A 58,161-nucleotide genomic window follows, 5' to 3' on the forward strand; every position below is an offset into this window, starting at 1 on the left:
CCCGCTTTCTCTCAAAATGAGAGACTGACTGGCCATGTAAGACAGTGAGGGTCTTTCTGCTTTTTAGCAGTATTGTTCAGGACCATTTAGGCAAGTATTGTGTTATACATGCAAAGCGCCAACTACTGGCGAGATGAACCACAAGGATGTACTTCATCATTTAAATGCTTACTAGCACATCTTGTTCTGCAATGACCATCGTTTAGCACTCTTTGTTTAGAGCTCTTTACCTCAGGATATGGGCATCATGGATGGCTCCAGGACACTTCACAATCCATTTTCTGATCATGAGGTCCATATCATCTTCAAGTTAGTACATTAACAGAAAGGGGAAGCACAGTCGAAACATCTAACTCACTGAAGGGGTGCTTGTATATACACATAAGTGCTATTGATAACCCCAATAGTGTTGGGCATAATCCTCAGCAGTAAGAACTTGGGCTGGGAAATCTGGTCATCCCTTGTAAATAAAATGACCTGATTCTCCAGGCTGGCCAAAATGATTGACACAGCTTTTACCACCTCACTCACAGTTGATTTGTCCACTTCTAGATTGTCACTACCTACTTTTTAGGAAGACCCAGATGTATAGTAACGCAGGGGAAAGAGGATCTGTTCTTCAATACAGAACCGGGGGAATGCAGTCTGTTTGTTGAAGTTTGGGCCTAAGAAGAGCTGCAATGAACTTAAAATCTGCTTTCTGAAACCAAGCATAACATTCCTCAATGGTGTATTGCTCTAGTGGTTTTGTAAGCTCCACCCCCACCCTTTGACCACATTCTCTCCTGCCACAATGGTAGTGGCCCTTAGTAAGCCCTCTGAGATGGGTTAATAAGATGGCTTTGTGGTTGCATTTTAAGGAGCATGGAAACAATTAGTTGATGTGCTTTAGACTGTTATCTGCTAAAGCAATTATGACAATAGCCTAAAAACTCTCTTCACCACACCAATGAGGTGGAATCATGGAATCGAAAGAACCCCATGTCCTTCTGGAGGGTGTTGAGTGTCATTATGCCTCAATCATAGGATATTTTAATGCTACTAACGGAGGACAGCTGATGATGAAGTAGGAAAAAGACTTTAACCTAAAAGTCACTCAATGTGAACGCCACAGGCTCTGGCCAGAAGAGGACCATTGAAAGAGTAAAATTTAGATGGAAGATTCTGAAGGCCAAATGACCCAAGGACCATGCAGAAGCAAAGAAAAATGCCCAAATAGGCAATAAGCACTTTAGGAGATGTGAATATGCTGATTTGGTTATTGGAGGGGAAAATGCACAAAATGGACGTGAGCTTCTGGGTTCTACAGGGGACAGTGAGCTCATAAATGAAAGGGAAAGCGAGCCAGTTCCTCCTAATGCAGTATGTCACTGGTAGAGACAGTAGCTACTGCCAAATAAGCTAAAAAAAAGAAAAAATACACTTGAAGCATTCTTTGCCAAATGAGATGATGATATCTATAGGGTCATTCTTAAATCATCTTCTTCTTTCGGCTGCTCCCATTAGGGGTCGCCACAGTGGATCATCTTCTTCCATATCTTTCCGTCCTCAATATCTTGCTCTGTTACACCCATCACCTGCATGTCCTCTCTCACCACATCCATAAACCCTTCTGTTAGACTTCCTCTTTTTCTCTTGCCTGGCAGCTCTATCCTTAACATCCTTCTCCCAATATACTCAGCATCCATTCTCTGCACATGTCCAAACCAGCGCAATCTCGCCTCTCTGACTTTGTCTATCAACTGTCCAACTTGAGCTGACCCTCTAATGTCCTCATTTCTAATTTCTATCCATCCTCATCACACCCAGTGCAAATCTTAGCATCTTAAACTCTGCCACCTCCAGCTCTGTCTCCTGCTTTCTGGTCAGTGCCACCATCTCCAACCCATATACTGTAACATAGCTGGTCTCACTGCCGTCCTGTAGACCTTCCCTTTCACTCTTGCTGATATCTGGCTGACATAAATTACTCCCGACACTCTTCTCCACCCATTCCACCCTCCCTGCACTCTTTTTCACCTCTCTTCCATAATCTCCATTAGTCTGTACTGTTGATCCCAAGTATTTAAACTCCTCCACCTTCACCAACCCTACTCCTTGCATCCTCATCATTCCATTGACCTCCCTCTCATTTACATGTATTCTGTCTTGTTACTACTGACCTTCATTCCTCTCCTCTCTAGAGCATATCTCTACCTCTCCAGGGTGTCCTCAACCTGCTCCCTACCATCGCTAAAGATCACAATGTCTTCAGCAAACATCATAGTCCAAGGGGACTCCTCTCTAATCTCATCTGTCAACCTGTCCATCACCATTGCAAATAAGGGCTCAGAGCTGATCCTTGATGTAATCCCACCTCCATATTGAATGCATCATTCACTCCTACCGCATACCTCACCATGGTCACACTTCCCTCGTGCATATCCTGTACAACTCTTAAATACTTCTCTGCCACTCCTGACTTCCTCATACAATACCACAACTCCTCTTGAGGCACCCTGTCATATGCTTTCTCCAGGTCCACAAAGACACAATGCAACTCCTTCTGGCCTTCTCTATACTTCTCCATCAACACCCTCAGAGCAAACATCGTATCTGTGGTGCTCGCTCTTGATGCTGTGGCTCATCAATTTTATCCTCCTGTATTTAGTACAGTCCTGCACATCCTCCTTATTCTTAAATATCGGCACCAGTACACTTTTTCTGCACTCCTCAGGCATCCTCTCACTTTCCAAGATTCCATTAAACAATCTGGTTAAAAACTCCACTGCCATCTCTCCTAAACACCATGCTTCCACAGATATGTCATCTGCACCAATGGCTTTTCCATTCTTCATCCTCTTCATAGCTGTCCTTACTAATCCTCCTTGATAATCCATTGCACTTCCTGATTCACTATCTCCATCATCCAACCTCTTCTCTCTCCCTCGCTCTCTTCAATCATCAGCCTCTCAAAGTACTCTTTCCATCTGCTCAACACACTCTCCTTGCTTGTGAGTACGTTTCCATCTTTTATCCTTTTATTACTCTAACCTGCTGCACATCTTTCCCAGCTCCGTCCCTCTGTCTAGCCAATCGATACAGGTCCTTTTCTCCCTCCTTAGTGTCCAGTCTTTCATACAACTCCTCATCATACGCCTTTTCTTTAGCCTTCGCCACTTCTCTCTTCACCTTGTGCCTTATCTCCTTGTACTCTTGTCTACTTTCTGCATCTCTTTTGACTATCCCACTTCTTCTTTGCCATCCTCTTCCTCTGTATACTCTCCTGTAATTCCCCATTCCACAACCAGGTTTCCTTTTTCCTCTTCATTTCTCTGTCCAGATGTCACATCAAGCAGCTTTCTTGCTGTCACCCTTAATACATGTGCTGTAGTTTCCCAACTGTCTGGTAATTCTTCACTACCACCCAGTGCCTGTCTCACCTTCTCCCTAAACTCAACCTTGCAGTCTTCCTTTTTCAACTTCCACCATTTGATGCTTGGCACTGCCCTCACTCTCTTCCTCTTCTTGATATCCAACATCATCCTACAGACCACCATCATATGCTGCTTAACTACACTTTCCCCTTCGTAACCCTATGTTCCTCCCTCTTCTTAAAATATGTATTCACTACAGCCATGTCCATCCTTCTGGCAAAATCCACTATCCTCTGACCTTCTTCATTCCTCTCCTTGACACCATACCTACCCATCACCTCCTCGTCTCCTCTTTTCCCTTAACCAACATCCATCCATCCATTGAAATCCGCTTCAATCACCAGTTTCCGTCCGTTGGATACACTGTTCATCACTTCATCCAACTCACTCCAAAAATCTTCTTTCTCCTCCATCGTACACCCAACTTGCCAGGCATATGCACTAACAACATTCATCATCACACTTCCAATTTCCAGCTTCATAATTATTACTGTCTGACACACTCTTTTCACCTCCAAAACACTCTTGACATACTGTTCCTTCAGAATAACCCCTACTCCATTTCTCCTCCTATCCACACCATGATAGGACAATTTGAATCCACCTCCGATCCACCTGGCCTTATTCCCCTTCCATTTAGTCTCTTGCACGCACAATATATCAACCTTCCTTCTTTCCATCATATCTGAATGTTGGCAGTATGACTGGTAAGGGAAGAGAGTTAGTAATGTTCCTACCCTCCATTCCACTCTTTACCTTCCTTCTGCCTCCGGACACATCTTTCCCCTCTTCTTCTTCAGCCAACAGTAGCCCAATTTCCGCCAGCACCCTGTTGGCTAACAGTACTGGTGGTGGTCGTTGTTAACCCGGGGCTCGACCAATCCGGTATGGAAATTTTGTATTTTTGTCCGCATATTGATTTGGCAAAATTTTACACTGGATGCTGTTCCTGGTGTAACCCTCCCCATTTATCCGGGCTTGGGACTGGCACAAAGAAACACACTGGTTTGTGCATCACCTGTGGCTGGGTTGGGTCATTCTTAAATGAGAACCAGAAATGGCAGATGCACAGACTTGTTTTCACTACAACAAACCAAAGCCAAACTTCAGATCTTCCTCCTAAAAGCACAGTTTCAAACTTCTGGTCATTCCACAAAACTTTTTTTTTTTTTTTTTTGGGCTCCCCAAATACATTTACGTTTATTTGCTTGGTAGACACTTTATCCGAAGCATAATTGAGTACATTAGGCTAGGGTGTGTTTGTTCAAGTGTAGTAGGGCAGGTAACAAGGTTGATTGCCTCAAGTAAAAATGACCTAATAAGTAAATCATGGATTGCAATCAATTGAGCAATTAAACTTAGTCTAACAACAAATTAACTACCAATATGAAATCTCACAAAGCAAAGTTTCTATTTTTTTCCAATCAATTACACATGTTCAAAGAACAAATACAATCTCAGTGATACACTTGGAGTGACCCCCTGCTGGCTATTCTACCTGCTTTATGCATACCTAGTAGCCTTCATTGTGATATGCAGTCCAATTTAAAGCACTGGTAATCTGGATTTGGTTATCGTGAAAAAGCTTTATCTGGATCAGAGTGTTTTAACCCAATTTTGCTCTGAAAAACTGGGACAAAAATAAGATTAATGGATTGTGATTCTGGATGACAAAAGGATTCCAAAAATGTTTGATCCAGATCAAACATTTTGAACAACTAGGCTTTCAGCGTTCTTTGAAGGAAGACCAAATTCTTCATCATCATAATAATAATCCTAATCATTATTATTATTATTAAGTATCATATTTATCTAATGTTCACCGCTTTTGCGTGTTTGACCCTAATAAGCTCCATTTGTCAATATGCTTCGCCATAACGGATGTGAATTCCTCGTGTCTGCTTGCAGCTTTCCTGATTTCCACTTTTATTTCCCTTTACTGCTACTTGGTAAATGTCTAATAGTATTTTCAAAGATTTCCCTAGGATCTGTTAATAGAGACAAGCTCTAAAAAGGTTCCACGATATTTTGAAATTGGCAAAATTCAGCCACAGCCCCCTTATTGTTATACATTTTTTTAGAAATGGTTTTATAGAAAGGTTCTTGCAGTACTGCACCTGTGCTGGTGACTGGACTGGCTCTGGTCTAAGGGGAATCTGCTAATATCAAATAGTTACTTTTGACATTTGTTAGTACTTCTGTACCTTTTATTGCGCTCTGTAACAATGATAAACTCATAATTGGTATGCCAGCTTCAAAAGAGATGTGTTGAGGGCAGTATGGAATTCTCTTCTCTCTCATATCTGTCAGCTGGACTCAATAACACAATTTAAGAGTTGAGGGGCACTGAGAGAGCATGATCGAGCTCACAATGAACAGTGTTTGATGTGTGGTACCGAAAGTAAAGCTGCAGATGACGATCTGAGTGAGTATAAGTCTGCAGGAGATCAGTAAGGTAGAGAGGAGGAAGATTGTGGAGAGCTTTAAATGTTAAGAGCAGTATTGTATTCGATAGTAAACAGGGAGCCAGTAAATTTGGAAGAGAATGTGTAATATGTTGAGTGGATTTAGAACAGGTTGTTATCCTAGCAGCAGAATTTTGTATAAGTTGTAAGTGGTGAAAATGTATTTTGGGGATGCCAAATAAAATATTATTCTGTACATGAGGTGAGTAAGGCATTAACCAATACTTCGTCCTGTTCTGACACAACACACTAATGAAGTCTAGAAATGTTTTTGTTGATGGAAGAAGGCAGTGCGAGAAACCATTTATGTGCAAAGAAAATGGGAGAGTACTATCTAGAATGACGCCCAAGCTCGTAGCCTCCTTGGACATTAGACCCGAGCATTACTCGGGCAACTGTACAGATGTGTCTTGTGTACTTGTGTAAGTGTTAGAACCAAGAATCACTCAACTGTAAAAGTGCTGTTAGTGAAAACCTGCACTGGTAATTTCTCCAATTATGAAATATCTTCACTTTACCAACAATGAAAACTTTCAGAATACCAATCCAGCACCCAAACTGAAGAAAATTTTGGAGATATACCAGGCCAATGTTTCATCATTGCGGACATCATGGTCCAGAATGTAAATGCTCCGAAGTTTTGCAAGTCTCATGGTTTATAAGGGCAGCCTCTTATAGATACGACGGTACATTATGCCAAATCTTGCTGTTTTTGACATAGTTTTACAAGCTTTGTGAATCTAAAATAGGATACATTTGGAATTTGGTTATGTACACAGGTAAAGGAACAATGTTTGATCTGAACATATGGAACAGTGCGTTCCAACTGTTGTGGCGTGCCCGAAGACTTTGGCAGAGCAAAATTACAGGGAGGTGCACTAATAGCTTGGCAAAAGGGTAAAGTGCTTACGGTGAAATGGAAAGAAGATGTTTGTCGTCTTAGCACTGTATATCACGCAGGTACAGTCCCTGTACAGGCAAAAGGCAACCAGCAGGTCATGAAGCCTTGTGCTGTGCCCGACCTACAATAGCACGATGGGCGGCATAGATCGTGCGGATCAGGAATTGACTTTCCATCCCATTATGCAGAGGCCACAAAAGACATACTACAAAAAGAGTAGTATTCGTCATCTGATGGAACAGTACATTTGGGATGCATTCATTTTATACAACCAAAAAGCTGGTGAAACTTTACATGCCTGCTTATAGAACAAATCATTGCCACACATCCGCCGTCCACATTACCGCTAAAGATGCATAGTTAAACCAGCACATCACGGATCAATCCGGAGCATCTTATTGGTAAATATTTTGATTATATACCTTCAACAGGAAAAAACCAAAACCAACTCGTACCTGTGCAGTGTGCTGTTCAAAAACTGATAACTCTGGAAAGAAAATCCAAAAAGAAACTTGCTATTGTCCTGAACGTGACGTTGGATTTAGTCTTTCATTGTGCTTTAAGATTTAACACACAAAGGACTCATTTTGAGAATCTATACTTTTTTGGCAGCATTTGTAGTAGCATTACTACTTTTATTTTTTGTTCATTTCATAATTTTTATTCATCATTACTATTTGTATCATTATTATACTTTTGAGATTTAATTTTTCATACAAAAATATAAAAAATGCAACACTAAGAAGGCTAAACTGGGAAGAGCTGTTTGCGATAGTGTTGCTAAGGTTAACCATTCTTCCATTTTAATTAATGGGTGTACATTTAGAACCGATGAGGAGCATCTCAGTTTTTGTCTTGGAGACATGCCACAGGATTATTTGGAGAGAATATTTAGTGGATAGATAATGCTGTGTGTCCTCCGTATAACAATAAAACTTAATTCCATGGTGTTGAAAGATCTGTACATCTTCCTAACTGGTAATGAGAAAAGGAAGCGGCCCAAAAAACGGAGCCCTGTTGAACTCCCTGAGTAACGATTGAATTCTCTGGCTTAAAGTCCTGATCTGCTTAGGCCACTCGTACAGCAGGTTAAAATTTAATGTTGACAGACTAAAATGATTAGAATTTTTAGCAGATTTTCATTCTTTTCAAGGATTTTGCATTGTCCAAAATGATTAAACTGCCTAATCCATTCATATATGTATATGAAATTGTTCGTTTTTTTTTTTTTTTTTCCCTCCCAGCATGATCATTATTCTCTGACAGTGGTGTATAGATCAATTGGTGGGGAGAACGTCTGGCTGCAGATGAAATGCCCAGTTCAAGCACATCCAGGGTGGCCAAAACCACCTACTATTGTGCCAACAAAACCCATTCCATATGTGGCTTGCAAAAATGCCAGTATGACTGTGATGTTACCAGATTCTAATCTTAATGGGATTACAGTCAAAAGTAAGTGTTTGGATTTTTTCTTTTTCTTTTGTAAATATTAAGCCATGGTTCTAATTTATTTTTTTTCTTTAAAACATAAGATGCTTTTGGCCAAGATGTAGAAGTGAACAGCGTACCAAGTTATTGTGGCTACCTTTTGGTTAAAGGTCATGGAGTAATCAACTTCACAATTCTTTATGGTGCTTGTGACGTTTCTATTGAGGTATGTTGACCTCCTGTTAAATCGGCTTCTCCACTGTATTTGGTTTTACCACATTCTGTGGACATCATATACCAAGTATGGGAGAAAGGGATGCACATGAACTGCTGTCTCTCATTGTGCCTGCACTGTGAAGTACTGGGTGGGTTTCTAGTGGTGGTTTAGGGTGGTTTGCTTACTAAGGCCAGAACCACTGAACTTGAGCACTTTTCTGGACTTACTGCATTGGCCAGCTTTAATCTTCAGGTCTGTGGTGCACATGTGTGCTTAGATTTTATTGTAACTTTAGGAGGTTGCTATGTTTCCACACTGAAATGATTTAAGAAGTTTGCATTTCGATTGTGCATGTTCTTCTATTTGCTGGTAAATCTATAAAATGTCAGCTTTGGTCCTTTTTTGCATCTCGGACTTTCCTTTTGATTATTTGTTCATATGCCATAATTGATGCATCTGGTCCAAAATGTATTGTTGGATTTCTAAGTTATGCAATTTTTTTTTTAAACTTGGTACTGTGCAGAGATCTACACTTGTGCTGAGAAAGGTAAAGGAGTAAAGTTGACATGCATTTTACAGGGGATACAGGCCACCTCTTCTAAGAGTAGGGAACAGATTGAGGAGACCCTGGAGAGGTGGAGATATGCTCTTGAGAGGAGAGGAATGAAGGTCATTAGGAACAAGACAGAATACATATGTGTAAATGAGAGGGAGGTCAGTGGAGTGGTGAGGATGCAGGGAATAGAGTTGGTGAAGGTAGAGGAGTTTAAATACTTGGTATCAACAGTACAGAGTAATGGGGATTGTGGATGAGAGGTGAAAGAGTGCAGGCAGGGTGGAATGGGTGGAGAAGAGTGTCGGGAGTAATTTGTGACAGACGGGTATCGGCAAGAGTGAAAGGGAAGGTCTACAAGACCAGTAGCAGTGGCGAGACCAGCGATGTTATATGGGTTGGAGACGGTGGCACTGACCAAAAAACAGGAGACAGAGCTGGAGGTGGCAGAGTTAAAAATGGTAAGCTTTACATTGGGTGTGATGAGGATGGGACATGATTAGAAATGAATACATTAGAGGGTCAGCTCACGATGGATGGTTGGGAGACAAAGTCAGAGAGGCGAGATTGCGTTGGTTTAGACATGTGCAGAGGAGAGATGCTGGGTATATTGGGAGAAGGATGTTAAGGATAGAGCTGCCAGGGAAGAGGAAAAGCGGAAGGCCTAAGAGGAGGTTTATGGATGCAGTGAGAGGAAATGCAGGTGATGGGTTTAACCGAGCAAGATGCAGAGCACAGGAAGATATGGAAGAAGATGATCCACTGTGGCAACACCTAACAGGAGCAGCCAAAAGAAAAAAAACAGGCCAGCTCCTTCAGTATGATGGTAGCTTTTCTTACGCTTGAATAACTAATGTTTCTCTTTAGCTATGCCAGCGAAACTGGCAATGTAGGTTCATAATATGTAAGACCTTGGTTTTGATGTTGTGGTGAGTTTGCCTCTGCTCATTTTTTTCCAGCATGGCAACTATACTCTGACAGTGGGATATAAAGTACTTCATGGGCCAAAGAGGTACATAACCTTAAGATGTCCGGTCCTGGGCAGGCCAACAACTTCCCCCATACGTAGTTCTACAGTCATCTGCAGGAAAGATGGCATGCTTGCTGTGCTACCTGATGGTCCAATAAATCTGATCAAAATAATAGGTAAGCGTTGGATTTAATGATGGAGAAGCAGTGGCCTTTGCAACATTCTCACACACCAACCCAATCCTTAGTCACATTGCTCTGTGAGCATCACTTAATATTCTGCAATTTTACTCATAAGTAATTTTGAGTCATTCATGAAATTATGCATTTCAGGACACTCACAATGGCAATGTATTAATGGTTTTGAAAAGTATTTGGGCTTTAAGTTAACCATTGTACAGGCAACTTGACCATGCACACGTGATACAGCAGTTGTAGGTGTTTGAATGTTCTTATTGGCATTAATCAAAAAACCAGCTGCCTCCCCATGTTCTGGACAGGTGAAAATTATCAACCTGCTTTTTTACGTTTTCACCACTGGTTCCATCCATTCATTTGTAATGGAGTCCACATAATCTCGCAACACCTACCAGACAGCATCAAGGACCAAGCTAAAATAAAATCCACTTACAAAAATGGGGTGGGGGGGACCTGCACTACCATGGAAACATTTAGCTACAGAGAGCACGGATAAATGTTTTAAGCTTGTCTCATTTGCAAAACAGTCTTCTGCTTCCTAAACCTGTGAATTCTGACCTTGCGCAAAGCATCTAAGCAGTAAAAATGGCAGACATTCATAGCAACCACTATAATCGAACATTTGCTTGCTGCAGTGTTCCATTGTCCTTTAATGGCTTTTTGTCAAAGGGCTTTTAAAAAGGCTTTTTCAATGTATAATTTATAGTACTAGGGTGTTGTACTGTGTTAGCCAAAAAAATTGTCATTTTGCTTGATTTCTCACTACATTCATAATGGCTAACTAAAAAGATTACTATATGCATGCTTTCAACTACATCTTGCCTGAAGAAGAGGCCGGAGTTGCCTCAAAAGCTTGCATATTGTAATCTTTTAGTTAGCCAATAAAGAGTGTAATTTTTCTTGACTTTTCAATTTAAAGCCTCATTAAATTATACATCATTAGGTGATGTACTTGACACACAACAACTAAAACCAACTGTTCTCATCCCCTTTATCGCTTTTACTAATGCCATAAAAAAGCAGGGCAAGGGCAGAGAAACGGAGCTTAGTTCTGTATGTTCATTGAGTGTCAACGGCACTTGACTAGTACCTTGCAGTACAAATCACTCCACTTGTGCATGGGTGGTGTGGGCTTCCTTAATTTTATAAGTGTGAAACTCTCCTGTGCATTAGAGAGGCATTTGAGCTGTACTCCGAGACCCTCTCCTTTGTTGCTTTGTATGCAGAGAGTCGCAATTTGGTTGGATTGTTTCTGTCATTCATATTAAGGCTGTAGTTTTAACCTGCTTTTATTCAGCCCTACAGGAGTCATAAGCACTTGATGATTTTATAGTTTTTCCATGAGCAGGAAAGTCAAGAATACTTGAGGCCAGATGCAAATATGTTAAGGTCTTTTTAAAAAGAATATTCAGCCTTAATTTTGGAAGTCCTACCTGTGTAAATAACCTTTAACAAGGAGTGTGCTTTATTATAATTTGACTGCATTTTTATTTGGAGGCTGACAAGGAGAAGGCAAGTGGCTGAGAGTTGTTTCTGTACCGTGTGAGAGTTAATTTAAAACCATCTGTTTTGCTCCTAAAAATGTGTTTTTAGAAATTCCCACATGGCCTCTTAACAATATCCAAAGGTTGTTTTTTTCCCTTTAGAAGGTGGTGGTGTTGGGGTGTTTCACCACCCCACACACTGCCCGCACAGGATCTGGGTGTTTGGGGTGCATTAGGGAAAGTTAATTGTTACTTGGTGTTAGCTACTGCTGCTTAGTGCCCTTCAAGTGCCCTCCATTATCTCTAAGTAAATTATCCTAGCAACTAATAGTTAATAAGTAACAGATATAGCGATTCCTTAGTGGGGGTGAGGGAGAGAGGCAGCAGTAGAAGTTGAAGCATTAAGATGCAGATCAGGCATAAGAAGCTGTAGGAGCCGACAAGACGGTAAGAAATTAACTAGCAGTAGGTATTTACTATGCAAGGTTTAGAAAAGCCAAGCAAAATGACACCTTTTATTGGCTAACTAAAAAGATTACAATATGCAAGCTTTCGAGGCAACTCCGGTCCCTTCTTCAGGCTAGATGTAATACAGAAACTGGAGTTCCCTGTGTTTTATAATTGTATTTGCTCAGACCCGACAGACCGGGACAAACAACTGCAGGAGCTCAGACAAGATTTCATCTGACAAGGTTATACCCCCAAAACAACAGACACTCAAATAAGAGCTAAAGTCATACCCAGAGGCAACCTTCTGGAATATAAAAACAAAGACATCAAGAACCGCATCCCCCTTGTTGTCACCTACAACCCACATCTTGAAACACTTCGAAAAATTATAAAAACTTCAGCCAATACTAAACAATGATCAAACACTGAAAAATGTATTTCCTGAACCTCCCCTCCTGGCATACAGACGACCACCAAACCTTCAGCAAATAATTGTCCGAAGCTCCCTAAGTGAACCAACAGAAAATGGCACATCTCCACGCCTACAGAAAAGATGCAAAACATGTGCCCACATTTATGATAGACCGTATAGTTATACCACACTGCCAACTTGAACATCACATAAAGGGATCATTTTCCTGCAGATCATCTAATATAGTCTACCTAATTCTCTGCATGAAATGTCCTGACACTGCACTCTATGTGGGAGAAACTGGACAAACACTCCGCCAGAGAATGAATTTACGCAGGTTCCACATTAAACATGGCAACACAGATGTTCCTGTAGCGGCCCACTTCAACAGCCATGGACACTGTGAGAGGGACTTTAAAGTCACAGTGCTTATGGGCAACTTCAAAACACAGAAAGAGAGAAATGAATGAGAAGTTAAACTCATGCTAAAATTTGATACATTACAACATGACTTGAAGTACTAGGGTGTTGTACCGTGTTAGTCATTATGAATGTATGAACATGACTTGTTCATACATTCTCTTGTTCATAATTATGAACATGACTTGAATAAAGACAAGAGTTTTATGGCCAGATATGAGGATTGTTTACATCTCTCAGAATGACAGACAACCTGTCTACAGATCCACATTGTTTTGAAAAACTCATTACAAACTTCAAAAGACTTTGTTGGACAGTTATCTTATCCAGAGATCTTGACCATACATTGTTCTTCTCTCTCTAATAGATTCATTCAGGCTAGGGTTAATTTAACAAGATAATTTTTTACATTTTAAGATTTCTCATTTAAAGATTTACCAATGTTGTTTCTTGTCCTAGAGTGTGTATATAAACACAGGGAACTCCCAGTTTCTGTATTACGTCTTGCCTGAAGAAGGGGCCTGAGTTGCCTCGAAAGCCTGCATATTGTAGCTTTTTAGTTAACCATTATGAATGTAGAGAAAAACCAAGCAAAATGACCCCTTTTATTGGCTAACACGGTACAACACCCTAGTACTATGCAAGGTTTTAAAGGCTGAACAGTTTTTGATGGTCAGGAAAGTAGATCTGTTAAGATGACGACGGTGTAAGGGTTTACTAATAAGGAGGAGAACAAAGTAAAAAATAAGAGGAGCCAAAGTTAAGTTAACTTTGTTTTTTCTTTCTATTCGAACAGATTGAGAAAAGTAAATTGCAGTTGAGGGGGGGAATATTACAGGGGCTTAAGGGACCAGAAGTTGTAAAATAACTAGCAGTTCTTTAATTTCTTTGGTTCAGTGTGTGTGTGTGTGTGTGTGTTTTGTTTGCTTTTTTTTTTGTTTTTGTTTTTTTTAACCATTTAAGTTTAATTATATAATTTTAATAAAAAACAATGTTTGGTTGCTGAAACTGGAGCAGATGGCTGGCCTGCATTGTAGTATATAATTGGCAGACCTGGCCAAGGTGTCCTTTAGAGAGAATGTGCACCCCTAAGGTGGTGCGGGAGGAGATTCCAGACCAGACAGGAAGAGAGAGGTGGGTCACTGTCACAAGGTAAAGGTTGCACACTGACTGACACTTCCAATTCTGGGGTTGATGCCCAAAGCAGTTCATGTCCTTTGCACAGCTGGACAGTGTCTCTGAAGAATTTGAGGTGGTTGGCTGGGACGAGGTGCCCCAATGGGTCACCTCAAAGCCATTTCCCAGAAGGAGAGAGCTCTGGCAACTCAGTTTTAGGGGGATGGAAGTGCAGGTTTGCTCCAGAGACTGTAGTCTTGCATGGTGTGTTGCCTTCCTGGTGCACAGGTGGGGGACCCTCCCTGGAAGGGTTGATAGGCTCTTGAACAATGACAACTGGATCCACTCCCACTCTGGCCATGTTGGAACAAATGATATACATAAGGGTAGTAAATTTAAAAAGTTAGATGCCAGGCCGAAGAGCAGAACTGGCAAGGTAGTCTTCTCCAAAGTGCTTCCTGTGCCACAAGCTGGTTCAGGTAAAATCAAGGAGATTAGAAGGCTTAACGTGTGGATCAAATCTTGGATAGAAAAATATAGGTTTATAGGGTGTTGGGGCTCCTTTTAGAAAAGATGGGACCTGTTCTGGTGCAATGGGTTACATCTAAACCAAAGGGGCACCAACTGTACAGGGAGGAACAAACAGTGTAAAAATAAAAATGCATAGTATTGTAAATTTTAACCCAACATTTAAATGTTAAAGGAGTAACCCATTAAAGGAATGCCAGAAGTACTGTATCAAGTGATTCGGAGTTATAGAGGAGCATAATTATGATCTTATAGCAATAATAGAAACCTGGCTAAATAACAAAGATGGGGATAAGTATAACAGGGATACACATTTCTGTTCTCTCTATCCTTCCTAAGAAAACCAAGCTTGGGTTGTTGTTTACATTGAACAAAATTTAAACGCAAGCCTTCTTCATTTGGACGATGAGCCCCATCTTAGTGAGGACGTGTGGCTTTGCCTAGAAAACATTAAAGAGATCTTATTTTAGGAGTGTGTTATAGACTGCCTAATGCAGACTGTAACATCCCCCTGTAAGGTTGCCAATTTAATACTAAAAAGATCTGCGTTGAAATTAAAGTCATGGGAGATTTTAACTACCCAAACATTAACTGGGATAACCTTGTGAATAACAGGAGCAGGATATGTTAGAGGAAATCGGTTACCATTTTAACACGGTATGTGAGGGGAAGCCTGTCTGGATTTTGTATTTTTATAATAATCAGAGTAGAATTGATGGTTTAGAGGTGATTGAACCACTAGGGTCAAGTGACCATAATAAGAATTCTCAGTGTTACGGAAGAGTGTGGGTGGTAAAACTAAAATTTGGTCGCACAAATTTTGAGGAGAGGCGCAAAGTCTGTGGAGGCTAGATTGAGATAAGCTTTTAAGTGTGGAGACAGTCAGAGCAGTGGAACAGATTTAAATGTTTTACATTAACTTACAGAACAGGTAAAAAACTAAATTTAAAACTAGTAGGAAATCTGAGATTTAAAAAAAAAAAAAAAGTTTGCGAAGGGAACAAACTTATAAGGCATATAAGATTAACAACTCCAATGTTCTCTCTCGATTCACAAGAGGGCAAACATTAAGAAAGATATTAGGGTGGTAAACAGACCATTGGAGATGAACGTAGCAGATGAGATAAAGACAACCAGAGATTTTTTTTTTTCTTTCAGTATTTTAGTAGTAAAAAAAACGGTCAAGGAGGAGGTGAAGTGCATCAGGAATAGTAAAGGGTAATTAAAAACATACAGCAGATGTTCTAAACTCTCATTTTTCTGATGTGTTCACAAGTGAGGAAGCAGACAACCTCCCAGAGGTAAATAGTACCTGCTTAGTAGTCCCAAGTGATTTAGAAATTTGTAGAGGGAGAAGTACTGCTTAAACAAGTTGAAACCAAACTAATCTCCTAGACCAGATATTTTACCCTTGTGTTCTTAACAAAGTTACCAAGTAAAAATAAACCCTTGAGTCTGTTGAATCATTACAGACAGACTTGAACAAATTTGTGGCAGATGAAATTTAATGTCCATAAATCTAAAGTATTAGAGGTAGGAAGTAAAAAAATTAGGTTTGAATACGCAATGTGAGGTCTGAAAATCGAATGTACACCACCTGAAAAGCATTCAGCAGTCATAGTGTACACCACACTGTCAGCCTTCTTAATGGCTTCTGAACCCCCTCTGGAAGTTAGCAGAATATTAGGTCATGTAGCGCCCTGATGTGTGGAGTACAAGTCCAAGGAGGTTCTGCTGAAGCTTTTTAACACACTGGTGAGGCCTCGTCTGGAGTACTGTGTGCAGTTTTGGTCTCCAGGCTACAAAAAGGACATAGCAGCACTAGAAAATGTCCAGAGAAGAGCAACTAGGGTGATAGGGGATGAGTTATGAAGAAAAATTAAGAGCTCTTCCTTTTCAGTTTAAGCATTAAGAAGATTAACAGGAGACTATTTACTAATTCCCTTCAGAACTGAAGGATTTTAAGAGTTCAGTAAAAGCACTGGGACACAGTTGGAATAACTTACTATTGTTAGTAAGGAATTTACCCACAAGTTTCCAAGTGTCTGTGGTTCTCTGTAAAGCTTTGTAGGGCGGAATGCCTTATCTAGATTTTCCACAAGTTCTAAAGTTGTATGTATAGGCACTCCAGACATCCAAAGTTTTAAGTGCTTTCTGGAAGGTGGGCTGTTAAATGTTCCATCCCGTTGTAAACTTTTTGGTGTGGGTTTTAGATTACTTGAGTAGCTGATTTGTGCACTACTGGCCATGATATACACAATAGTATAAAGTGGTGTACACCTTAGCAGGAACATTGTGGATGGTGGATTGGCTTTTGAAGTTGCTCATTTGGGTTTCTAAATTCTTCAGATGTCTATAATGAAGAATTGATTGTGACCCAAGCACCTGTGGAGTGTGGCTACAGACTAGTAAAAAGACGCAGAAGGATCACATTGTCTGTCCAGTACACATCGTGTGATGTTACTGTGAAGGTGAGACCCTCTATGGGTGGGTGGGTCTATTTCTGTGTGTCCAAATTAACACCCTCATTTTTCTCTAAACGTTTGTCCAGCATAATATGTATTTGCTCACTGTACTATACACACCAGCCAAAGGCCCAGAATTGTCTCTGAACATGAGCTGCCCTGTTGTCCCACCAAGTCTTCCTACTTCTAGCACTGTAAGACCTCCAGGAAGTCAGCCCACTGTGATCTGTGGGAGCTCCAGCATGAGGATGCTTCTGCCAAATGGGTCTCCTGACTGGGTCAACATAATAAGTGAGTAGTTTGGATGAGTCAAATGTGTGGCTCCAGTGAGTGCAGGCATTAAATTTCATTTTAACTCTCTAGATAAGACCGGGGGTAAGGCCAAGGTGGTGTCTCAACCAAAGAGCTGTGGCTACGTATTGGAAAAAGGTTACAACTATCTTTCCTTCACTACGTTGTACCAAGCTTGTGATGTTAGAATTTTGGTAAGTACTGTAGGTTCTTGAACAAATGTACTCCCCAATAGGTTCTGAATTGTTCTGTATTTAATGTAAACATGGCTTGTACTAATGAGGAGTGTGTGTGGTGTCCTTTCTCCAGGGTAGTTTTTATGTTCTCACTGTAATCTACGCACCAGAAGTTGGTCCTGAACTGGTAGTGAATATGAAATGCCCAACTGCTTCTGGAAACTTTGGCTTCACCACCCTTCCTCCACTAACTTCCCAGAAGCCCACTACTAGTCCTCCATCCCCTACGGTTTTCTGTAAAGCAGCCAGCATGATGCTGGTATTGCCTGGTTTGCATTATGAAATTCAAATACTTGGTAAGTGTGTTAGGATAAACCCTGGGCTGATGATGATGATGATGTGTTGTAACTTGATTCTCTGTTACAGACAAGGCCAATGAGAGAGAACCTGTGAATTCCACATCCCATGCATGTGGGTACATAGTGACAAAACGTGATGGAAATTTAATTTTTTCAGCTCTTTATGATGCATGTGATGTCCTCATTCAGGTGGGGAAATTAACAGGATTCCAGATACACCGGGAAAGCATCTTATCTTTTGGACTCCTTTTTTGTGTTCAGCTGCATTTCAGTTTCAACTTTCACTATTTTCGCAGCATCACCATTATGTACTGACTGTGCTATACAAACCATCTGGTAAACCATGGAAGTCTGTAAGTATGAGATGTTCAGTCAAGATGCCAACAACTGCTCCACCTACAAAGCCTACTGCACCAAGCTCTGTAACTTGCAGGGCTAAAAGCATGATGGCAATGCTACCAGATGGGCCTACAGACCAAGTCAAAGTAATTGGTGAGGGTTTTGAGATTTAGAGCTCAGGAAAAGATATTCTACTGTCCAAATCCATGTAGTTTAATAACTTGCCCTCCCTTTTTTTTTTTTTATATAAAGACTCATTTGGTGAAGCAGTAGCTGTGAGTGGAGCTTCTTCAGAGTGTGGTTATGGGCTGACGAAAGTCAAAGGGAAGATTCTGTTGACTGTCCCATATAATGCATGTGATGTTTCTGTGGAGGTAATTTTCTGTTTCTGAAACTTTTTTTTTGTCTTGGTTGACAATAAATTGGACAGGCATACAGGGATAAAGGTGTGTGTTTGTGTGTGTATAGACACTGGCTTCCTCCCCAGACTTTGTTCCTGTGCTGAACTGGAGATTGTCGGTATAGGTATTGTGTTCCCATATAACTGAAATGGTTTTGAAGTTGGCTGGCTAGCTCTTGTACTAAATGAAAATGCTGACTACTGTAACTGTTAATTGGGTGTTACAGGAGTAAGGCTTTTGGATAGCTTAATTTGTTTCCCTATGGCTCCCCAGAGGATGGTGTATTTTTGGCTACTAAGCAGATTTTACTGTTTGTCTAACTAAAGTGTATTTAACAGGTCAAAGCTTAATTTCAGACCACCAAATATTTAAATAAGGTCATAACTTTATTGCATCATAAAATATGCCAATGCTCAGTCAGCTCTCAAGTGCAGGGTTGTCTTGTTATCCAGTTGCCAAGATGGGATTCATTTAATGTTTCAACAACCTTTTGCCAGTTCACGCACACTCCAACTTATAACTGAAGGTGACTTTTATGATTTGTATAGGGTGGGGATTATGTCCTTGTGGTGCATTACCAACCTGTTGGAGGCATGCAGATGTCCATGACCCTCCGATGTCCTGCTGGTGATCAGATAAAAACTACCTCCCAGGGTCCCACCATTGCAACAATTACCACCTTTCTCCATTCAACTAAAAATGCTACCACACACCATTCTGAACCCACTTCCATGTCCACAGCTGGTCCTCCTCCAAATGTAGTGTGCAGGCAAAAGAGCATGATGGTAATTCTGCCCAAAGCTTTCCCAGATAGTGTCAAAGTAATTGGTGAGTTCTTTACAGTTTTCATTAACCTTGGGTTGTAGTCCATCTCCTATTCTGATTACATCCTGCTTTGACATTATTTCATTTGTTTAGGTCAATTTATGCAGGAAGTGACTGTGATAACTGCTCCAGTGAGCTGTGGGTACCAGCTTGTGATTGGTTACCAACAGGTTGTATTCATAACTCCTTATACAGCTTGCGATGTCCGCATTGTGGTAAGTGTATGTAAGGCAATGTCTGCCTTAGAGGGGACCATAAGTGCAGTCTGAAGTTTGTGTTTCTATGAATTTGCCAATATCTTGGTTGCCTTTATTAGGGTGGCTACTATGTTCTGGCAGTACGCTACAAAACTAAAAATGGGCAGCAAATGAACGTGTCTATGAAGTGTTCCACTCCTTCTGGTAATGTGGGGTTTACTACGACAGTTGCTCCTACCAGTGTAATGAAAAGTACACCCAGGGCACCAAGTGTTCTTTGTAACACCTTCACAATGAGTGTGCTGCTTGATGGATCTTCAAGAGAGGTCTTTGTTCTAGGTAACCTGTACTGTAGCATTCTTACACACTCCCCGCCCCAGTAGCAATGTTGAAAAGTGGTGTGTGTTTTAATAGTGTGCATTTAATATTTTTAGATAACCTGAATGAAGCTGTGCCCATTAACCAGTTTCCTTCAAGATGCGGATATGTTCTCACAAGAAAACCTGGAGGTTTCCTCCTGACTGCACAATACACATCTTGTGATGTCAGAATCGAGGTGAGTTGCAGCATGTGTTAGATCTTGGAGAAGGCCCTACAGTTAAAATTGGTATAGTGGTGACTAGGGGGTTTGCATTATGGGAACTGATTGATAAGGTGGTTGTGTTTTGCAAGGACAGATCAAATGTCATTTTAATGATCGGGTCTGAAAAGGTTATTCTTAATGGAGTCTATATGTTGGTTGTCAATACAACCAACAAAATTACAGGCCTCTCTGAATTCTTGCATACATTTTGGGCCATAAATTATGAACTCCAATTTCCTGCAGCCTAGTGAGAGTCACTACAGGTTTCTGTTCAGATGAGAACCCTGGTAGAAAATGTATTGGAAGTGCCCTTCCTACTAGGTTGATAGCCAGGGTTTGAGGTATTACCAGCAACTTTTGTTTGTTTAATTTCTGCATTAGTTTTGTAAAGGTAATTTTGCTTATGATAGGCATGAATTTCTCCCAATGATGATTAAAGGAGCGTTGATCTTTATGGTGGTTCAATTCATTTTAGGATGAAGGCAAGAAAAGTTTTTGATACAAACCACAGTTTACGAGCAGTAGTTTAAACAAATCTCCATTTCTGAAACCTGACAGAGGGCCTGGCACAAGTTTACTTGGTGCACCTAAATTAGTGAAATTTAGACTTTGGATTCTTGTTACACTAAGGGAAAAATTTTGTATGAATGTATCAGTCTCTCTTTACAGTAGGAGTTCCATTGTTTATATTCCCTTTTAGAATCAATTCTACATCCTTAGTGTGCTGTATACACCTGCTGGTGGAGCTGAAACATCTGTGACTATGCAATGCCCAGTCATTCCACCACCGACAACCAAGTCAACCACCACAGCCATGCCGGTGACCCCCAGTGACCCTTTAGTGATTTGCGAAGGATTCAGTATGGAAGCAATATTGCCTGCTGGGTTGCTTAGTCAAGTTAAAATAACAGGTGAGCTTTCAGATGTGGTTGGGTGGGAAATTTCTTGAATTGATACAAACATGGTCTAATATTTTGGTGTGTGGTGTCTATCCCTAACCCCCAACCCCCCCCCCCCCCCCCCCAAGATTTCTTTAGTCAAGGAATGGCTGTAAACCAGGCTCCAAAAGAATGTGGCTATACACTCCGAAAAGAAGGTGGAAAGATCATTTTCAGCACTCCATATAATGCTTGTGATGTGTATGTTCAGGTAGGGAATACACTGGCAAAGTTCTAAATAGCAGCAAGTCCATCTCATTTTGGAGTTTGTATAAAGAACCTGGAGAATTGCAACATTGGATTACTGCCTTCTAATTCAGAATCATCTCCTGGCATCTGCATACTGATTTGTATTACTAAAATATTATGTGATGAATGGCCTCCATGATTAGAGGAGTTCTTGTTCTTTCAGTATAACAGGTACATCTTGACTGTGCTGTACCAACCTTATGGACATCCCCAGAAGTCTTTGACCATGAGCTGTCCAGTTGTTGGGCCAACACAACCCACCGGTGCTGCTACTACCACCACCACAAAGCCTACAACGTCCATTCCTCCACCCAAAGCCCTGTGCAGAGGGTCTAGCATGATGGTGGTTCTGCCAGGTGTTGCTCCAGAAAATGTAAAAATAATAGGTAAGGTAAATGCAGATTTGTGCCCTGTAATTTTGCTATATGAAACTGGAGTAATAGCTTTTGGTTCCAATCCCAGATAAGCTTCACCATGAGGTGGTGGTCATCACTCTACCCAGAAGCTGTGGCTACACACTTGTAAAACAATACAAGCAACTGGTCTTTGCCTCCTTATACACGGCATGTGATGTCAAAGTAAAGGTAAGACCTTTTGCCAGGTCAAAATATACGTATGCATGCAAGAACCTCTAGATCAGGGCTATTCAACTACAATTTCAGTTCAGCCAGCAGTAGGCAATGACAAATTTTAAATCAACACCAATGAATGTATTTAAAACAAGTAATGTTCATCCATTGTTTCCCTTTTACATTTGATCACATCTGACACAGGCAAATGAAAAATGTATTAAAAATAAATAAATAAATAAGGAAAATAATGGTAACAGAATCTTTAGTAGTAATACTTTTTTCCACTTTTCTGTCACAGGCACATCTCAAAGTGCATAAAATCAAGAAATTCCACAGTATTTACAATAGCATTTGTTTCCATTTTCAAATATGAGATCCTCCCCCAATTTTAATGGGAGATCATGACGGGCAAGGGATTTTTTTCTTCCTCCTAGAACGTAAACTGTTTCATCCACTTGGTTTTAATCACTCATATGACGGAGGTTAAATTTGAGTTTCATAACACAGCCATTCCTGTTGAAATTGCAACCCCAAAAAAATTACCTGAGTAAATGTTTAAGAGCAAGGCACCTCTGGTGTATGGCATGAAAGTGGATTGGTACATTTATTTTGATGATTTGTCTTTAATAATTCATTATTTGAAATCCAAGAACTCTGTACATTACTAAAATATACTGTATATATACCTGTGTGTGTGTGTATATATATATATATATATATATATACAGTGATCCCTCGCTATATCGCGTTTCGCGGCTTCACTCTATCGCGGATTTTATATGTAAGCATATTTAAATATATATCGTGGATTTTTTGCTGGTTCGCGGATTTCTGAGGACAATGGGTCTTTTAATTTCTGGTACATGCTTCCTCAGTTGGTTTGCCCAGTTGATTTCATACAAGGGACTCTATTGGCAGATGGCTGAGAAGCTACCCAACTTACTTTTCTTTCTCTGTCTCTTGCGCTGACTATCTGTGATCCTGACGTAGGGGGTGTGAGCAGGGGGGCTGTTTGCACACCTAGACGAAACGGACGCTCGTCTAAAAATGCTGAAAGATTATCTTCACGTTGCTACCTTCTGTGTGCAGCTTTTAAGTATGCTGCATGGTGCTTCGCATACTTAAAAGCTCAAAGGGCACGTATTGATTTTTGACTTTGTTTCTCTCTCTTTCTCTCTCTCTGTCTCTTCCTGCTCCTGACGGAGGGGGTGTGAGCTGCCACCTTCAACAGCTTTGTACCGGCGGTGCTTCGCATACTTAAAAGCCAAAAAGCCCTATTGATTTGTTTGCTTTACTCTCTGTTTCCTTTGAAGAGGAAGATATGTTTGCATTCTTTTAATTGTGAGACAGAACTGTCATCTCTGTCTTGTCATGGAGCACAGTTTAAACTTTTGAAAAAGAGACAAATGTTTGTTTGCAGTGTTTGAATAACGTTCCTGTCTCTCTACAACCTCCTGTGTTTCTGCGCAAATCTGTGACCCAAGCATGACAATATAAAAATAACCATATAAACATATGGTTTCTACTTCGCGGATTTTATTATTTCGCAGGTGGCTCTGGAACGCAACCCCCGCGATGGAGGAGGGATTACTGTATACTGTATATGTGTGTGTGTGTGTGTGTATATAATACTAGCTGTGTAAGCCTGTGTTGTAAAAAGCCCGGGGTCCAAGAAACCACTGAAATTGTCAGAAAAAATATTGAAATGTAGAGATGTCGGGTAATTGAAAGGAACTACTCTGACAAAATGAATCCTCTTAGGAGAGACACCCAATGTACTCACATCGCTTGTGCATTAGCAGCAGGAGGAAAAGTAAAAGGGGGATACCGTTTTGTCAATGTTAGTGGCTAAGCGACTTTGTCTTTCTTTAGAGGTTTCATTTTGCTGATGTGCTCGCCTCGCTTGTGTTATTAGCGGCTAAGCAAGTTTTCTGTTTTTTGCATCAGTTACAAAATAATAATCTACTGTAACGTTTCAATGACTGGTGAACTAAGTTGAAATGATACTCGCCAAAGCCTATTTTTGGTTGCATTTGACCATTTTAGTTTCAGTCAGAAGCCTTAGCGGGGCCACTGGGAGGTTGCTTCTGGGCCGCATGTGGGCCACAGGAGGCCATTTTAAATAGGCCTGTTTTAGATCAACTGCTTGCACAAATTTGGTGATTGCATAGTTTGAAGTTGTTGGACTCTAATCTGTAACTTTCCAGGGTGGCTTTTATGTTCTTGTGCTGGTCTATACAACTCCAAGTGGTGCGAAAATTAAGGTTCCTATGAAGTGTCCTACTACTGGATCCCTTTTTCCAACTACACTAGCTCCAACAACTAGCAGCATTTGGACCACACCTAGTGCTCCTATTCTGATCTGCAAAGCTTCAAACATGATGGTGTTGCTTCCGATGGGCTCCATACATGATGTCAAAGTAATAGGTAAGCCTCTTTTTGTACTGATAACCTCCTTGCCTAACAAGCATATTTTATATCTGTACCTTATCCGTCAGATCAAAAGAATGAGGCATTGCCTGTGGTTCAGGCTCCTAGAGACTGTGGATATGTACTGAAGAAAAGGCCAATCAATCTTGCCTTTTCGGCCCTTTATACCTCCTGTGACATGAAAATCTTGGTAAGCATATACAATCTGTGATTGGCAAATACCCGAAATTCATACAAACATTCCAGTAATGATCTTGAATGAGGTGGAGTAACTGATAGCCTTTGGTTCCTAGAATATTGCAGTTGGGGCCTATTCTTGCATGTAATTTTGTCACTTTTTTCAGAGAAATCATTACATTCTGCATGTACTGTACACACCTTATGGTGGTATGCAGAGGTCTGTGACAATGAGATGCCCAATGAAAGTGCCTACAACTACAAAGGTGCCATCTACTACCAGCACACTTACCACAAAGGGTTTTACTCCCTCTGTAATCTGTCACAGTTCTAGTATGATGGTCACTTTGCCTGATGACTCTCCACATTCTGTCAGTGTCATAGGTGAGTAGCTCAGTTTATACTAACCCACTCCAATGGGCAAGCATCTAACACAATCTTTATGATTTAGATGCTCTTGGTGAACAAGTGGATGTGACCCAACAACCTTCAAGCTGTGGATATACACTGGTAAAAACCAGAGGAAACCTGCAGTTCACTGCCCTTTATCAAGCTTGTGATGTGCAGATCATAGTAAGTATGTCACTGTTGCAGCTCTTGGTGGTTCAATCCAACCGACTGTAATGGTAAGTTGTCGTGGCAAAGTGGCCTTATGAACTGGTTAGATTTGTCTGTTCTAAATATAGCATCCTGTTTTTAGGGTGGCTCCTATGTACTTCTCCTAATATACCAGCCTCAAAGTGGGCCACAAATAGTTGTCCGGATGGAATGCCCAGTTACTTCTGGGGACACTGGGCTGACTACAGCAATTAGTGCTACAATCGCCACCAGCACCACAATACTGCCCACCTCTGCAACACCTACTGTGATTTGCAACTCTACCAACATGACAGCAATGCTTCCAGATGGCTCTCTTGATGCCGTTGAAATAGTAGGTGGGTTATGGCTAAGTTTTAACTAGCAACTGTAGCTTGAGGAGATTTCTAACTGATGGATTTATACGTACAGATCTTGCTCATGAGGTGGTTCCTGTAACTCTGACTCCACAAAGGTGTGGATACACACTACAAAGAAAGCGAGGATATCTATCCTTGGTTGTTCAGCACACTGCTTGTGATGTCCGTATCTTGGTAAGACTGGGTTTCAGGGCTACTTTTTAAACTTGATATGTAAGGAACCAAACTTTTTAAGGTATGAATTCCATACTAAATAATCATTTTTAACCTACAACTAAATTTGACCACAGGTGTAATGATATAAAAGTGGTTTCTCTTTCTCTTTTGTGATGGTTGGAAGTAAACCTGTGTTTAACCCCTTCCTTTCAGAACAATAATTACATCTTGATGGTGCTGTACAAACCCACTGGACAGTCTATGAGGTCTCTGACAATGAGTTGCCCCGTTGGCATCCAGATGACTATGACCACTACCCTCTCCAAGCCTTATGCCCCAAGCCCTCCAGTGACTTGTGGTAATTCTAGCATGAGTGTGGCATTGCCTGATGGACCTCTAGATCAGGTGAAAATAGGTAGGCGATTTTTAGCCTTTGTAGACTCTCTCTCCCTCTTCTGAAGGAATTTTGGTGATGTGAACATATTTTGTCCTCCAGTATCTTTCAATGAAACTGTTGCTGTATACCAGGCCCTTCCAGAGTGTGGCTACATTTTAAGGAGAGTTGGGAGAAAGATGGTCCTGAAAGTACCCTATGACGCATGTGATGTTTATATATGGGTAAGAATGTAGGCTTGTCAAGAGCTGGCCACCCAACAATAAGATTGCTACTCAATTGCAACTTTACTTTGGGATGCATCCCAAAACCTTCCTTATGGCTTAATGTAGTTGAAGTATGTGGAATTAATTGATCCTCCTGACAATTTTGTACTTCTGTTTAAGCGCAATAACTATGTTGTGATGGTGCTATATATGCCTGCTGGCGGGGTTCAGAACTGTATAACCATGAGATGTCCACTAATTAAGCCATCGCCACCGACAACCACCATGTCGACGAGGATAACCACACGTAGTCCCTCAAGAGCTGTGATTTGCAGAGGCTCTAATATGACTACTGACTTACCTGGTGGTGCTTTGGAAGAGGTCTATGTAATTGGTGAGTAGATCCCTAACAAGGGTGGTAAAATTAGAAGAAACTTCTTCCTAACTTTTGACTTTCATTTTAGATAAGCATTACAAGGAAGTGGCTGTAGTTACTCTTCCAAAAAGCTGTGGCTACTCACTGGTGAAAAGAAACCATCAACTATCCTTCACTGCACTATACAAATCTTGTCATGTTAGAATGTTTGTAAGTGCTCAGTTCATGCTGTTTTTCTCCAAGTTCATGGATTGAATCATTGTGAAGTTTTCCTCTTAGTGGGATTCTGCATGTTAAACTTTTTTCGCAGATCAAGTTGTGGGTTGAGTTATGGAGTGTGGGTTTCTTGTTTTAGGGTGGCTTCTTTTTGATTACTGTTATTTACAAGCCTAGAAGAGGGTCACAAATGGTTGTACAAATGAAGTGCCCAACAAGTGGAGGCGATTTGACACATGCTACCACAACAGCAGCAATTGCCACCAAGTCCTTGCCTCCCCCTCCTCCTATAACATGTAAATCTTCGAGCATGATGGTTGAACTTGCAGTTAAATCAATCGAGGATGTTCTGTTAATTGGCAAGTAGTAGTGACTTTTTTTTTTCTCCATCCTTTTCATCCATGGTAGTGGGTGACCACAGCTTTCCTCTTCTCAATGCAGGCGATTCTGAAGATACTGCTGTTCTACAAGCCCCAATAGCTTGTGGCTATTTGCTGACTGAAGCTTTTGGCCATGTCACCTTTTCCTCTCCTTACAATGGCTGTCATGTTAGTCTTCAGGCAAGTTGGTGGGGGTGGAGGGGTGTAATCTTTGGATGCTCATTTTCATGGCTTAGTTATGGTGTCTAAATCTCTCCCAACCTAATTGGGCAAAATGTATCCTCCATAGGATAACCATTATATTCTGGAAGTCCTCTACAAACATAGTGGTGGGATGTGGATGTCTGTGACAATGCGTTGTCCTGCTCGAGATCTTCCAGTAACAGTGACAGCTGCATCAGTCTCTCCTCCTAAAGTGGTCTGTAGATCATCCAGTATGAGGGTTTTATTGCCTATTGGATATGCAAAAGATGTTCACATTCTTGGTAATTCTTCTCTTTAGCACCATGTGCCACAGCTTAAAACTCAAACTGCCCAAGTTTACATTTGCTTTCCCCTCCATTTTTAGATAAAAACTTGCAGAAAGTGCCAGCCATTGCTGCTCCTGAACACTGTGGCTATGCTGTGCAGAAGGGTCCCAACTATGTCTCCTTTAGTGCACTCTACACTGCCTGTGATGTGTCCATTGTGGTTAGTTGCTTTTTGGTGTTTTTTTTTTTTCATGACCCAAGGCAGAAACTCTTAAACAGAATTGAGTCCTTAAGTAGTGTATCATGTAATATATTAATTATTAGATCCATAGACTGTACTAAATTATAAACCTGGCAAGTCACCGATAATGGCAGTACTGTATATTCTAAATGTTGAGTAATTTTTTTAAAATATCATGGATTAAGATACTGCGCTCCTGCATCAATTCATTGTAATGTTGCATATTAAGTATATGGTGGACTTGGAAACTTCATAATGTCTGATTGAAAGTGAATGCAAGTCTCCAGGACTAGGAGGCTTTTTCATCCTTTGATGTCCCACTTTCCAAAGTTTTATTTCAAGCATATGATTCTCTAAAGTGGTCTCTGGTTTCCTTGTTGATCAACTGTGCAGTTATTCAGGGCTACATCTTGATTATTTTATTGACATAAGCTTCAGCCCACCCACTACCACAACCACCCTACGCTTTTAAATAGGCTTCTGACAGCATAGTGTAAACCACTCCGTTTGTAGTTATTGGTTAAAACCATGCTTTTTGTCTGTTAGCACCACCATTACGTACTGACTGTCTACTACAAGACTACTAGAGGAGCCTCCATTGTGGTGGATATGAAATGTCCCCTTCTCTTTACACGAAGCACATCTGTCACTGTAAAGCTTGGGACTCCTTCAGCAATGTGCCACAAGTCTGCAATGAGTGTAAGGCTGCCTACTGCCTCTGTACAACTTGTGAAGATCCTAGGCAAGTTCAGGAACTGAATCGCTCTTCTAGATTCCTAGAAAGGGGATATTAGTCTTACTTTCTTGTCTAATTTAAATCTAGACAAAGTAGGTAAAGAAGTAAAGGCAGTCAACCTGGCAAATAAATGTGGCTATCGTCTAGTCAAAGAGGAGAGGGATGTCTATTTCGGCGTCCCTTATACAGCCTGTGATGTCGAGATATTGGTGAGATGACAGCTGTGTAAGAGTGTGGTGTCTGATCTGACTTTTGATGCACGGTCTGAAGGTTTTCCTTCCTGAATTTCTAGGATCACCATTATGTGCTAACCGTGATCTACACCTCCTTTGCTGGGCACAGAACAGTAATGCGCTTGAGGTGTCCTGTTTCTGCACCCTCTCCAATTGAAGCTGGAGTGTCTTGTTTGGAGGACTGCATGTCCATTGAGCTGCCATTGGGTCCCCTTAATGAAGTTAAAGTAGTTGGCGAGTATACATGTGAAGGGGATGGTTTTAAATGTTGTATGAATTCATACTGACTTGTGGTATTGCACCATAGATTCCTTTTACAGCTTGGTTGTGGTGGTTAATCAAGCTCCCAAATCTTGTGGGTATAGCCTGGTGGAGAAAGCTACAAAACTCGTCTTTACTGCTGCTTATAAAGGGTGTCATGTCAAGACTGTGGTAAGAGAATTGGTTTGTAGGTTTAAAGGTGTTGGTGTTGAAGTCCTCCGTGATGAATCTAGGTATGTCATCTCTGCACAGGGCAAACATTATGAGCTAACTATTGTTCATCTGACCAGTACTGGAGAAAAGCTGCAAAAGCACATGATGTGTCCTGTACAGATGATTGTGGCTCATCAAGGTAATGATTGATTTGTGGAGATGTCTTAATCATCCAAAATGAGGATTGCTTGTTTTGGGGTAGCTTATATGGAAGCCAGTTTTACATTTTGTTTTGTTACTTGGTCTAGTAAGTAACTACACAACATATCTTTTGATTAGGCTGCCACCTACCAAGGAATAAACAAGTGACCTGTGGTCCTCCTGGTGCTAAACCCCACTCCTGCTTGGCTCATGGATGTTGTGTGGATGAAGAAACATTGCACTGCTATTACCCTATGGACAGTATGTAATGGGATGATGGAGAGAACCAATTGGGTGTGAAGTGCAATACCTTTTTGTGAGCCAAATTTGGTTGTACCCCTTCTAGCATGCACAGCAGACGGCCACTTTGTCTTTGCGGTTTACCGCATTGCCAATAAACCTGAAGTGGACCCAACAACGTTGGTGGTTTCGGGCAACAAGTCTTGTCTCCCTGTGATCTGCACTCCACAATTTGCCATCTTTAAATTCCCACTGACTGGCTGTGGTACCTACGTCTTTGTAAGTCATCTTTTGGACTGCTAATTGACTTGGCTAACCATTTCTGAATAGCTGCAAGCTCATGGGAAGCCTTTAAATGCAGGTCATTGCTGAAACTACAATTTATGTGGCTGAAGTGCAAGGCCTAATCAGACGCAAGCTGCAAATGTTTGGGCAGATTACAAGAGACAGTCCATTTCGGTAAGCGCTCAACCTTTTTCATCCTAGGGTTTGATGGCCTAAGGCTTCTTCTAATGTGACATGTGTCTATAGTCTCCAGGTGGAATGTCGCTACTCCAAAGGAAGTCTGACCAGCACTGGCTACTTGGTGATGAATGTGTCTCCTCCTCCTGCTTCCATTTCTTCTGGGCAACTTGGAGTTTCTTTAAGAATTGCCAAAGGTTTACTTGTAGTATCTGAAACTGCTAAGGATGTGATGGTGGGAAAGGCACAACCTAATTATGGGGTCTCTGTGTGTGTGTGTGTGTGTGTCTGTCTCTCTCTCTCTCCAGATGAAAGCTACGCTTCATTTTACCCATATTCCCAAGTACCCGTTATCTTATTGTTGGGTAAGAAAGTCTACCTGCAACTCCAACTTGTAAATCCACCTGAACCTAATGTGGTGTTGCTGGTACATTACTGCATTGCTTACCCTCGTTCTTCAATGAATGCCTGGGTACTCATCTATGAAGGGTAAGTTGGGAGGGGGACCTTTTTGGTTTTCATCCAGTGCTTACCATTAGATTGTAGCCCATTAAAATGCTGTTTCTAGCATTGTTTAGAAGTACTATTACTGGATATTGTAAAGTTAGCAGTATTTGCCTATTATGGTGCTACACTGTGTATTCTGTAAAGGGTTTAGTTAAGTTGGCCTATGCAGTCTCTATTTGATAGTCTCAACTTTTCTACTTGAAACGATCCATGCTAAATAAAGTTTTGTTGTGGTGACCAGCGCATGGAAGGTTTGTTTTTGTGTCTGTAAAATGCAGTTCTGCATTGCAAGACTTTCCAAGTTCAATGGATGGATTACGGAACAATCAGTAGTTGATTTCTTTAGAATAAATACTGTAAATCTGAAAACTCAATGGTTTTTAAAGTATCCATCTTGTGTAGCTTTGAAAAAGGCAAACCTAGAGCAGCTCAAGTCAAATATCATTGCCTGATGTGCAGTTGTAACTAGACAAGATCAAATTTTTCTGTGAGTGCTTTAAAAATCTCTGCTTGTGCCTTCATAAAGGGTTTTGAAGATCTTTTGCTACCATATTATAGCTGGATATTTTTCCAGGTGTCCAAATAAAGAATCTGCTGTCAATCTGATACGGAAAGATATTGAGGGGCATCCCTTGCCAAAATATCTACGCCGCTTTGACCTCCAGACATTTCAGTTTTTGGACCCAAAGAGTCGGGAACATTTGGATGAAGAGGTGAGGTCTAGGCAAGAACCCAGAGAATCAGACTCCATTTCTGAAAAATGACTAAGGTTACTAGTTGGTTTTAAATGCCAATAAATTGCTTGGGTGATTAAACCTCGGTCTCTTCAGGTTTACTTCATGTGTTCAACTGAAGTCTGCTCACCCTCCTCTCAAGTTTGCAATGAAGGATGCTTTGATGGAAGAAGTAAGAGGAGTGGAGGTTTTTAAGTCTCTAATCCCAATTTGTTGTAATGAAGCTAACTTTCTCCTCTCTCTAGTAATGGCAACCCCTGCTTCTGATGCTTTTGATGGACGCTGTTCGGGAAAGTTTTGTCCCAAACATGTGATCATTGCCAAGAGAGCCATTGAAAGGTCTGAAGCTGTCCATGCAATGTTCAACTCCAACAATGTTCCTGCCCAAGCTCATGGTAAGTCAAAAAGGTAGCTGTTTTCAGAAATTACAGTCCCAAATGAGGTTTGATGCTGCAGATAAGTGTGGATGTTCCTAGAAGCTGTCTTGGTAATATTTTATTTTCCTTTTTAAGGTAATCTATTGACCAAATTGATCCTTCCATTGGTCTTGGGACTATTTTGCTTGATTACTGCTTCAGCATTGTTAATTCTCAGGAATCTACACCACCCTTGCAGATATTTAACTAAATAATAAAGCTTTTTTTCACTTTTTTGAATGTTTTACCTTTTTTGACAAACTAAACACATCGCCACTCTTGTCACCTAAAGAGTTTTATGGAAGTAGAATCCTCTGTATTTTGTAATAATCTTAGTTTGAAGGTAACACCCTGTCAAAGGAGTGAACCATAGTTTCAAAACCACTTGTGATATCCTTTTCAAAATTAAGAACAAAAACCAATGGTTAAATTCAAGGATAGTTTAAAATAATACAAAACTTTTGGCTGGGTTCTTAGTTTGGTAAAAGATGGTTAAAGGCAAGTTGCCTGTTGAAACAACAGTAGTGGGGGTTGGACGTGCAACTTTAGGATTTTTATTTATTTTAATTTAAAACCCCAAACTGGCATAATGACTGGTGGTCCTGGAGGTCTGCAGTGGCTTCAAGTTTTTGCTTTAACTGAAATTTTTATTAAAACTCCTTTACTACTAAAGCTGTGTTTGGTGATTTCTTGGGTGGGGGGAGTCTTAGCTTTGTGTTTTGATTTCAGAGCCCTTAATTTCCAATTTTAGGGTATTTCAGTGTTGCTTGCGTTCTTAACCAGCCATCAGTTAATGAGGTGCAAGTGACAAAGAAACCTCCAGCTAAAGCCCCTGTTGTATGGGATAACTTATCTTTAGGACCCCCACCGCCGCAATCATTAGCTTTCATTTACCTAGTCTCGGCCTGTCTGTGGCATGCTTCCATGAAGCCGAACACCCAATGAGACGTACCCAGTGGCTGAGACAAACTGGGCTGTGACTGGCTAAGAAAAAATCGGACATGTTGGAGTAGTGGGCTGTGTATGCAGGAGCGTCCCCAAAACCACATAAACAAATGAATGCTCATTAGGAAGTACAATGCATAGAATGTAGCAACGAGGTAAGAAACAATTCCCTCTTCAGTTTCAGGTTCAAAATATCTGTCATCTTTCCCATACCACAACAGGATGAACGGGGGAAAATTACATGAAAGGGCTTCGAGAAATGCCATGGTTGCAGGCAACATACTATCAGCAAAAAAAGGCAAGCATGCCTGCTGAAAGATTTGTTCTCAGTCTGCAAACTTGACATGGGTTGTGTGTTTTCTTTTTCAAGCTGTTTTGTCATGTGGGCATGTCAGATTTGCAAGTCATTAAGCCATGAAGTCACATAATGTGGCATTGGCTTAACATGTTCTGGGAGGTCTAAAGTGTCGAGATTCATCAAAATCTCAATCGAATTTTTGGGCAATTTCAAAATTTCCCTATGAGAAAGTAAATCAGAGTCAGCGAGGTCTACAATGTTGAGATTCAAAATCTCGGTCGAATTTTTGGACGATCTCAATACTTTCCCAATGCTCTGTATATGTGAAAGTAAAAAATGGTGATGTTCTTAGTAAATGAAAAATCTATAGAGTAATCAAGATTTGTCTTGGTATTTCAGATGGGCTTGTTTGTGCCTTCTTGCTACCAAGATTCATTATTTGCTAGGCCTGGCTTCTAATTAGGAAACTGCTTGGAATTAAAACTTGCAGCCACTGTGCATCCACCAGATTGAATGTAGAGTAGGCCTGCCCTAAAGTCTCAAAGTAATCTGTAGCCCACCTGTCAAAGCAATTCTGTTTATAGCTGTTGTGATGTGAAATTTTGCATACAAGTTGATAAATATTTTGTATGTCTTTCTTTGTAACTTAAACCATCAAACCGTTGCTGTTATTATCCATAATGTAACACTAATATTACATTGTCTAAGAACCCTCCCCCTCCCCTTTTAGGAATGAGTCTCTATGTAATTTTACAACAGGTTTGGGGGAAGTGCCTCAAACAAGTCTGGCAAAGATGTCTCTGTAGGACACCCAGTCAACCCCCACAGGAAAGCCAGGCTGCCTAACTGCCAAACTTCACACCTACCCACCAAACCATGTGTTAAGGTAAAGATTTTCTGTTTCCCCCCCCCCCCCCCCCACTCCCAACCATTTGTCTGCAGTATGGCAGTTTGGAACTGTCTTGTATCAAAAGCCTTTGAGTACCACGCTGCCCTTTTGGCTCTAGGGGTTGGACAGAAAACTTATAAATTTGCTTGCTTTACCTCACCCTCTCTCTCTTACCAAACTGATGAAAGACCATCTTACACTCCATGAACTGAAAAGGACAACACCATAAAGAGCACAGCTTGGCAGCCATATTGAGACGGGCATGCGGCCTGTTCTGAAGAAAGCTGACCACAAATGATGCCTTAGAGACATTTTAAGTAATTAATAAGTCTGTGTGCCGCCTGAAACTACACATCAACATTTATCAGGTTGTATGGTTGCCAGTATTCAAATGTACTTTGCATATTATTATTTATGAATATTATCAAATTCTTCTTCTTTCAGCTGCTCCCGTTAGGGGTTGCAACAGCGGATCACCATCTTCCATATCTTTCTACCCTCTGCATCTTGTTCTGTTACACCCATCACCTGCATGTCCTCTCTCACCACATCCATAAACCTTCGCTTAGGCCTTCCTCTTTTTTTCTCTTGCCTGGCAGCTCTATACTTAGCATCCTTCTCCCAGTATACTCAGGATCTCCCCTCTGCATACGTCCAAACCAGCGCAATCTCGTGTCTCTGACTTTGTCTACCAACTGTCCAACTTGAGCTGACCCTCTAATGTACTCATTTCTAATCCTATCCATCCTCATCACACCCAATGCAAATCTTAGCATCTTTAACTCTGCCACCTCCAGCTCTGTCTCCTGCTTTCTGGTCAGTGCCACCATCTCCAACCCATATAACATAGCTGGTCTCACTACCGTCCTGTAGAACTTCCTTTTCACTCTTGCTGATATCTGGTTGTCACAAATCACTCCTGACACTTTTCTCCACCCATTCCACCCTGCCTGCACTCTGTTTTTCACCTCTCTTCCACAATCCCCATTACTCTGTACTGTTGATCCCAAGTATTTAAACTCCTCCACTTTTGCCAACTCTACTCCTTGCATCCTCACCATTCCACTGACCTCTCTCTCATTTACATACATGTATTGTCTTGTTACTGGCTTTCATTCCTCTCCTCTCTAGACCATATCTCCACCTCTCCAGGGGCTCCTCAACCTTCTCCCTACTATCGCTACAGATCACAATGTCATCCGCAAACCTCGTAGGCCATGGGGACTCCTGAATAATCTTGTCTGTGAACCTGTCCATCACCATTGCAAATAAGAAAGGGCTCAGAGCTGATCCCTGATGTAATCCCACCTCTGCCTTGAATGCATCCGTCACTCGTACCGCAGACCTCACCACAGTCACACTTCCCTCATACATACTTCTCTGCCACTCCCGACTTCCTCATACAATACCACAAGGCATCCTGTCATATGCTTTCTCCAGGTCCACAAAGACGGAATGCAACTCCTTCTGCCCTTCTCTATACTTTTCCATGAACACCCACAGAGAAAACATTGCATCTGTGGTGCTCTTTTTTGGAATGAAGCCATACTGCTGCTCACTAATCATCGCTTCACTTCTTAACCTAGCTTCCACTACTCTTTCCCATAACTTCATGCTGTGGCTCATCAATTTTATTATTATATACAGTGGAACCTGGGTTCACGACCATAATTCGTTCCAAAACTCTGGTCGTAAACTGATTTGGTCGTGAACCGAAGCAATTTCCCTCATAGGATTGTATGTAAATACAATTAATCCGTTCCAGACCATACAAACTGTTTGTAAATATATATTTTAAGTTTTTAAGCACAAATATAGTTAATTAAACCATAGAATGCACAGCGTAATAGTAAACTAAATGTAAAAACATTGAATAACACTGAGAAAACCTTGAACAACAGAGAAAACCAACACTGCAATAGTTCGCGTTATAGCGCTACCAACCACTGGCTAAAAACACTTTAAAAAAAAAAAAAAAAAAAAAAAAAAAGTTTTAAGCACAGGGAAAAAAATGAACATTTGAAAAAATCCGTAATTTAATAAACCACCAAGAAAAGTATCATTGCAACAATGCAGGCTACGAACCGATCGCTGTAAACACAAGTGAAAACAAAATCAAGCCGCAGTGCATTCTTTAACTGCCTTCCAACCATATGCGTCCAGCTCTCTCTCGCGCAGCCTGTGTGTGTGCGTGCAGCTTTCTCTCTCGCTCTGTGTGTGTGTGTGTGTGTGTGTGTGTCGCACTCTCTCTCTTGCTCACTGCAAAGGAAATGCAGAGGGAGAGACTGAACATCAGAGGCTGTGTTTGGCTACATAAACAAGTGCATGGAGGATGTCTGCATCACCAAAAACATCATTGTCAGGGCAAATGATAAAGCGTGGGTGACTGCTGAGGTGCGAGTTTTGCTGAAAGTGAGAAACTGTGCTTTTAAATCTGGAGATATAGCTGCCCTTAGAACAGCAAGAGCCAACCTAAATAAAGCTATCAGAAGAGCTAAAAGGGCTCATGGAAAGAAAATAGAGAGTCATTTTCAAGATCACAGGAACAGCAGAAGATTGTGGCAGGGGATTAAATCTGTGACAGATTACAAAACAGTTTCTTACCCCTGTGATGATAGCTTCAACTTCCTGAATGACCTAAATAAGTACTTTGGACGGTTTGAAGCATTGAATGATACATCACCAGTGAAGGCCACCCCTCATCCTGATGAGAAGGCACTGTGTCTGGAACCGGATGATGTTCTACGGACTTTGAGGAGAATTAATCCAAGGAAAGCTGCGGGACCAGACCAGATACCAGGTTGTGTACTCAAAGGATGTGCGGAGCAGCTGACACATGTCCTTACGGATATATTTAACATCTCTCTGTGTCAAGCTGTTGTGCCATCTTGCTTTAAAACCTCAGAAATCATCCCAGTTCCGAAAAAACCCATAGTCACAACCATGAATGACTATCGCCCTGTAGCCTTAACATCAATAGTGATGAAATGTTTCGAGAGGCTGATCAAGGACCACATTACTTCTGTCCTACCCTCCTCTTTTGACCCGCTCCAATTCGCCTACCGCTCCAACCGTGCCACAGAGGATGCCATATCTATTGCACTCCATTTTTCATTGGAACATCTGGAGAATAGAGACGCTATGGTCCGCATGTTGTTTGTTGATTTTAGTTCGGCTTTTAATACCATCATCCCTCAGAATTTGATCAGCAAACTGGGCCCATTGGGACTGGGCATACCTATGCAAAACTGGATATTGGACTTTCTAATGGATAGGCCACAGTACGTACGGGTAGGAAAGAATAAATCAGATACCATCTCCTTCAGCACAGGTTCTCCACAGGGGTGTGTTCTAAGTCTCCTCCTCTTCACGCTCATGACCCACGATTGTTGTGCCAAGTTCAGCACAAACCAAATTATTAAGTATGCGGACGACACAACAGTGGTGGGTCTCATTCGAGGTGACGAGGAAGGGGATTACAGAGAGGAGGTGAAGTCATTTGTGGAATGGTGTGATAAAAACAATCTGATACTGAATGTCGAAAAAACAAAAGAACTGGTCATCGACTTCAGGAAGAAACGGCTGATACACATCCCGGTCTACATTAAGAACACTGCTGTGGAAATTGTGCAGTCTACTAAGTTCCTGGGAGTTAATGTGACGAACAACCTCACCTGGTCCCTGCACACCTCCTCCGTCATCAAGAAAGCTCACCAGCGCTTGATCTTTCTGCGGAGGCTAAAGAGGGCCCATCTCAGTAAGTCAGTCCTCACCACTTTTTAACAGAGGGACCATAGAGAGCGTGCTAACCAGCAGCAGCTCTCTGTGGCAGGAGAGCTGCAGCGCTTCGGACTGGAAAGCACTGAGGAAAGTGGTGAGGGCTGCGGAGAGGATCATTGGAGCCCCGTTGCCTAATGTACAAGATTTGGCAAAACAACGCTGTCTGGCCAGAGCTGTGCGGATTTCTAGAGACCCTACTTATCCTGCCTCTGAACTCTTTTCCCTCATGCCCTCAAGCAGAAGGTACCGCAGCCTGAAATGTAGAACTACCAGGTTTAAAAACAGTTTTTTTCCTACTGCCGTTCGTCTTTTAAATGAAGCATTTTAGTATTTTATTGTAGGCTGATTTTAACTATGTGTTTTTATTAAAGTCTTGTGCATCGTATTTTCGTTCTGCAGCACACCTTGGATGTTCTGTTAAATGACAAATAAAATTGAATTGAATTGAATTGAATTGAACATGTACAAACCGAAAGGGAAACTGGCTTGTTTGTTTAGCGAGTGTGTGGTCGTGAACCAAGGCAAAAGTTTGGTGAACTTTTTGGTCGTAAACCGATTTGTACGTGTACCGAGACATTCGTGAACCGAGGTTCCACTGTAATAATATTCAATAATGATAAAATTATAATATCAATAATACATTGTTTAAAGTGTAACTTAACTCCTGCTTGTCTTTTACTACACCTAATTGCCTGAGGTTATACATGTAGAAGGGAAGGTGGGGAGAAGTTATATGGTATAGTACATTATAAACAGTGGTAAGTTTGGGAGATTTGAGGAATTCTGATAAAGGCTACATATTTATAATACAAAAGGGGAAAGTAGAGTAATATATTACTCTACCAATGACAAAACAATAGCCCTTGTTCACATCACTGCTGAGAAAACACTGGAGCACCACAAGGAACAGTTTTGTCGTCTTTACTCTGTACACATCAGAATATAACTATAACACCTGGTCATGCAGACATTTTTTGCGTTTATTAATAAAAGGGATGAGACAGAGTACTGGAGTCAGGTGGAAAACTTTTTTTTTCTTGGTGCAACGAGAATTGTCTGCAACTTAACATCCTCAAAACTAAGGAACTAGTTGTTGACTTTGATTGATGAAAGCCTTTTTGTGTGGCAAAGTTTTTACAGGTTTACAATAGAACAAGTCTGCTTATAAAAAGAAATTATGAGTGAGATTGGAAGTCATAACTTGTAAAATGTTCTCTTTCTAGCTCATACCAGTGGTTAACTCCATAAAGAATCCTTTAGAAGAGTGAGCTGAAACATTCATTTTCTAATGGGCTGCTTTTTGGAGCCAAATCACTGCTAGTGAAATGCAAAAATCTGACAATAGATGTGTGAAGGCTGGAGGATTTGCTGTTCAAGATGTTGCCAAACACCAGTACGTGAAACAGAATATGAATGTTGAGAATCCAGGATGGGTTCAAATAATAATGCCATCTCTTCTAAGGCATTTCTTGACTCCCTTACAGCACATATGAAAAACAAATCCACCTCTGAAATGTGCTAGCTGTTAATTCTGTGGGGTTTTGGTCTTATTCTTGGGTGGGAGCAAAGCAAGATACAGCCTTGTACAGGGTGCTAATTCATCACAACCATGCTCAGAGAAGGTTGATGTGGAATTGCAAGTCAGTCTACGTCAGGAGATGGTACATTCACTCAATTCATTTGGCTTGTAGATGGGCCAATCACCTTCAGTGACACACGTTTTCTGCCTGCCAGCTCATTGTTATGAACATACAGGCCATCAGAACTTATTTTTAAATATTCAAACTGCTCTTTATCTTTTCAAACAAACGCCTTCTTCAGATATGGTGTTGTTTTGGCTGGGACTATTGGGATGTTTGCTTCCATATCATGGTGAATGGTGAGAGAGTGAAATGAGGGATTTATGACATGTGTGAAGGAATTGTAGTTTAGCTTTGCTTCTTCAATCCCTTTTTTTTTTTTTTTAACCATGAAAGTGTGTCCCCAAATGTGCCATTTCAAGAACTGCACTGAATGTGCAGCAGCTAAGAAAAGACCAATGTTGAGTCTGAACATCACAATAAACGGAGCTCCAGATATAGAAGTAGGAAGAGCATTCTAGAGAATAAGAGCCACCAAGGTCAATGAGTATTTGCCAATGGTTGGGTAAATTAACTTTAGAACTTGGGAAGGTTTCATCTGTAAAACAGCTTTATATAATTTAGCAGGCACTGACATTCTATAGTGTTTCAGCAAATAGATGTACAGGGATCCCTCGCGCTTCGCCTTTTGCGGCTTCACTCTATCGCGGATTTTATATGTAAGCATATTTAAATATATATCGCAGATTTTTTTCTGGTTCGCGGATTTCTGAGGACAATGGGTCTTTTAATTTCTGGTACATGCTTCCTCAGTTGGTTTGCCCAGTTGATTTCATATAAGGGACGCTATTGGCAGATGGCTGAGAAGCTACCCAACTTACTTTCTCTCTCTCTCTCTTGCGCTGACTATCTGTGATCCTGACGTAGGGGGTGTGAGCAGGGGGGCTGTTCGCACACCTAGACGATACGGACGCTCGTCTAAAAATGCTGAAAGATTATCTTCACGTTGCTACCTTCTGTGTGCAGCTGCTTCGTGAAGCGACATGCTGCACGGTGCTTCGCATACTTAAAAGCTCGAAGGGCACGTATTGATTTTTGACTTTGTCTCTCTCTCTCTCTCTCTCTTCCTGACGGAGGGGGTGTGAGCTGCCGCCTTCAACAGCTTTGTACCGGCGGTGCTTCGCATACTTAAAAGCCAAACAGCCCTATTGATTTGTTTGCTTTCCTCTCTGTTTCCTTTGAAGAGGAAGATATGTTTGCATTCTTTTAATTGTGAGACAGAACTGTCATCTCTGTCTTGTCATGGAGCACAGTTTAAACTTTTGAAAAAGAGACAAATGTTTGTTTGCAGTGTTTGAATAACGTTCCTGTCTCTCTACAACCTCCTGTGTTTCTGCGCAAATCTGTGACCCAAGCATGACAATATAAAAATAACCATATAAACATATGGTTTCTACTTCGCGGATTTTCTTATTTCACGGGTGGCTCTGGAACGCAACCCCCGCGATGTAGGAGGGATTACTGTATAATTCACCAATAGGCCATTGAAGATAATAGAAAACCTCAATGGAAGCCAAACTTGTCAAATTCACAGAAGACACTAAAACAGGACGAAGGGCAGACAGACACTGTGTAGGCAGCAAAAAGAATTCAAAAAGACCTGGGTAACTTTCAGAACTGGGTGAGCATCTGTAAAATACAGTTTAATGTAAAGTGTCTTCACGTTGGCGAAAAGAACATCAATTATAAATACAACATGAGAGACACCATTCTATAGGAAACAAGCTCTGAAAAGCATTTAGGGGTTTATATTGACACATTTGCATTGACTAAGCAATGCACAGAAGCAATTACAAAGGCAAATAAAACGTTTGCATATGTCATAAAAACTATTGAATTTAAGTCAAGGGGTGTTATGCTCAAACTATATAATGCACTAGTAAGACCACAGCTGGAGTATTGTGTGCAGTTCGGATCTCCCCTGTAAAAGAAAGACATAGCAGCACTTGAAGCTTTGCAGAGGAGAGAAACAAAGAGCACCCTGGGACTTAAGGACATGACCTTCTCTGTCAGATTCAGAGGATGGAAGGGAGCCTTTATTGTCATTGTACCAGTACAATGAAATTGTAAAAGCTACATCTGTACAACAAACAAATAATCTAAACAGCTCACATCCTGTGACAAATAAATACACACATAAATAAATAAGGGATAGAAATTATTATCCCCTAAAGTAATCGTCGTACAAACAAGGGAAAGAAAAATAAATTCTAACAGTTCTATGAGTTTTTAGAATTTAAAATTACTAGCCAACCCGCGGCGTACCATACGCCGCATAATCAGGCCGCTTTTTTAATGATTTTTAAGCACAGGGAAAAAATTAACATTTGAAAAATCCGTAATTTAATAAACCATCAAGAAAACGGGAGGAGAGGGGAAGGACGCCCATTACGCCCCGTCTGTCATGCTAGTCTGCTGATGTCTCGTTCAGTATGCACTGCCTGCTCATGTGCCCACCCCCAACTCGTCACCTGAGTCGTTTTTGTCTTTGCACAGTCGATATGCATATGTGAGTCACATAGACTTTTCATTGTTGTTTGCGGTTCTGGCCGCTTTTCGCGTACTGATTTGTTCGGGAGTCACAGTTGAGAAACACTTTTTTAATGTCTTTTAAGCACAGGGGAAAAAATGAACATGTGGCTCGTTCTGCTGCTTTGCAGTAAGGAGACAGTGGAAGACTGTGCGTTCGCTTCCTGGTTCCTTCCTGTGTGGATAGCAAATCATCCGCGACAAACAAACTGTTTTACACGCTGCATACCAATCTTAGCATAATCACACCGCTTTTTAAATGTTTTTTAAGCAGAGGGAAAAAAAATGAACATTTGCAAAATCCGTAACGCGCATTCATGTCGGATTATTACATCCAGCTAATCTGCTACACGGCTGCGTTTGAAAAACCGACTTATCCCTGATGAGTTTCACCGGCATTAATGATTAGTAATCTGGTTGGAACAAAACCCTGCAGCCACAGGGGTTCACCAGGACCGAGTTTGGGAAACACTGCTGAACACAGACGAAACTGACTCAGGTGAGGCGTTGGGGCGGGCAAAGTAGTTGCAGCTATTGATTATTCAGTGTTGTTTGCCTGGGTGTCTGATCTGCGTTGACTGACATGGCTCTTTTCCGCGTATCCCATGGTTGTCTTCCGGCAGTGTGAATGCCTCGAGAGACAGGGTGTCGCAGGTTTTTGATGGGGGACGCGATCGGGTGTCGTAACCGAAAAGAATAATGAAAAGTCAACGTGGTTCAGAGGTGCATGTGGACTCATAGCACAGACGAAAGGGACTAACTGGGTGGTCGGTGAGTTTTTGCGTCCGGGCACATGAGCAGGCAGTGTGAATGCCTAGAGAGCGAGTGTAGACGCGGGACGGGGAAAAAGGAGTGTTGGTGGGCGGGGAAACGTCTTCTGTGTTCGTGCAGGACCATCTAAGAAGACGCATGTTTGTCGTGGATGCGAATTGCTGTATGTAGCATGTAAAACAGTTTGCTATGGTGCATGCGGTCGTGCGTCGTAAGCGAAAAGTCAACGTGGCTCAGAGGTGCATGTGTACTGTAGCCCAGACGAACATAAATGACGGCGTTTTTTCCCAGTCGTCGCATCCGAGTTGGTGGGCGTAGCTCTGCGAGTCGTCGTATCCAATGGTCTTAGAGTTGGTGGGCGTGGCCCCTTCCAGCGTGCGCCATGGGCGGCTTACTTGTCGGCGGCTTAGTGAATTCACGCCCCTTCCGGCGTGCTTTCCATGAGTGGCTACTTGTCTTCCGGCTTAGTGAATTATATATATATAGATGATGGCCTAAGGATAAAAATTATCTCTAAATCTTTCTATTCTACTTTGAATGCTCTTGAATTACCTGCTGGAGGGTAGTGTGGAAGAAAGAATTGTTGACCCGTAAAATGGAAGGAGTCAGAGTCTCACACCAGAAGAAATGTTCATAAGCTTTCTTTAATTCTTGCATACCTAGACTGGAGTGTCAGTAGCATGCGCGCTGACAGGAAAGAGTTCAGCTCTTTTATATCAGCTGATTGTGTGCAAACTTTACAAGTTCGTATAAAGGCAGATTAATGCATGAGCCTTTTAGGGCTTAAAATAGACAGCAGTTACAGATGAGTTCATAGCTTAGCTTATTCGTAAAACAGGAATAACAGTTTATAAAAATACATTTCTGGTAAAGGCAGCTTTCTGGTAAAGTCAGATTCTTTTGAACTGCTCACACAGGTCAGCATCAGTAATATATGTTAAAGGTCACATATACAGTTTCTGAAAACTGTCAAGTACACATTTTCTTATAATATAAAAAGGACAGTTATCTGTAAACTGAAAATTTCCATTCCACACTCGACCCTTTTGAGCAGAAAAAAGAATCGGGTAACTAAAGGGAAACAGTCTCAGGATCATAGACGAGAGTGCGTTCTTCATGGAGGAGGAAAGCTTTTGTCATGGTGTTGGAAAAAAGACGGGAAAGCAGATGCCTGACTAATGGAACGATGCAGCACAAAGTGAATAGTAACAAAAGGAGACCTATCGCGAGGGAGATACAAACTGATTGAAAAAGATGGGCCCAGGGGCCGAACCATGACGCGAACCATTCATCTAGGGGAGTATCAATCCCAGAGTTCTGTGACAATTCTAGAGAAAGGGCAGTTAGGCCAGCCAGGGCACGCGTGATGGAGCCATCAGGAGCAGTATTGTTTGGGATATATGTGCAGCAGGTATCTCCGAACATAGCACAGACACCTCCTTTTTCGGCTAACAACATGTCCAAGGCTAGGCGATTTTGCCAGGTCATAAGTGAGGTTTTATCTAACTGCTCATGTATGCCTGCGATAGCTTCTTTAGTAAAATTTAGGAACCGCTGCTGATTATAGTATAAGTAATTTATCCAGTCCACATTTTTGTTTATTGTGATCAAGGGAAAAATTGACTCGAAACCGGCGCCAACCTGGTCACGGGCTTTGAATTTGCTAGGTACACCTCTGGGCACCCCAATGGAATCAATATATACACCAGGGCCATGTAATGAAAAATTGGCGAGGGATATGAGGGATCTACGGATCCTATGAGGATGGGGGGTAGGGGAGGGTTGTTGTCCATGTAAGGGAAGGAGACGGAAGGGCATAACTAGTTGGACAAGGGTGCAGGCACCGGTCCAGTCTGGTGGAAGGATATCTAGCAATTTGGACCTTCGGCACATCCACCAAACATCCGCACGTGCAGTGACTTGGGAGGTGAACCAGGTGATGGAGATATCGGCTGGCAGGGAGGAATTTGGGGTAGGGTCGATGGAAACATTATATGTGACTGAACAATAAGGAGGGGGAGGGGCACCCAGGAGAACGGCAGTCTTGTTAGAAGAGACGCGCAGAAAACAGGTATAAGCACCAAGGTAGGGTCTGAACATTGGGGAAGTCATGGGGGGGACTGGGGGAAAAAGGGTGTGTAAATAAAGAAGGCAGGAAAAGCCAGTAGGGTCAGAGAGGTTTGTTAAGGGAAATGGGGTAGTGGCGAGATGGGGGCGAGCGGTGGCACAAGCATAGCAATCAGACTGGTTTACCTGTCGGGCTGAATAGAGGATCCATTGCAACCAGCGGTTTTGGTCACCGTACCCAGTTTCTATGGAAAAGGTGGAATAAAGGGTAGTGATGTTCAAATAAGAAATGTGGGTTATGGGTTTATCTGTGTTAGTGGTGTTTGGAGGTGGGGTGTTAGAGGTGGCGACCGTTACCACAGTCCACAATATAGCAAAAGTCTACTCTCACAGTAGTAGTGATGCCGGTGGTGAGTGAAATGTTTGGATATTTATCGTTAGCCAGTTTGGCCTGATAAGGAGCCTGTCACCTCCCGTCCGTCGTTGCCCCCCAGAAGGGACAATGAGGTACAGAGTAAGAATCATCTTCAGGATCGCCATGGTTTACAATGAGACGCGTGGATCCAGGCAGGTAGTCCTTCAACCTTTACCGCGTGGGGAGTGGACAGCAGGACTTGAAATGGGCCTCTCCACCTTGGTTGATGCCAATGTTTCCTCCGAGTATCGCGGACCAGAATCCAGGTACCCAATGGAATAGGGGAATCTTTAACAGGCGGGCTGTCTCTCCAGGCCTGCTGCACTTGTTGATGAATCTCTTTTAGGGCGGTTCTAAGACCTGTAAGATTAGAAAGAAGATCATTGTCTACAGTATGCAAGTTCACATTTCCCACAACCATACCAATGGGCATGGGCCGACCGGTAAGAATTTCAAACGGCGAGAGTCCCAATTGTCGATGTTATCCGACCCCTTAATCCCATCAGAGCTAAGGGAAGGGCATCCGGCCAAGACAGATTAGTTTGTTCGCATATTTTGGCTAATTTTAATTTCAGGGTGCCGTTGCACCGTTCGACTATGCCTCCACTTTGTGGATGATATTTACAATAGTGGTGAACATTAATTTGGAGCCAGGTGGTCAATTCATTTATGACCGTATTAACGAAATGAGTCCCATTGTCAGTTTGTAATTTCTGTGGTATACCCCATCTTGGAATGATTTCTTTGACCAAAGCTTTTGCTACTGTTTTAGCATCGTTATGTTTTGAAGGGAAAGCCTCTACCCACCGGGAGAACACATCAACAATGACCAGACAGTATCGGTAGCCCCTTGATGGAGTTAACTCAATGAAATCCATTTGCAAATGTTCAAATGGCCCCATTGGGTTAGGGGTGACGGCGGGACTTACCTGAGTGCCTTTTCCTACATTGAATTTCTGACACAAGGCACATCGTTTACAAAACTGATCTGCAAAATTCGAGAACCCTGTTACCTCCCAGGTTTTTTCTATGTCCTGTATCATGGCGTCCCTTCCTGCATGATCCAGTCCATGAGCTATTTTAGCCATTCCTGGGAAAGAAGCTTTAGGGAGGAAAGGTTTGTTTGTGGGTCCAAACACCTTCTTGAAGAGACCCTGCTTTGCTCCATTGTCTTTTTTCTGCGTCAGTGGCGGCACTCTGCAAAGAAACAACCAAATTATCCATGTTCAGGTCCTGACTTTGCTGAAATATAGAAATCGGAGAGTTACTGTGTGTGGTTTCTTTTGCATAATAGTCAGCCAATTTGTTCCCTTTACTGACAGGATCCTGTTTACCAGTGTGTGCCTGGCATTTTACAATAGCCAATTTTGAGGGTTTGGTTATGGCATCCAGCAATGCCTCAATCAATGCCTGATGTTGTATTGGTTTGCCAGTACTGGTCTTAAAGCCCCTCAATTTCCAGAGGGCCCCATGATCATGGCACACCCCAAAAGCATATCGGAATCTGTGTAAATAGTAATTTCCTTGTCTTCAGACAATTGGCAGGCTGGGGTTAATGCTATGAGTTCGGCTGCTTGTGCACTTAAATTTGATGGGAGTCGCTTTGCTTCCAGTAGGCGGTCCCCTTGGACCACCGCATAACTGGTGGATGGAGCTCCATTTTCCAGTCTTAGTGAACAGCCGTCCACAAAAAGTGTTTCACCTGAATTTAGAGGTGTTTCCTGTAAGTCTGAGTGTGGTTTACTTATACGAGTTATTTCTTCCTGGCAGTTGTGTGGTTCTCCATCCTCACCAGTGGGGAGTAACGTGGCAGGATTGAGAGTCGAACATCTTTCTATAGTCACGTTAGACAAGGTACATAACACGTTCTGATAATGTATTACTCTAGCGGCAGTTAAATGTGAGGTTTTTGCCTGTATTAAAATGGAATGTACGGCATGTGGTACTTTTACTATCAGTGGACTCATGAGTACTATGTCGATGCTGGCTAAAACGGCTTCAGTCGTTGCAGCCACTGCTCTTAGACAAGGGGGTAGGGCAGTTGCTACCGGGTCTAACTTTTTTGAGAAATAGGCTACTGGCCTTTGTTTATCCCCGTGTAATTGTGTTAGGACTGCATTCATATATCCCCCCTTTTCGTCCACGAACAGAGTGAATGGACGAGAATAATCAGGCAATCCAAGAGCAGGGGCAGAAAGAAGAGACGCTTTTAAATCAGTGAAGGAGCGTTCAGCATCCGGAGTCCAGGTTACCCGGCCTGTCAAAGGCAGGTCAGGGGTATTGGCCAGTGCCTGGAGTGGCTGGGCCCTCTCTGAGAAATTTAAAATCCATTGTCGACAATACCCAAGAATGCCTAGGACAGACATGACTTGTTGTTTTGTGACGGGCCTAGGAAGATTTTGAATAGTGGTCACACGATCGGAGGAAAGAGCTCTCGTACCGTTAGTAATGGTGTGGCCTACATATTTCACGGTTGTGCGAAACAATTGCAACTTAGCTTTAGAAACTTTATGTCCATGTTCTGCTAAAAACAAACGTAATGCTCGTGTGTCTTGTTCACAGGAGACCTGTGTGTCGCTACATAACATAATGTCATCTACATATTGAATGAGTGTGCTGCCTCCTTCTGGCCAGAAACCCTCTAAATTTTGTGCAAGTGCTTGTCCATACACACAGGGTGACTCAGTGTACACTTGAGGCATGACAGTCCATGTCCACCGGCAGTTCTGAAAAGTGAAAGCAAACCAAAATTGAGAGTCAGGATGGACAGGAACAGAAAAGAAAGCATTGGCCAAGTCAATTACAGAGAAATATCGGGCAGAAGGGGGAATAGTGGAGAGAATGGTAGAGGGATTTGGAACAATGGGAGCCCGAGGAAAAATAGCAGCATTGACTTGACGCAGATCTTGGACGAAACGCCATGAACCGTCAGCCTTTTTTACAGGGAGAATAGGAGAATTCACCGGTGAGTAAGAAATAGGAATAATAGCACCCCGTTTTACGAGGTTGGCATGAACAGCAGAAATACCAGCTTCCGCCTCAGGAGAGAGCGGATATCGAGCGCGATGCGGGCGGAAGGAGGATTTTGGGTGGATCACCAGAGGCTCGCACTGGGCGATACGACCATAATCATTTTTTCCCTGAGCCCAAAGAGAATCCGGAATGTCAGACAACCACGGGAAAGGAGGGATACCAACATGTAATAGGGAGTGGGCAGGAGGGGGAGGAGTGCAGAATGAGCGGTTGACATAAACAGTGGTGTAGAGGAGTACTTTCAAGATACGATGGTCAGGTGTATCGTAGACATCAGGCTTTACTGGGAGCCAATCAGTGCGTTGGAGACACTGTTGCACCCATGGACCTATGGAAACCCAAGTAACCTCGCATGATTTTGCTAAGGAAATGTGAGGGACAGATCCACCTAAATAGTAGGGTTGTTGGGTGTGATCAAGTTGGACAGCCGCTGCGGCCATGGTGGAGGAAATAAACAGACATGGAACAAATAGGGATTCCTGGGGAGTAGCAGATCGTAGGAAGGATTCGACCCAGGGAATATCAACCTCAGAGGGAAAATACTGGGCTGTACAGTGAGCAATCTCGGGGACTTGGAGTAGGGGAAACACACAGGAGGGGAAGGAATGTAAAGCCATGAGGAGCATGGAGGTGGGGGTGGGAAGAAGGGTCCAAGCTGCGAAGGAGGGGCGAGGACGGGTGGCCTGATAAAATAACTTTGGGGAGGAGCAGTGAAAACCATGTTCAGTCACAGAATTTAGACATGAGGTCACGGCCTAGAAGGTTAACAGGACATAAGGGATTGAGGAGGAAACGGTGAGAGATGGAAGGGCCAGACAGATTAGATTGGACATGTAACGGGACAGAGACCTTAAGAACATGGGGTTGGCCTGAGGCGGTGAGGACAGTGGTTTTTGTATCGTTCGAGGCAGGGACCTTTACTGTAGAAAGAGTTGAACGTGTGGCACCAGTGTCCACTAGAAACATAGTCTCTTGTTGATTAATATGCAGGGGAAGAAAAGGATCAGTCTCAGAGTCTGGAGTCAAAAGAGGAGAAAGTAAAGCAGAACAGTAGGTCCCTGTGGATTCCTATGGCCATCCTTGATTCTCTGGAAAACCAGGAGTATAGTCCTCAGAAGGGAACATGGGGTTGAAAGTGGGGTGACCCGGTTGTAGGCGAGGGTTTCCTTTATTCGGACAGTCTCGTCTGAAATGTCCAGGTTCACCACAATTGTAACAACAGTAGGGACTAGAGGAGGATTGGTTTGGGCCTGAGGCTTGGGCAAATCCTCGGCCTCTTCCTTGTCCTCTTGTTCTTGGACCAAACCCACGGCGATTTGGAGGACCTCCTCATCCCCCAGTGTAATAATTCATTTGAGCTGCCAACAATTTAGCAGCAGTTTGGTCTTGTTTTTGCGATGTCTGGCGCTCTGCATGTTCCGCATGGCGCTTAACCTCCTCAAATGCAGCACTTTCCCATCCAATACAGGAAGTGCGTACTTTACTTTGTATGTCAGATCTCAGTCCTGAAACAAAAGGAGGCACGGCTGCACGTTGTCGGTCGTCCACATTCTCCAAACCAGAGTGATTTGCCATCAAGTCTTGTACTCTATGTGCCCATTCATCTACTGTTTCATCTTTCTTTTGTTTTGCGGCAGAAATAAGTGACCAATCTGTGCCCTTTTTATATTTTCCTGCAATATTCTGTTTCAAAGTTTCCCATTGTTCCTGGAATGCGACGTTTCCATCCACCCCGTCCCCTCGATGTAGAGCAGTATTTCCAAGCCCAAGGTTGCCCGTTTTGGGTACCTCGATTTACAGTGGCCCAAGTAGTGCCTAGCTTTCGTCTTAACACCTGCGTCCATTCCGCAGCGTTGGGCTTATACATACTATCCAACTGTTCCAATTGTTCCACAAATTTCAGTCCACCCACCGCCTTAGGGTCCGGCAGTTCAGCAACAACATCTTTCAATTCCTGAATGTCCCAGTTTCGATGAATCATAACAGTGGTGGGGTTTTGGGCATTCACTGCTTGGGCAGGGTTGTAGCGGGGATTGGGGACCTCTATTAGTGGACAGGAGGTGGTGGGATCTGAGGATCTCTGGGAACTCGGAGGGACGGAAGAAACAGAGAAAACTGGGCCTTGGATTAGTTGTGCTCTGGTTCTGCGACCAACAGGGGTTTGACCAGAACTCGTATGAGTGAACCCTGAGTCTATAGGGACATCAGTATCATCTTCTGACGAGTCACTTGACACCTGAGGGGCACTCGGGATTACTGGAGGGGCAGGGGGAGGTGGTGGTGGTTGGTAGGGTGGTGGAGGAGGACATATTACGGGATACATCGGGTCTTTATTGGGATCATTTTTCTTTTTATTCCTGGCTGTTGACGTTCCTGATTCAGGGGTTCGGGCTTTCTGTAATGCAATTAATAACTCTTCTTTCTCTTTTTTATTCTTATCTTCACTAACCCTCAATAATTTATTTTGTTTCTGGACAGTCTCCAGATTTCGATCTTTAATGACCAATTCCCACCTGTCAAACATGTCCATCCGATATGGACCTCCATTACAACATCCCTGTGTATTTCTACACAGAATCTTCCTTATCTCTTGTATCTCATTTACTTCACCTGTTCCCTCTAGTGGCCAACGGCCCCCACTTTGTTTATTCCACTTTTTACATGCTTTCTTAAAATCTAAACCTGTACTTTTCTCGACTAATTTTCTCGGCGACCCCTTTTTCGGCATCTGTTGATCCTCCAAAAATAATCCTTCCAACGTCATCCCCTTCCCCCTTTCCCCGGATTGTTCATTGTTTTTTTATTTTTTCTTTACTACTGACAGAACCCATTTTCCTTCAATGTAATATCTACTCTTTTCCAGTGTACACTTTATTCTTCTTTTTCCTCTTTAAGAGTCTATATTTCCTGTGTTAAACTATTGTCCCAGCCTTAAAACCTTATCGCCATATAATAGAACACGGGTTCTTTTCCTGGTGTGCCACGCACCTTAATGTCCCGTCAACTATTCCCTTAATTTTTATTCCGATAAGGATATCTAATCTTTCTTTCTGTTCAGTTTAACACTTATTTATATGAGTAGATTTTTCCAGGTCCGTCAGTTAGTTTCTATTTAATTTTCAATATCACCCATACCACTAAAACTCCCAAAATACCCAACGATTCGGGTTCCCCCGGGGGTACTTACCCCAGTCTAGATATTTAGGACTGGTGTAGTAAAAAGGAGACCTGTACTCTGGGACATCCAAAGGAGACCGGAGACTCCTTTCACAGAAGTCGACCAGCGCAGGGCAGTCCTAAGGTTTGCCGGAACTGATTTTTCCTGCTGTTGGAGCTCAAAGACAGTCTGCCGTTTGGGTCAGATCACCGGACCGAATTCCGTTGAAGGAGTCAACCGATCGTCTTTGGTCCCATCTGGGGTGCCAAAAAACTGTGGAAGAAATAATTGTTGACCCGTAAAATGGAAGGAGTCAGAGTCTCACACCAGAAGAAATGTTCATAAGCTTTCTTTTATTCTTGCATACCTAGACTGGAGTGTCAGTAGCATGCGCGCTGACAGGAAAGAGTTCAGCTCTTTTATATCAGCTGATTGTGTGCAAACTTTACAAGTTCGTATAAAGGCAGATTAATGCATGAGCCTTTTAGGGCTTAAAATAGACGGCAGTTACAGATGAGTTCATAGCTTAGCTTATTCGTAAAACAGGAATAACAGTTTATAAAAATACATTTCTGGTAAAGGCAGCTTTCTGGTAAAGTCAGATTCTTTTGAACTGCTCACACAGGTCAGCATCAGTAATATATGTTAAAGGTCACATATACAGTTTCTGAAAACTGTCAAGTACACATTTTCTTATAATATAAAAAGGACAGTTATCTGTAAACTGAAAATTTCCATTCCACAGTAGTAGTGTGAACAATGAGTGGCCAGAATGGGAAGGATCTTTAATGATTTCCCTGGCTCTGCAGAGGCACTGGGCACTGGAGATAAATTCCAGGGAGGGCAGAGAGCAGCCCTCTCTGCTGTGGATATTGCCCTCTGCAGAGCTTTCCTATCTACCGCTGTACAGCCAGCACACCATGTTGAAATACAGTATGCTAAAACACTCTCAACAGTTGAGCTGTAGAAGGTCAACAGCAGCTTCCCCTCCAATTGCACTTTGCAGAGAAGTCTCAGGAAATGTAATCGCTGCCGGGACTTTTTGACCAGAAATGCAAGTTCCCAGGAACTTAAAGGAGGTGACCCTCTCCAACACGTCTCCATTGATGTAGAATGGGGATGGCTCTGCTCTGTGCCTCCTGAATCCAATGACCATCTCTTTAGTTTTGTGGATGTTAAGTGAGAGATTGTTCCTGGAGCGCCATTCTGACAACTTCTCATCCCTGTATGCTGACTCATCGTTACCAGTTATGAGGCTTACCACCGTGGAGTCGTCAGCGAACTTGATGATAGTGTTGCTGGAGCAATTAAATGCACAGTCAGAAGTGTACGGGGCATAGAAAAGTGAGCTCAGTACACAGCCCTGAGGGGAGCCAGTGCGAAGTATGTGGGTGGAGGAGATGTGGGGGCCACTTCTAACAGTTTGTGGGCAGCCAGAAAGGAAATCCTTTAATCAAGCATGGAAGGAGGGAGAACAGTTCAGGATAGCAGCTTATCAATTAGTATACTAAGGACGATTGTATTAAACACCGAGCTATAATTAACAAATAGCATCCTTACATAGATCTCTGAATATCACACGTGGCTCATCACTGTATGGAGGGCTGTATTGATCTGTTTGATTTATAAGCAAACTGGTGAGGGTCAAAGGTGGGAGAGAGGCTGGCCTTAATATGCTGAAAACATTTCTCGACTGTAGACATCATTGCAATCGGTCTGTAGTCATTTAGGTTATTGATGACTGACTTTTTAGAGGACAGGGATGATAATAGCCAACTTAAGACGGCGGAAACAGTGCCCTGTGTTAGTGACAGATTAAATAACTTAGTAGTGGAGCAACGCTTGAGTGGAGGAGGGTAGTGGAGTAGGGAGAAGGAAAGTATTGTGGAGAGGAAGACGTGTTTGTATGTGTGCTTTTGTTACTTTTGGAGGTAGTTATAATAAACCCTTCCATTATTTGAACCCGGGACTCTTTGTGTGTTCCTGTTTGGGGGTTTGATGCCCCAGTATCCTTCACAAGTTAAAAAGGAAGCATTCTATACAGTGCTAGGAGAGGATATGTTATGTACTATAGTCACCAAGCATGAGAAAGCTGGGACAATGGAAGTACAACATTTCTTATTAAAATGTGTAACAACTTATTGGGGAAAATGAGGAAGGGCAACCTTACTCTGTTACCTAATCTTGCCTTTTATCAGTCTGTCCTGGTATTAAATGCATGGTTGGGCTGTACTGGAATATAAGTGCCAGTGTTACGTAATCAAAATACAAAAGTAAGTATTCAGGATCCAACTTGCAGTATGTTTATAAAGAAGTATCCAAGAATAAAGATACTTTATGAATTTAATAGTGAGTACTTTAAAACTATCTCTTAAAAAATCTAAAAAAAAAAAAATTTAAAACATGTTGTCCCTATGTATCCGTGGATTCAATTAACCATGGACCAAAAATATAAAAAAAAATCCAGAAAGTTTCAAAAAAGTAAATCTTGAATTTGCTATGTGCTGAGCACTACACTGAATACAGGCAAATGAAGTGATGTGTAGGCATAGAGGCATACCCTGCTGTAGCCTCCTGGCACTTCACAGATCCTCAGTCTGCCTCAACACTCGTTGTCTGAGCATTGTTCAACTGGCGTCTCGTACCTTTGCTACTTGTGTTGTGTGTAACTGGTTCTTTTAATGTTCAAGCTTTGGGAGATTGCTCCCTGTAGAAGCAAAACAGTTTGCGACATGCCTCTGATTCTGGCAGATTCTGTTTGCGTTTTTAGGTTACATAAACTTTTTCATAAATCTTGTTCTCTTTATCCAGTTTTCTAAAAGTGTTTGTTGTTGCTTTGTACAAGTGGTAGTTTAGTAATTATTTGACACTGTAGGTTTTAGGAAATGGTAAACTGTTTCTGACCCACTGTTGATTCTGGCTGTTCTGTTTGCAACTTGAAATGGGCAATAAAGTTAAAAGGGGATTTGAACGGTGATCTGTGGTTGACTTTATTTGACCACATAAGACCCTAGCCAGCATTTTCATGTAGGACCCACATAGGTTTCAGGTGGGTTACATGAAGTTTATCTGGGCAGTGGACTTTTAGTAGGCTGTGTTAAGGGGCTGGGCTTGGGGCCTACGAGTACGTTCCAGGTCGGTATCACGTGGGCTAGATCATGGATTGTTAAATGAGCTAACATGTGGGTTGTATTTAGGCAGTAGGTGGGCTATTACAATTTTTAAAATTATTTTGTATATATATATATGTGTGTGTGTGTGTATATATGTATCTGTGTGTATATATATATATATATAAGTACAAGTTTTGCATGTAGCACACATTTTATTTATACACTTTCCCTTGCTCCCCACAGCAGCACAGAACAAAGCGCCTATTAAACAATAAACACAACACTTTCTTTCTTCTTCTTCCTTTTCTCTCTTTTGGATCACTGCCTCCTCCACTCCTCCTCCTCCTCCTCCTCCTCATGACTCCAGCTCCCCGAGTGAAGTGAAGCAACTCCTTTTATGCTGCGCCTGGAAGCACTTCAGGTGGCCCATCAGTGTTATCTGGAAGTACTCCCAGGTTTGGTGGACCCCCAAAGTAGGGCTCTACAGCTCCCCCGGCGGCCCTCACAGAAACCAACAGGGACGTACCAAATTGTAACTCCCATGTGGCTCTGTGGTTATCCAAGGTGCTGCTGCAACCCAGGGGGCCTGCCATCTAGCACTCCAGGGGAGGCAGTGTCCTATACACATCTGCTCCCCTGGCCCTTCCTATATAGGACCACAGCTGTCCATCCCACTTCCTCTCCCTCAGCTGAGCCTTGTGGGGTGAAGCAGCCCGTCCTGCAAGGGCTGTCTTTCTCCGTGATGGGGAGTTGGCATAGTCCAGTCCATGGCTTCACTCTGAATTAAAAAGACCAGAAAGGGATGGGGAGGCACTGCGCAGATATCGTCTGTCTTGGCAATGATCAGCACCCTATATGGACAGTGCCTCCAACCGTGTTCCAAATGGTGACACTCATAGCAGCATCGTTCCACTCCACCCAATTAGTTGTGTACGGATTCCTTCAAAATGAGCATCTGGGTCTAACAATAGAGCATTTCTGTATTATAGTAATACTAGCCAACCCGCAGCGTAACATACGCCGCATAATTATGTATTGATGGGTGAACACTTGCTGAACGACACAGTTGTCCAAATGGGGTGGGTTTGTGGATACCACTGTGAGTGAATGAAAAGATGGACCTCTGGAGAGAGCAACATACAATTGTCCGTGACTGAAAGCGGGATTGTCTGTGACGATGGAGGCCACGCTGGTGAAAGTTACTTTGTCGTTAGGGATAAGTTTCAGCACTTGTTCATTAAGGTGTAGCGAGTCTTCGTTGTTGACGCTTAATATAGCTTGCGTACTGAGTTGTTCAGGAGTCACAGTTGAGAAACACTTTTTTAATGTCTTTTAAACACTGGGAAAAAAATGAACATGTGAAACATCCGTAATGTAATAAGCCACCAAGAAAAGTAACATTGCAATAATGCACGCTACGATACGATCGCTGTAAACAGAAGTGAAAACAAAATTGAGGCCGGTACATTCTTTAACTGCCTTGTAGTGCAATGGTAGTGCTGCTGTTTTGCAGTAAGAAGACTGTGGAAGATTTTGGGTTCGCTTCCCGGTTTCTCCCTGTGTGGACAGCGCTTCGAATACTGAAAACACTGGTATATCAATGTAATGAAGTATTATTATTCTTATGCGTCCAGCGCTCTCTCTCTCTCGCGCGCCTGTATGCGTGTGTGTGTCGCTCACTCTCTCTCGCTCGCTGCACGTGTTCCTGCAGGCATACCAGTAAGTGAATGAAAAGATGGAACTCTGGAGAGAGCAACATACAACTGTCTGTGACTGAAAACTGGTTTTGGCAGATACATGCACATCTTTTTGAAAGTTTGGCCCTGTGCCTTATCAATTGTCATCGCAAAGGCAAATCTAACAGGAAATTGTCTTCGTGTTAAAGTAAAAGGCAAATTATCCGCGACAAACTGTTTTACACGCTGCATACCAACCCGTGGCGTAGTATACGCCGCATAATCACGCCGCTTTTTTAATGTTTTTTAAGCAGAGGGAAAAAGTGAACATTTGCAAAATCCGTAACGCCGCTTTCAGTAAGTACAATGCACACGTGTTTAATTTGTCAGCCACTTTTTGCCAGCCGTCTTTTCTGGTTTGGGCTGCTTTTGCAGTGTTACCGCTTGTGCATATTAAATCTTGAAATCCTTCGAGTAACTAATTAACTAACTAACACCCACCCATCCAGCTTGTGAGAAAAAAATGTGCCCGTTCTTTCATCATTTTGTTGCAGCCTATCAAAGACTTGCTGATCATGTTTTCTAGACTCAATATACAGTGGAACCTCGGTTCACAACCATAATTCGTTCCAAACCCCTGGTGGTAAACCGATTTGGTCGTGAACCGAAGCAATTTCCCCCATTGGATTACATGTAAATACAATTAATCCATTCCAGACCATACGAACTGTATGTAAATATATTTTTTTAAAGATTTTTAAGCACAAATATAGTTAATTATTATACCATAGAATGCACAGTGTAATAGTAAAAACATTGAATAACACTGACATAAACACCCAGGCTCCCTGCTCAGCTGCATGCGCAGGCTCTCTTTCTCTCAGCAGCACACGAGCCTCCCCACCCCCCCCCTCTCTCTCTCTCTCTCTCTCTCTCTCTCTCTCTCTCTCTCTCTCTCTCTCTCTCTCTCTCTCTCTCTCTCTCTCTCCCTCCCTCCCTCCCTCCCCCTCTCTCAGCAGCACGCGAGCCTCCCCAGCCCCCCCTCTCTCTCTCTCAGCAGCACGCGAGCCTCCCCAGCCCCCCCCTCTCTCAGCAGCACGCGAGCCTCCCCAGCCCCCCTCTCTCTCTCAACAGCACGCGAGCCTCCCCAGCCCCCCCTCTCTCTCAGCAGCACGCGAGCCTCCTCCTCTCTCAGCAGCACACGAGCCTCCCCAGCCCCTCTCTCTCTCTCTCTCAGCAGCACGTGAGCCTCCCCAGCCCCCCCTCTCTCTCTCAGCAGCACGCGAGCCTCCCCAGCCCCCCCCTCTCTCAGCAGCACGCGAGCCTCCCCAGCCCCCCTCTCTCTCTCAACAGCACGCGAGCCTCCCCAGCCCCCCCTCTCTCTCAGCAGCACGCAAGCCTCCTCCTCTCTCAGCAGCACACGAGCCTCCCCAGCCCCTCTCTCTCTCTCTCTCAGCAGCACGTGAGCCTCCCCAGCCCCCCCTCTCTCAGCAGAGCCTCCCCAGCCCCCCTCTCTCTCTCAGCAGCACACGAGCCTCCCCAGCCCCTCTCTCTCTCTCTCTCTCAGCAGCACGTGAGCCTCCCCAGCCCCCCCTCTCTCAGCAGAGCCTCCCCAGCCCCCCCTCTCTCTCTCAGCAGCACTCGAGCCTCCTCCTCTCTCAGCAGCACACGAGCCTCCCCAGCCCCTCTCTCTCTCTCTCTCTCTCAGCAGCACGTGAGCCTCCCCAGCCCCCCCCTCTCTCTCTCTCTCAGCAACACGCGAGCCTCCCCAGCCCCCCCTCTCTCAGCAGCACGCAAGCCTCCCCAGCCCCCCCCCTCTCTCTCTCTCAGCAGCACGCGAGCCCCCTCCTCCTCTGTCTCTCAGAAGCACGGGAGCCCTCTCTCTCTCTGTAACATTGCAGCAGTTGTATAAACACTTTTTTTTTAAAATGAGTTTTAAGCACAGGGGGAA

The 58,161-nt window shown here is 42.5% G+C and overlaps 2 protein-coding genes across 2 annotated transcripts; both read left to right on the top strand.

Moving 5' to 3' along the window:
* Nucleotides 1-9,880: 9,880 nt before the first annotated feature.
* On the top strand, nt 9,881-28,713 carry LOC127527425 (uncharacterized). Its single transcript, XM_051926144.1, has 31 exons — nt 9,881-10,126; nt 16,907-17,028; nt 17,109-17,313; nt 17,386-17,507; nt 17,623-17,845; nt 17,916-18,037; nt 18,145-18,340; nt 18,440-18,561; nt 19,137-19,416; nt 19,507-19,628; nt 19,730-19,949; nt 20,045-20,166; nt 20,894-21,104; nt 21,221-21,342; nt 21,544-21,766; nt 21,843-21,964; nt 24,160-24,379; nt 24,451-24,572; nt 24,727-24,943; nt 25,011-25,132; nt 25,260-25,494; nt 25,568-25,689; nt 25,885-26,086; nt 26,168-26,289; nt 26,452-26,665; nt 26,736-26,857; nt 27,003-27,222; nt 27,305-27,423; nt 27,533-27,728; nt 27,812-27,933; nt 28,501-28,713. The coding sequence occupies exons 1-31, from the start codon at nt 10,078-10,080 to the stop codon at nt 28,711-28,713; spliced, it is 5,151 nt and encodes a 1,716-aa protein (XP_051782104.1). The 5' UTR covers nt 9,881-10,077.
* A 518-nt stretch (nt 28,714-29,231) lies between these two features.
* LOC127527433 (zona pellucida sperm-binding protein 4-like) lies at nt 29,232-32,144 on the top strand. Its single transcript, XM_051926159.1, has 11 exons — nt 29,232-29,355; nt 29,437-29,536; nt 29,677-29,799; nt 29,885-30,057; nt 30,140-30,237; nt 30,310-30,437; nt 30,549-30,729; nt 31,322-31,460; nt 31,578-31,653; nt 31,727-31,876; nt 31,994-32,144. Exons 2-11 carry the CDS (start codon nt 29,500-29,502, stop codon nt 32,110-32,112), a joined length of 1,224 nt encoding a protein of 407 aa, XP_051782119.1. The 5' UTR covers nt 29,232-29,355; nt 29,437-29,499; the 3' UTR covers nt 32,113-32,144.
* The last annotated feature ends 26,017 nt before the right edge of the window (nt 32,145-58,161 follow it).

Source organism: Erpetoichthys calabaricus, chromosome 4, assembly GCF_900747795.2.
Source record: "Erpetoichthys calabaricus chromosome 4, fErpCal1.3, whole genome shotgun sequence".
NCBI classification, from domain to species: domain Eukaryota; kingdom Metazoa; phylum Chordata; class Cladistia; order Polypteriformes; family Polypteridae; genus Erpetoichthys; species Erpetoichthys calabaricus.

Excerpts from the sequence above, each read along its gene's own strand:
- LOC127527425 (XM_051926144.1), top strand. The coding sequence starts at position 10,078 with ATGCTTGCTGTGCTACCTGATGGTCCAATAAATCTGATCAAAATAATA. Across the intron at positions 17,314-17,385 it reads TGACTGGGTCAACATAATAA|ATAAGACCGGGGGTAAGGCC; the intron begins GTGAGTAGTTTG and ends TTAACTCTCTAG. Across the intron at positions 21,105-21,220 it reads TAGTCAAGTTAAAATAACAG|ATTTCTTTAGTCAAGGAATG; the intron begins GTGAGCTTTCAG and ends CCCCCCCCCAAG.
- LOC127527433 (XM_051926159.1), top strand. The coding sequence starts at position 29,500 with ATGATGTGTCCTGTACAGATGATTGTGGCTCATCAAG. Across the intron at positions 29,800-29,884 it reads CTGCTATTACCCTATGGACA|CATGCACAGCAGACGGCCAC; the intron begins GTATGTAATGGG and ends TACCCCTTCTAG. Across the intron at positions 30,238-30,309 it reads ACAAGAGACAGTCCATTTCG|TCTCCAGGTGGAATGTCGCT; the intron begins GTAAGCGCTCAA and ends ATGTGTCTATAG.